The 68,441-nt window shown below is 40.4% G+C and overlaps 4 protein-coding genes across 4 annotated transcripts in view; 1 reads left to right on the forward strand and 3 right to left on the reverse strand.

Annotated features, from left to right (window-relative positions):
* Positions 1 to 16,651, reverse strand: part of magi2b (membrane associated guanylate kinase, WW and PDZ domain containing 2b) — a gene marked incomplete at both ends in the record, with an annotated part of 91,941 nt that extends 75,290 nt beyond the window's left edge. The window contains one exon of the mRNA XM_080842082.1: positions 16,354 to 16,651. Within this exon, the coding sequence (XP_080698208.1) occupies positions 16,354 to 16,651 (298 nt within the window). The remainder of the gene's footprint in view (positions 1 to 16,353) is intronic.
* Positions 16,652 to 36,148: 19,497 nt separating this feature from the next.
* gnaia (guanine nucleotide binding protein (G protein), alpha inhibiting activity polypeptide a) lies at positions 36,149 to 49,390 on the reverse strand (the record flags this gene model as incomplete). The annotated part of the gene is made up of 8 exons (XM_080842036.1): positions 36,149 to 36,339; positions 36,906 to 37,059; positions 37,236 to 37,365; positions 37,909 to 38,037; positions 38,318 to 38,475; positions 41,817 to 41,958; positions 42,150 to 42,192; positions 49,273 to 49,390. 8 exons carry the CDS (start codon positions 49,388 to 49,390, stop codon positions 36,149 to 36,151), a joined length of 1,065 nt encoding a protein of 354 aa, XP_080698162.1.
* A 7,693-nt stretch (positions 49,391 to 57,083) lies between these two features.
* On the forward strand, positions 57,084 to 59,794 carry chrm2b (cholinergic receptor, muscarinic 2b; the record flags this gene model as incomplete). Its single annotated transcript, XM_080842831.1, has 2 exons — positions 57,084 to 57,198; positions 58,345 to 59,794. The coding sequence occupies exon 2, from the start codon at positions 58,379 to 58,381 to the stop codon at positions 59,792 to 59,794; it is 1,416 nt and encodes a 471-aa protein (XP_080698957.1). The 5' UTR covers positions 57,084 to 57,198; positions 58,345 to 58,378.
* Positions 59,795 to 62,892: 3,098 nt separating this feature from the next.
* Positions 62,893 to 68,441, reverse strand: part of prr5a (proline rich 5a (renal)) — a gene marked incomplete at its 5' end in the record, with an annotated part of 8,834 nt that continues 3,285 nt past the window's right edge. Inside the window, 6 exons of the mRNA XM_080841688.1 lie at positions 62,893 to 63,631; positions 64,755 to 64,893; positions 65,492 to 65,632; positions 66,381 to 66,472; positions 67,571 to 67,628; positions 67,891 to 67,939. Of these exons, the coding sequence (XP_080697814.1) occupies positions 63,117 to 63,631; positions 64,755 to 64,893; positions 65,492 to 65,632; positions 66,381 to 66,472; positions 67,571 to 67,628; positions 67,891 to 67,939 (994 nt within the window). The 3' untranslated portion in view covers positions 62,893 to 63,116. The remainder of the gene's footprint in view (positions 63,632 to 64,754; positions 64,894 to 65,491; positions 65,633 to 66,380; positions 66,473 to 67,570; positions 67,629 to 67,890; positions 67,940 to 68,441) is intronic.

Genomic DNA, 68,441 nt, shown 5'->3' on the forward strand with positions numbered 1-68,441 from the left:
GGCCATCAAACTGCGCCGTCATATGGAAACAAGGTAAGGTAAGGTCCTCCTTACCTTTTCCAAGGGGAGGCTCACATTCAATGAAATTGAAAACCCCTGCTCTACAACATTTGTGTTGCACATACACTACTAACCGAGTCAATGTAGACATAAAAAAGTCGGGAAGATAGCTTAATTCACATAAAATATTTCCCACTAACAGGCTCCCGAGATGACGCCATCTTGGTACGATTTCGAATCTACCCTTAATTCAACTCAAGCCATCTGTCCATCATCGTTTAAAGCCCGCCCTGAGAATTTGATTGGCTGTCATGTTTTCGACCGGGAATAATTCCTCCCCAACGGGGCAGTGCCAGACCGAACTTCCAGACCAAAACATTTTGTGGCCGGGGTTCGGTCTGGTATCCAGGCTACCTAAATACCATTACATTAAGGTAAACCTACACGGACAAATTTATATTCTAGATGACCTAGGAATTTGGAAAATATTCATGGATGAATATTCTCCATGGTTCTGATGGTACTGATTTTAGATAAATGACAAGCAGGTAGAAGGAGAGATTTCACTGCCAATGACAGACCTGACAAAGCATAAATGTGCCACAGCCTCCACTTTCCCCAGCACACATATGCTTTTTCAGTCTAAGCCTGAGAAAATGCACTCCAGATCCATGTGACCTCCACAGTGTTGTCCAGGTAACCTCTGACTTGACTCATCACTAAGTCGGTCTGCCAATCTGTCTCTTCTCTCACTGGGATATTCGAGTCGGTTCAGCAATTCATACATTGAGGCTTTACCATAGACAGTAAAAGAAGGGCTTACACAAGCTGTGCCTCACACATGGAATGATAGTCAGCTAATGGTGCAACATCAAAGGGAGGAGTCGAGAAGAATTGTTTGTATTAATGAAATATATTTGCATGCATTGCGTGTATTCAGTCATAGGACGCAAGAGTAGCCAAAGCCTTTGTGGGACAGGTGAAATGGCTTATCAATTTGTGGGAGTGCCGTTGAATTTGTGTCTTTTGAGGCAGTCATATCAAGGAATTCTAACATGCGCTGTCATGACAAGCCACATATCATTTGTTTGGTTCAAGTCCAAAAGACACCAGCGCATCAATAACCAAGCAAAGATTCAACTTATATTAGGACTTTTAGTTATACACAGAAGATTCAACTTACATTAGAACTTTTAGTTAAACACATAAGATGCAACTAATATTAGGACTTTTAGTAAACAGAAGATTCAACTCATATTAGGACTTTTCCTCGTGCTACAGGTTGGGGACTCAACATAGGAGCCACTCCTCTCACGGTCACATGCAAGTCCTCATACCCATCAACCTAACCTAACCAATCTCAAAGCCCAACAATAGATCCAGAGCAGCAGGATACAACAACAACACACAACTGGCTGGTTACGGCTGCAACACACACCATACTTTGTACATTGGGATCTGTAAAGATGAGTTTTTTGGCGTCAACCTTGACTAATTCTCTTTTTCCCCTTCCAAGTTCAGGATCCAGTTGACCAGAACAGAGATAGGAGGTGTGTGACAGTGGAAAGTGAATGTGCGGGAAGGATATTTATCATCTACCTACGCTCATCTCTCTGTAAAAACCGTGCTGCATTCTAAATCTGCAATAATATTGAACACAGAACCTATGCTAGTAGGATTTGATTATGAAATCAAGAGCAGATTCATCATGCCCCCAAAATGGCACTTCTTGCTCTCCCATGTTTAACACCACACTGATTAGCCTTTTCAATACCTCACAGTTTTAAGCTACCTGGCTATAGTGCTTTTGGACACAACTGCTTGATCGGTCAACCCTTACTTTATTGAATAGCTTTAATTTAAGACTAGATATAATTTGGGGTTTTGATTTCTCATGTCTGTCAATTGCTTTAACCAAAGTTTATTCTCATTCGCAGTCCAGTCAGCACAGTAACACTCAATGGTAATTGTCTGGCATCCCTTGGCGGCCTGAAATAGGCTACTGTTAAGCAAGAGACCTACAACGATATGACATTTAAACGTTTCCCTTCACCATAATCACCATCAAATGTAAGGTAAGCCACTTAATTAAAATAGGAATATAATCACGTTTCATTAAAATGTTAAAATTAAAAAGAGATTTTCACGTCTCAAGTCATTTTATTCTGAGGCTGAGCTTCTCCTGGCGTCCTCTACGAGTCGCCTCTGTACAGCTGCTCAGTGTCTTTGCTCAGTTGTTTCATTATTTGAGCTATGCAACAAGTAAACAAATATATATTCTTCCATCCATCCTGTCCAGCAGTTATGCTGTCCAGCAGCTTTCAATGCACTGGAAAACAGGAGGATTTCGGTGGATTTCTTTTTGTATCTACTTTTGACCTTTTTAAATCCAGCCCAGACATGTGCTCCATGAAATGAATGTATTATGATCGATACTGCTGCAGTTTGCGGCATGCTTGTTTGCTAATGTTCCATTATGCTTAGCCGCAAACAGAACTAACATTAAACTTGTTAATGCCATATAAATCTGTTTTCCTGTTGTAAAGCCTATTTTAAAAGTGTCATGTTAGTCCAAATAAAGTAACCGCACCCCTGATTGACCGCACCTGTGTATTAACCTCAGTTTATTCGACGTTACGTCATCTTTTCATGTAAAACTAAATGCCATGTAACCGAGTGCTACTACCCATTTTAATGTTGTATGTAGTTTGTAGTAGAAATGAGCATTTCAAGCAAAAATACTTCACCCCCTCCCTGAACACACACACACACACACCCACACAAGTACCTCACGCTTCACCTGGCAGAGTTACTGTGGGCCTGATTTACTAAGATTGCAACCGCAGCTAAATCTGCGGTCGCACATTAATGCAGAGTGTTTTTGCGCATTTTCCGTGGTATTTATCAAACCAGATCCGCGCTGGGCAATCTGTGTTTACTCCGCCCTATAGGGCCTGATTTACTAAGATTGCGACCGCAGCTAAATCTGCGGTCGCACATTATCACAGTGTTTTTGCGCATTTTCCGTGGTATTTATTTAGGAAGAGAAAATGAAGGTTCAGCTAAGAGGAGGTAAATATATTGGTTCACTTTCGCTCAATCACTGAGCCTGATTCAATGTGTGCGCTGTTATATTTTTGTTCTGCCTGCCATCACCTACAGCGAGATGTTTAAAAGAACACGATTATAAAGAATATGCTATTGGTGGCATTAATAAACTGTCTATTATAACAATATAGATGTGTACATGGCGAGATTAATAATTTCTACAAGGGACATGGGTTCACTACAATATATATGGACGTGGGTGCAATCAATGGTTCCAATTACGTTTCGGAAAGTTTGCGTTCTCAAAAAAAGTCGTGTTTGAATTTCAGCTATGGCAGAGGGGAAATGTATTGACCAGTGCGCCGTAGCAATGCGTCGAGTACCTGGGTGAATATCTGGCTGAGTGAAGGCTGAGATATACCAACTGCTGATGCTATAACTGTTTTAAATGATCCGATGCCAATATTTGCAATGTTGTCCGGAGTTTAACAACTGATGGAATGGAATGTGAACTCTGGTTGGAGGGTTCGATGTCGTCTCTGATCTGGTTCAGTAATTGAAGTATTGTGTGGCTGGTTAACCTGTACCGTCTAATGATTTGTGGTTCGCTTAACTGAAAAATTGTTATACGAGTTGAAAAAAATATTTCTGTGCGCTGTCTCTGTCTATGTCTTCACCTTGCTCTTATAACTGCTGCCATATCAACGTTTTCAGACTCAGTGGAAATGCGCTTCCTGGTTAAGACGTGCTTTTATGAGGCGGAGAATTATCCCACAAATTAGAGACGTGCGCTCGCTAGGCAGTTTTAGTAAATACCACGCAATACATCATTAGGCGCACTTACCTTCTCTCCTCCCATTAAATTGCGCTTTACGCCCACGTTCCACCCACGTTTCCGTGCCCTCCCAAGTTCACACCCCCAAAGCGTTAATATGTGACTCTACTCAAATGCGCCCCCTTAGTTAATACCGTTTTATGTTAACGACCGCTATTTTACGCCAGAAATGGGCGCAATCCTGTTATTAAATAAGGCCCTGTGTGTGTTACTAACTAAAAGGCAAAACCATATATTAACCCGGAGGACTTTTTTCAAAATCAATGTATAAACCACAGTTAATGGGGAAGTTACGAAGAGAATCGTCTGAAATTTATTTGTGAATCACAAAATACATTTTTGAATCGGGTGACATTCATTTGTGAATTTAGAAACTAACTATATAACTGAGTGGTAAATTAAACAATGTCAAAACTGTTTGGAGATTAGATCAGATGCACCTGCCAAACATTCAAAACCAAGATGAAGGTTACATTTCAAGGAAAGTGTCAGAACTTCTTTCTCAAAACGATTTTCATGAAACGCCTACCTATTTGATCAGACACACACAAATTAGGCTTCATCTACCCTTGAAGGTTCTTAGGTCTGTGCACACGTTATGAAATTACCTAATCAATGTCCACTATTAATCAAAACTGCATTAAGCAATGCCCTTTTTGGTTGCGTGTAAGAACCTGCGGTATATTAAGTTAGGGCCCCTTTAGTTTTTTCCACTACCTGGCCCACACCATACAGGACAGTGACAGTTTGGTATTGCAGGAAAGATACATAAAAAGAACCCCAAGCAACTTCTAAACTCGTGCAGTCTTAGACGTTAGGTGGCTGCTAGCATTAACTGGTTCACATATCTCTTATGAAATATGTATTATTTCTCAATCAAAATCACAGTTTTGCTAAAATACTGTCCATAACATTTGATAATTTCATACTACTGGTAACAATTTACTGTACAAATTGGCTATATAACACAGTTTCGTCACCAAAGCCTACAATTTGCATTTCACCTCAACCAACCCATGTGTGCACAAAAATAGCAGTTCTCCTTGACCCGCTCAATGACATAGTGCTGAAGATGACTTGTGCTTGAGCAATACCTTGAGTCATTCCAATAGGGCCCAAAGTGTTGCATGTTAATGTTTATAAAATTACATCTGTTCAAATGTTATAGATAACAGGCTCTCAAACACTGCAAGATATTAATCATGAATTGAATGTGTAAAATGGTCCACATGTAAACAATATGCAAATGTAACATGATGTTTGTCTGCTTCACAGCACCGTAACCATCGGAAACCATTCATTCATTCCTGCACAGGCGTGAGTCACTGTAAAATGAATGGAATGCTTCCTATGAAGCACAGCCTATGGAAACTGAGGAGATTGTTAGAATACAAACTAACTTGGAGGAGAGCTTGCAATGCCCCCTCTCTGTCCTTGACAACTGATTTGAGATCAACTCATGTTATCCTAATTCTTATAGCCTAGCTACTGTCTTTCCAAAGCAGCAAATCCACATCTGGCATCAAATTAAATTAAAACCCTGGCCTGCACTGCAGGGCAGTAACTCATCTTTCACAAACATGCAAAATAGGGGCACCTTGAATAAACCTGACTCGTCTATCAAGGAGAATGGAATTCTGTGAGAGAAAAAACAAGAATTCAGTTCAGACCCTAACAAAAAACCCAACCACAAAAACCTACATTTACATATAAAAGAAGAACTGATTTTGCGGTGTCCATCAAGGCTCACACAGACAATTATGGTATTGCCGGCACCATCTTGTCCTACCAGTGATAGCTTACTGAGACCCACACAAATTGAAACTTGCATAGGGTAAAAGAACAATGGTGATGAATAGAACCCCCTCTTGACCGAGGATTCTTAACACCTTATGCACATCCTATTGCCAAATCTATGCTAGGCGCATGAATCATGTTGAGAAGCAGGCAGTAGGCACGGTAAAGGCAGGCACCTCATTCGCAGATTTCCTCAGTGTGAGATCCAATATCCTTTTATCACAATCCTATCTTCCAAAAGGAGCAGCCTCCTCCAAGCGCTCTGTGCCAATCCTCTGAATCCTTTTTTCCTCTCTCTCTCCCAAGCATGAGCAGGTTCTAGTCCAGCAGTTCAGAGGACTGCACACTTCTCCTGGTATTCCATGGCTCACAATCCTCTGTTTGCCTCGCTCTCTCTGACCAATTACTGATCACATTCAAAGCTGCCAGGTATACACGATTCTTTTTGACTATTTCAATATTTCAAGCAGGATAGATTGTCTTCTTTGCAAAAGAATAAATCCCAATAAGAGGATGGCAAATCATGACGAGAGCCACAGAGGAAACAGGGCAGACAAGAGAGCTGTCGATGGATATGGGCAAGCAGAGCACAGCTCATTCTGCTCGGGGAGAGCCTATCACATCAAAGCCTGCTCTCTCATTGGCTCATCATATCCCAGTGCCCATTATACATCCTATAGCTCCCTCTCTCTGCCAGTCCAGCAACAACCCAGAGCAGCTCTGCCAAACGTGTGTCATGTCTCCTGCTCTCTCTCTCTCTCTCTCTCTCTCTCTCTCTCTCTCTCTCTCTCTCTCTCTCTCTCTCTCTCTCTCTCTCTCTCTCTCTCTCTCTCTCTCTCTCTCTCTCTCTCTCTCTCTCTCTCTCTCTCTCTCTCTCTCTCTCTCTCTCTCTCTCTCTCTCTCTCTCTCTCTCTCTCTCTCTCTGTATGTGTATGCATGATTGTGTGAGAGAGAGAAAGAGAGAAAGCTTTGTCATGTTGAATGTCCTCCGCAGGCAAATGTGATATCACAGAAATTACATAAGATGAAAGCAATCCCAGGGCTATATATTACATATATTACAGGCAAGCAGAGCTCAACCCCCCTTACTCCCTCTACCGAATGCACACACACAAACCAATGCCACTACCATCCCCACAACACATGCACTGGGCATTTGCACTGCTTATATAGAAGAAATACTACTACAGCCAACAACTATTCTTACCTGTGTTTTCCCCATGCATTTCTCCTTTATGCTATACTGTAGCCATCTACATATTTCTCCATTATTTTTGCCTAAGAAATCAAATAAAAAACTCATTAAAACAGTTAAATAATGTATAACTGTGTGTGGCATTTTGTAATCATATGAAAGAGACAGGAGACTGCCAATAGAGAATGACCACTAGGGGGCAGCCCAAATCTAATACACCAGGTGGCTGCAAATAAAGACAAAAGCAGCCTTACTTGTAGAGGAGAAATGTTAGCTGTGTAATTTCAGCCAGAAGCGGGAATCATCTGATTTGATTGATTTGAAAGCCTCAACCGGTGAAAGAGAACCATTTGAATTCTAGAACTGCTACGTAAGGTTTTAAAGGCTAAATTAATTTTGAAGAAAGACCAATGTATGAAATACAGAAAAAGTGTTGTAGCCTACAGTATATTGACTGCTGAAATCTGACTGGCTGTTGGCGGCCATTTTGTTTAGCAAGTCAAGTGGAACTTATCGAGAGATGTGAGCAAATGAAACCAATTATAAGCATACCAAATTTCCCTGAACCACTTTCTATCATGATGGTCTGGAGATGATATACAACAGATTCCATTATGACTGGATGAATGGTCTCATACAAGTTTGTTTTCCTGCTTTTTTGATGAGATTGAAATTTTGGGGTGGAAGTGGCAGCGCCCCTTGAGGCCAATACGTAATATTTTCATACATACAGTATGTGGTACATAGCTTCTTTGCCATTTTGAAAGAGCCTTTGAAGTTTCATGAAGATCATCCATTAGCAAATATTGACTGTTACATTTTGATTGGCAGTTGGCAGCCATTTTGATGAGCAAGCCAATATACCAAATGCCAAGTATACCACTTGCCTTCCATTTTTTGTCTCATTCAGGCAATCAACAAATTTGGGTGATGACATTTTCCAAGTTTTAACGTACAACTGATCTCTCTCGTACAACTACCTCTCTACATACAGTTGCACAAAATTATTCTGAATTATTTGCACATGAGGAATAGGCTTAAATTGTAATAGAACAGTTCTAGACTTTTGGCGATAAAAATAATATTTTTTTATATTTTATTTCATATTTGTGAACCCAACATTATGTTCTCAAAACCCTCCCTGTAAAAAGACAAAAAGTATTTATTAGTTATAAAATTTCACCCAATCCTCCTTGCAGATCACTTCAAAATATTTAATATCTTGTATGCACATGTTTATACTAATACACATATTTTTCACCCATTTACAGCAGGGTTTTTTATTTGTTTAAATATCATGCTTCTATTTAGCCTACATCTATTATGTGTTCAATAAAGAGTCTCTTCAAAGGCGGTATGTCGTTGAGTCTCTGGTATTCCGAACAGATTCATTCTCGCATTGAACATCCCGGCCGACTCCACTGGTTTCTCCGACGTCTCTGTGCAATAACTAGCTGTAACTATAGATGTTCTCACTCACGCAAGTATGCTTAATCATTAGGCTACTTGGAATTCATGCCGCAGTTATTAATCTACTTAAAAATTCCTGTCATGTTTGATCATGACATTCTGAAAGTGCAAATTACATAAACGTGATTGAGGTGGCAGATTCAGAAGGCAGATTAAAGCTGACCGATGGACCGATTTGGGTGGGAAGAGCAGAAATTTGGGAGGGCATGACCCATCCCCGCACACTTCTAGATCCAGCCTTGCATTGAGCTTGACTAATCCGTTAGACCAGGCTTAACCAACTAGCATGCTAAGGCTGATAGACAACAACTGGTGACATGGATAGATTATTCTGACAGTAATTGTTTGGGTCACAGGGAATACAATACCGAGGTCGCATACCAAACCTAACACCTTGTATCAAGTGCAGATCACCTTGTTATTCCAATAATATCAATAGGAGGAAGAGTATTCTGCTATCGAGCCCCCCTCCAGTGGAATAATCTCCCTGCTTCCATCCTAGAAGTGTATAACATTTCCATATGTAAATCTAGTCTCAAGACAGGCCTCTTTAGTGCATCCCATAGTCATGAATAATGCATCAAAAACCTGTCACCTGTCGCAACATTCTTCATACTTCTTGTCAGCCATGTTGTTGTGTTAGGCAGGACTTGGCTACAGACAGCGTATGTTGTAGGAGGGCCTTTACAAATCCAGGGTACAGCATGGCAGCTCATGTTGCGACTGTCGCCAGCCAGTTGTGCACTGTTGTTGAATCCTGCCACCCTTACTATGCTGGTATAATAATAATAAAAAAAAACATATACGAGCATGTCAGCCAACCATAACCAAACATAACTCAACCAAACAAAACATAACCAAAATTCCCATACACCTTGCCGGGCAGCCTCTCCCTCTCTTACTATATTATATTATTCTAATAATTTGGTGGTTTGCTCCATTATTGCTGACTAGATTACTCTTTCTTGATCTAAGGCCATCAAGACAGACCCTTCATTAGACTATTACACGTATATATACTGTGTAATGCTGGCTTCCTCTTTGCCATAGTTTTCGTCCACTTAAGTGATCTCAGCCCTCAGCATCTACGTACTTTGAAGGGACTTCATATTGTGCATGGGCTAAAGAAATTATGCTAACTATGCCATAGATGGCACATCTGTTAATGTGTGTGTGTGTGTGTGTGTGTGCGTGTGTGCGTGTGTGTGTGTGTGTGTGTGTGTGTGTGTGTGTTGTTAATCTGAGCATGTGCAGAAGATGTGTCAATTTAAGTGACTTGAGCTAATTTCCTAGCCCTCTCTGGAAAAGGAAAACACAATACAACTAAACAGGGCCAGGGACAACGCTGATGGAGCTGCTTTGCATTATTTACTGCTCAGCTGTATAACTCATGTGACTATCACACTGAGACTAGGATTTAGTCAGATCTTCCAAAAAGAGCAGTATTTTCCTGACAGATTGCATGCTGTGTTAATGAGCATCTGGCATGTTCACAAAGAGTACACAAGCTCTGCAAATATGATGTTGAAGCCATATGCAAATGAACCTTTTGTGTGTGGTTCTACACATCATGCAAGTCCTGGGTGAGATATGATCTGAAACACTGTCATTTCACAGTCAAAGAATTATTATTCATTTGTGTTCATTGTTGAGCTACAAATAGAATGTAATATTGATGAGGATTGCTGCCGGCTATATGGGAGAGAATATCTGAGGGAGATCTGTCTTTGAGAAGATGGGGATGGTGGAGGGGCATAGGTGAACAGCACATTTACAGTTGTGAGCACCATTCCCAGAACCTCCCTCTGCCTTGCCGCACCAGGCTGTGTGTGTAAGGCTAATATATCTGCACCTACTCCACCTTCTCATCTGGATACAAAGGGGGAAACACCCCTAGTTGCATATTCATTAAGGAAAACCCATAAAAAACATTTAACTCAAAAATGGTATTCTTAGTGCACCCTCTATAATTAGATGGCCTTTCCCATATTTGTGTTTTAACAGACATTTTGATGCCTTCCTAAACCAGGGATCTAAGACTGGTATGGCAAGAATAACATGGGATTAATGGCTAACAAGACATGGGTAAAAAGATTTCAGATAGATTCCTAGCAATTTACTATCAGCAATCGGTTCAGAAATACTTCAATCCCAAACTGCTTCCATTAACTCAAAATATGGCCATCAATTTTTTATATATCCTGATAAGACACGCTTAAAATACACACACTTAGACAAGATCCTTTATACTTTATTATGTCTACAAAAGCAATGTTTCTTAGACACCTTAGTACCCCTCTAAAATCTTATGTGCTAAGAATGTGACAACATACAGTCCCTTCGCTATCCATACTTAATATGAGTGCAAAAGGCTCATGAAAATCACCCTTACTGTTTATCAAATGATGTTTTATCTCAGCAAATCAAGAAAATACATGAATTATATATGAGCTAATCACCACAAGAAAAAAGTCACAGGTGATCACAAAATAGATTCTATTCCAAACATATGTTTAGTATTTTGTGAAACCCCCATTTTGCAAACAGAACCGCAGTGTTGTCTTGTAACATCTTATAAGATAAAGTTTTTCCACTATCCCTTAATGCAGAATCTCTCCAGATCTTGCACAGTCCCCGGTATTCTCTTGTGCACTCTCTTCTTAAGCTTAACCCACCGGTTTTCAATTGGATTTAGGTCAGGGGACTGGGATGGCCATAGCAAAAGCTTGCTTTTGTATTCATTTCACAATATTTTAGTGAATTTTAATGTATTGTTTGGATCTTTGCCCTGCTAGAAGATCCAGCCACCAGTTTTCGCTTCTTGGCAGAGGCATCCAGATTTTGATTCAAATTCATCATGTACTTCCTGGAATCCATATTGCCATGTATACAATACTGCCAGGGCCTATGGAGGAGAAACAGCCCCACAGAATCACAGATCCAATTTAACGCTTTTAGTTTCGTCTGACCATTTAACGCTTTTAGTTTCGTCTGACCACAGCACCCTGTCCCAGTTAAAGTCCCAAGCACTTTTGGCCAGGCTTCTTTCTGGCATACCTTCCAAACACACAGTTGGCATGGAGTTGATGTCTTATGGTGGATTCGGAGACATGGTGACCCCAAGATTTTTTTTTACTTCTCTGACCAGTTCTGTCAAATCTCTTCTAGGCTGGTTCATGATAGTTTTAATATTTTTGAACTTTTTCTTGATTGCCCTAACTGATTTGATCAAGTCAACACACTTTTGCCGTATTGCGATGGAATGTTCTTAAATCTTTTCCATGGTGATAGATTACTAAGGGATTCGGGCCCTGTGTCACCTAATTGTTATACCGTAGTGATGGGGTTTAGTGAAGACTGCTAAGAATGTCCTAAACACACTAAGGCCAATTTAAAAATAGTAACATATATACTTGGGATCATTTGCACTGCCTCAATTCTAATTTCATGGTGTGCCAATAATTGTGTCTTGTGATTTTGTTTAAAAAATATATTTTCCTGTAGCAGTAACAATAAGAGAAAAGGTTCACAGTCTCCTAAGCCTCCATGACCCTATTGCCCTTCCAGGATCCACTATGACTGCCTCTGTAACACCCCCTGGTGCACTCCTAGAATCCTTCACACCCATCGGCTTCCCTGAAATCTATTCCCTGATCTCATCTAAATTATCAATGTGCCTACTACTAGACCTTACCCCTACAAAACTACTTAAACTCGCAATACCATTATTAAATGAAACTCTACTTAAAGTAATGAGAACTCCCTCATTTCAGGATACGTTCCACAATCATTCAAAATAATCCTGATCAGGGGGGCACTGTGGCGCTAGCAGTAGCCCCGACCATGTACGGGCTTGAACACCCACGGGGACACAGGTTCGAACCCTAACCCGCTGTCATTTCGCTATCCCACCCCTACCTCTTCTCTCCATGTCATTTCCTGACCAAACCTTCACTGTCCTATCCGATTAAAGGCAAAAAGCCCAAAAACAACTCTTTAAAAAAAAAAATAGCCCTGATCAAACCCTCTCTCAAAAGACCTATGTGTATGAATTCATTTCTGATTGGCTCCCCTCCCCTTCCTCTCCGTCACCTTCTGCCATACATCCACCTACTCCTGTGATCACATGACACAACCAATCCAAGTTTCTACACCTGAACAATCCTCATCAGACCAAGGCAAGTGATCAACACAAATGTGGCTTGCTGCAGTAGGGCACTGCACATAAACACATAAATCATCCACAGGAAAGGAGGCCACAGGCAACTGTTGTTCTGTCTGAGACAATCTGTTCATTTATGTTACAATATGTCTAGAATATTAGAATGAACACCCGCAAAACATCATTTACCCATACATTAATCATACATGCATAAACCCTCCTAAAATGCCACATGAGCTAGAAAACAAATTGACGAGATATAAAAAAAACATAGACATCAGACAGTTTATCTAGAAGAGTATTTTTGTTTCATCCATACTAGAATGTTATTGAAATTAAGTTGAAATCAAATGTCATGGGTTGAAACTTTGAACCCACAAGTTCTTGTTTATATTCAGAACAGAATTCATGTGTACTGAAATGTACTTAAAAACTACACAAAAACATAATTATTTAAGATGTATTGACCATTCCTGGCCTTACATTGCCGATATTCTTCTCACTTAAATTACCGTAATTTTTCAACTATTAAACGCGGTTTATACTTTGATTTTGTAAAAATGTCTGCAGCCCTGCGGTTTTTCGCCTGGAAGCTAGTAACATGCACAGTAACTCATTAAAAACAACATGGGCCAATTTTCATTCACATTCAGTCTTCCATGACAATAACAAACCTCCCGCAAGAGGTGTGTAAAACATGGAAGATCTCATGTAAGTTAACCTAGCTATGAACTATACTTGCTATCTCTAGCTAGCTGGCATGTGTAATATGAACTAATTTTAATATAACGTGGATATGAACTCATGTTAATATGAAGCTGCACATGCACACAGTGGGTTTCTACCTATTGTAGCTTTTTTAACTATTGTAGCTATTTCAAGCTTAAGGAAACATCTTCACAATTACCAGCTGCTAGCTTGTCTAAATAGGAACTTTTGTTAATATGAACTAAATTTAAAAGCTGCACAGGGTTTGCTGCATAACCAAGCGGTACGGATGCATTCCAGCAACGCGAACACTTGTTTCGCTTTGAGTGGGCGTGGCGTATGCAAATAGCATTACATTACTAGCAAGCTACTTAGCAAGCTAGCCAGCTAGTAGGCTATCTAGTCACTTATCTTTATAACAAAACTGTCATTCTGTCATTCTGCGTCGTTGGCAAATAAAATAAAGTTTAATTTCCCCAGATTAGTGCAAGGAGAGTGTGTAGTATATTTGCTTGAAATACCCATCCCATACAACTTTTAAGTGGCTAGTAGCACTCGCACCACAACTACATGGCATTTAGTTTTACATAAAATACTGTAATGTGGCTGGGATTTATAGTCTGGAAAATACAGTACCCTTCAAAACGCCTATTCATGAATTTAGGAACAAGCTTTTATTTTAAATGTCAACTATGTGCAAGACACAGCAGTTGGATGCATCAATATGTCTTAAGTTTAATATCATGTTCAAAACACTTTACAATATGCCTTAAGTTTAATATCATGTTCAAACACTTACAAGGCAGAATAACTACTCACTCTCTAAAGTCACTAATGGCAAATGTCCACTATAAGGAAAGCTGTGTTTCTGTGTTTCTGTGTGTGTCCAATTCTGAAGCTGAAAGGGGCCTGAAGTAGGGCAAAGCTGAATCAAGGACTTTTATTATAGACAGTACAACGGGAGAAATTGTAAAACCGATATCTTGCAAAGGAAATAACAAAGCTAATAATTGAAAACAGCTCAATTAAAAGTTTGTAAAACAATCAAGGACAGAGTTTCCAACACTTTAAATTACATTTTTAAACATTATTGAATTTTTCTTATGTTGGCAAAGGGCTGTTAACAAGTCACCAAACTACTACCACGACCATGTTCTCGGGTCAAACTACTACCTCGACCATGTTCTCGGGTCAAACTACCACCACGACCATGTCCTCTGGTCAAATTGTGCTAACCTCACATAGCTGGGGTTCACATCAATAGTGTCCAAGAGCTTCCGTAAACTAGGATGATGATATTAGAAGTATTTAAGTAAATAAAAATTGCAAAAGGAGCTCCACAGTGCATCTTCTGCTATTTTCATTTCATTAGCCTCCATTATCCCTAACGCAATGGGGAGAGTACAAAGCAGGAACAACAGAAATAAATGATCAAAATGGTGAGTCAGTGTATCAATTAAAATAAATAACCATTATAAAATAATAGTAGCTATTGTATTTGTTTCTAACTGCTTTTAACACAGTACTGAAGGCCATTAGGGCATGCAAACGGATTGCAAGAAAAGTCTCAATCTCCCTATATACAGTACATGTGGGAAAAGTCTCTCAAACTCCCTAACATATACAGTACATGTGGGAAAAGTCTCTCAAACTCTCTTCCATATAAACAGTACATGTGGGAAAAGTCTCTCAAACTCTCTTCCATATAAACAGTACATGTTGGAAAAGTCTCTCAAACTCCCTAACCTATGCAGTAAATGTGGGTAAAGTGGTTTGTTGACTGATGACTAGTAGCCAACATGCACCCTTTGACTAATATGTGCTACTGCATTAAATCAGAAAGGCTCTTTACATGAAACATGAGTCTTCCTGCAGACACACCATACTCACACAATCTCAAACTGACTTAAAGATAGTGTGTTTAGTCTTTGAGAGGCCCTTAGAGTTCTCCCATACTTGAGCTGTAAAGTTAAGAGCAAGCACTTTCATTGATAATTTAACGATCCAAGTCACTGATGGAAATGGATTTTTAACTTTCACTGAAATTATCATTCTGTTTCAATGTCCCATTCCTATCTGACCCCAAATGTCAACTCCTTCTGGCTGATAGTGCAGGCGTCTTTTACATTTTTGTGACACTGCAAAGACACTTTTGTGACACTGCTTTCTCCATTCTCTTCACACTACACAGGGGGCCCTTGTACCTACCTGAACCATGGACCCCCTTTTACTCCCACTAAGCAATTAAACAACACACACACACACACACACGCACACACACACACACACACACAAACACACACACACACACACACACACACACACACACACACACACACACACACACACACACAGGCAGGCCTTTGGGTAGTTCAGGCACTCTGTGAGTGCTTAAAGCCTATGGCAAAAACATCTCTGTACATGAAACCCATAAATACTGTGATCTTAGGGGACGACTGTGTATTCCAGATGCAATACAGAGTGTATGGTGTCAGGAAGCATGTGTACACCAACCCAGTCTGACTGCTGCACAATCTCTGTTGAGCTATCTCTATTGTTTATAGACCCACATTGTAATTCTGACCGTGTTTGCTGCATATAACTCTATCTATTTTTCTAGTTCACCGACTGAAACTGAATATGGGCAAGCAATGATTCCCTTCTTTGACAGGATCTCTCTTAGGAACGATACGCCAAACGATGTACTGGATCAATGGAAAAAAAGCCTACAAATGTGGATGGCATGCCTCCGGCATCTCCACCAAGCATGTATCTCTTCCAGTTGAACACACCCCCAGTGCGTAATGACATGAGAGCTCTGCAATTCAACAACCAAAAGCTTATTCCAATGGTACTGACTGTCAAAATGGATATGTGATTCAGCAACGACTAATCCCTTATACACGAACTAAAACGACATTCAATAAAATATATTACTGTGCATGTTGCAAATAATTAGTATCAGCTGCCTCACACATCCTCCCCATTTAACATCTCATCAATCGTTATTGCCGTAACGATAGCTAGCTTCTGTGTTCTGTTTTCTAAAACAGCAGAGCAGTGGGCTACACAGCCAGGTCAGATATGCATACCGCCCAGCGGCGGCGCACTGATGTTTACGCTGTTTTGCCATCTCACCTTGCTTTACACACTTCAGCCGTACGGGATCTTTGCAGTGCTTGATTACGGCATATACATCCCTGAGGGTGAGCCCGGACACCGGCGTGTCGTTGACCTCCAGAAGAAGCTCGTCCTGGGACAGTTTACCGCTCTGAATGACCACCTTGCCTTGTTTCACTTCAGCCAAAAATGGAAACTGGCCATTCTCCGCGCCCCCTTTCAAATCAAACCCCAGCTCCCCCTCCTTACTCCTGGAGAGGACCGTCTCGTGGACTTTGTTGGTCCAGTGATTTTTCTTCTTCAGGCTCTTTGACATCGCTAAAAATGACTAGCCTATAAAAATGCGCCCATGGGACTGTCGCTCATGCCCGCCTCAGCGATGCTGGTCTGTCACCAGTCCAGGGCCCTTTAATTCCAGTAGGCTGCCGCTGGACACCAGTGATATTAGGCTGTCCATGAAACATGCAGCCAGCGCAGATGACTCGGGGCTGCAATACGCCACGGTATGGTGGACCAGCCTCACACGCGCAGAAACAAGCCAGTGACCCGGATGTGATGTCTGGAGGAGGGGGAAAGCACCTTAAAGCAAAAATGAAAAGCATAGGATGAAGTGAAATTATGTCCACGTCTCTTCTCTGTAACAAAACCGAATGCAAGAAGGTCTATGTCATATACATACATACATACATATCCAATAATCATCTTGTGCATAAACATTATTTTCACTGACCATGACTCAGATTCCCCTGAAAGAATATCCCCACACACACCTTTCAGAAAATATTTAATTTAATTATTTTCTTCACCAAATAGAATACTGGCTAAGAATGCTGGGGGAAATCCCTCTTCTTCTATTTCATTTTAACTCAAACTCGTCTGTCGTGGCTGTCCTTCCAGCACACTAATGATACCAGTGAAATGATTCCAGATTTCATAAAATGAAATCTTTTCTCGTTTCCATCAACATTAACCACATCAGAAATAATTAGAATGGCCCGTGAAGGTTCTTAAAAAAATCCTACATTAATTTTCTTGTTGACAGCAAATACTGAAAACTCAAAACAGCATGATTGCCTTATCAGTGCCTTATACTGACAGACAGTTTAATATCAAAGGGTTACAATAGCACATGTAAATAGAATACACTGTGCATTGATTGCTTGATATGCAACTTCATGTAGCAAGTGGACACAGAGACTAACAGAACAGAACAGAACATAATAACATTAAAAATGATTTCTAATATGTTTTGTTTAATATTCTAGAACAGTTTAAAAAAAAATGCAGATCATGAAAATCCTTGTTCACATACTGGGACTCACATGGTAACTTTACATTACACAGGGACATTAGCCCCTGCCTCATGAGCTCAATAACTTACTAGTTTCGTTGCTTGTGCTGCCATTGACACCGAATCCATTCAGCAAATCCAGGAAAATAGCTTATGTCTACAATAAGTTTACAGAATATTAGGCGACCAAAAAATAAAATAACTTTGACCTGCACCAACCCTCTTTTGATACACTGACCAACAAAAGAAGGGCTTTTGTGTTCAACAGCGATTGTTAATGCAGTTGTAGTTGTAGGCTACAACAATGAACTAGCTCACTGCACTGAACTGCTGTCTGCTGTCTGCTACAGTGAGTTGCACACTGATGCAGCTCAATGATCTATTATGTCACTCTCATGAACAGCAGCTGTTTCTATCAGTCTCGTGTGTGTTGGCTTGAAGCAGGTGAGAACACAGCAATGAAACTGATGTATGAACCCAAAGAACTGGTCCCAGACGGCGAGGGACATGGCGTTCTGAGTCAACTTCCAAGTGAAGCCAAACGCAGAACAATTGCACAACCCAGTTGGAACTGAATTCAGCAAACTCTGTAGGTCATGGCCAGGTTTTTGACAGATGAGCTTATTTCTGAGAACTGTTCAGTGCTCCACAATGGAGACTGGATGAATATGAGAAGTCCAACTCCATGCTTTGGGCCATCTACTACATGTACATAAATATAAATAACATATATACTGTCAAGCCGGAAAGTCTGCACACCCCTTTCACCTTCTCCACGTTTTATTACGTTACAGACTTATACTACAATAGATTGAGTTCATTTTTTCCCTCAACACGCAATAGACAATATTGACTAAGTGAAAACAGGTTTTTAGAAAATATGCAATTTTATTTTACTGATAAAAAGAGGTTATTTAAGGGTAACATATCTGTACACACCTTTAACCTAATACTTGGTTGCTGCAACTTTGGCAGCGATTACAGCTTCAAGGTGTCTTGGGAAAGAAGCTACGAGCTTGGTACACATGTTTCAGGACATTTTGACCATTCCACTTGGTATATCCTTGAAAGCTCTGTCAGGTTTGGATGAGGAGCGTCGTCGGTACACAGCCATTTTCACCTCTTTCCACAGATGTTCAATTTGATTCAGGTCTGGGCTCTGGCTGGGCCAATCAAGGACATGCACAGACTTTCTCTGAAGCCACTCCTCTGTTCCCCTGGCTGTGTGCTTCAGGTCGTTGTCATGTTGGAAGGTAAGACCATCACCCCAGTCAGATGTCCAGAGCAATCTAGAGCAGGTTTTCTTCAACGGTCTCGGTGTACGTAGCTGCATTCATCTTTCCCTCTATCAGGACTAGTCGCCTCTCTCCTCTTATATCTGGCTTAAATTTTTTGAGGTCACACAAAATCTTCACATCAAACATCAATTACAATAAAATTCACACAAGGAAAACTTCTCCAACACATGTTACTCTGTAACAAATAAAATGAGTCTATTAACCTAGAAATGATTTTAAAAGACCTATCTCAGACCCTTTTGATACACCATTACAATTGACTAGTTTTGAGTGTTAAAGGTGTTTGCAGAAAAAAAAAAAAAAATCATTCCATGGTAATGGGAAGACTTCCAATTTATGATTCTGAACTGACACCTTAAAATGGACATTGTAATATACACTATGTAGTGAAAACATAACAATTAGCTGTATGCTGTAAATTGGATGGCGTATCATTGCAATATGACCACAGTAACACATATGCAATACATATAACACAGTGAAGAGTGTATTTAATGTCTTTCAAGTGCTGCAAATCAAATGCAGTGTAAGTACGTCTATTCCCGTATGGGAGGTTGTCGGTACAGAACAAATGCACTGAATCCAATTCAGTAGAACTCCACCAATCATTTGGATACAGAACCACTAAAGTTTTGCAAGTACAGTAACAGCTGTAGTGAAATGGTTGCAGTTCAGTTTAACTACCAAGCATATTTAAAAAGAACTGCAATCAAATGGACAAAGGAGATATGCAGTACATTGGATGCAGTACAAATGCAGGGTTGCTGCCAATCCTGTGGTTTGTCCCACTGGCCTACTGTAGTCCTGTTCTGTTTATGACATTCTCTCCAGTATGTTGCACTGCATCTATATCCTCCTGAGAACCAACACAAAGACTTGGGTCCTCTGTAGTTGTCATTTGTTTTTAATGCCCATTGCCTACCTTCTTACTCTTTTGAGCTATTCTGTTCATTTGTCTTGGTTCCCAGGAGGATATGGGAACAAATATATTGCTATGCTGTGTTCATTTTACTGCATGTGTACAGTTCAGTTTTGCATAACACAGGTTACACAGTACTACTTGAGTTTGAAGCACAATCACTGACAACATATTCTCAAAACTCAAGACTAAACTGAGACATTTTCTACATTGCACTTGGTTTACAATTTAGTTTGACACTAGTGCAAAACACTACACGTACAATTTTCTGTATATAACAAATATGATTTGATCCATGAGTTTGGGAAAACTAAACAAACATCCTGTTGCTATAGTTGTGCTTCTAGTCTATGGCAACCAATCTTAGTGTGAGTAGATGAGGTGAGCAGGCTGTTTAGGCAACTATTGACAACTACAGGTTATAGTTATCCAATTACAATCTTTTAGATGTGTGATAGGTGTCCTGTGTGTTGCGTTGTGCATCTTAGGGTAGGATAACCGGTTTACTTATCTATGCATTTACGGAGGAATAAGTCACACAGCTCGCCATCGGAATTACTTTACCGGAAAGAGAACAATCATTTAATGTGCACCTGCTTATATACAACACAGCAACGTCATGTATACATTCAACGTCCAATCAGATCACTGTATGAGAGCATAAGACCCCCACTCAATTCAACACCCCCACTTGCTCTCATAATACACAGGAAAGATTAACAATAATAATGATCAAAAATAAAACAATGTCACATTTGACAGCTAAGGCTACATTCCAAAAAGATTTCTAAACTTATCAAGCTTAAACTTTATTGCACATGTACATATTTACACTCACTATCCATTCCAAAGTTGTATAAGGTATAGACATTCTTGAGTAGTCGCAGCCAAAGCCATATATTCAGCTTCACATGTGGATAACTCAACTGTTGGCTGCTTCTTTGATTTCCATGACACAACAGGACCCTTTTCAGTCAGACCTACACAATACCCTGTAGTACTGTGTCTATCCCTCAGGTCTGCTGCCCAATCAGCATCACTATATGCCACAAGTTTAAGTGCCTCTTTACTTTTCTTATAGCATAACTCCTCGTTGATTGTGCATTTCAAGTATCTCATCACTTGTTTGGCCGCCATCATGTGTTGTTGTTTTGGCAGTGATATGTACTGTGAAAGCTTGCTGACTATCCTACTTAGGTCTGGTCTTGAACATGTCATATTCGCAGTTTGAGAACAAGTCTCCTTGTAGCCTTTAGCAATATATTTTGCTTTATATGTCTCAGACTCGTCAGCATTGCTTTTGACTGCAAAGACCCACCTACCCCCCACTGTAGTCTTACCCTTTGGTAGTGTGGTCAATGTGTAGGTGTTATTCTCTTTGAGAGAACTAATCTCTTCCTTCATAGTGTTAACCCAAATCAGTGACTTTGGCGAATCCATGGCTTCACCAAAAGTTTGTGGTACATTACTACACACCATTCTGTAGCAATAGTCAAAATTGGCAAATAACTGATCCTCACGATCAACATCAGACACGTAATCATTCAAATACTTTGGAGGGATCCTATTCCTTCTGGGGTAGTGTGTACGTACTACTATCCTCTGTCAGTATGGCACCTCTGTTGTCTGTCTCTTGTCTGAGAGTCATTTCTGGACCTACCAAGTTAGACTCTTGGTCCTCTCTTTGGGTCTGATCAGCTATCTGATGTCTGGGCATGGGGGATGCAAATCTCTTCCCATAAGTATCATCTGTCAGTTCAAGGTCAGTCTGAGTTCCATGTTCTACTACATTCTTTGTAATGAACTTCACAAGCCTGTGCTTCAGTACTTTCCTTGTGTGTGGGTAGTAGAAGTGTGCTGGGCTATTCTTGTCAACCCCTACAAACACTCCCTTCTCGCATCTGGGAACCAACTCCTGTCCTGTTTGTATGCATAACACACCGTTCCAAACACTCTCATTTTCGAAAGGTCTGGTTTCTTTCCTGTCAGCATGTAGTCGCCTATGGTGTTTGTTTGACCCGACTATTGTAGCACCTGTTGCGTATTACTGCAGCAGTCATCACGGCATAGGTCCACAATTCTTTAGGCAAGTTGCTCTCGATAAGCATACATCTACCCATCTCAAATAGAGTTTCCCAGTTTCTCTCAGCAGTTCCGTTTTGGTGAGGAGAGTAAGGTGCTGAGGTCTCATGTCTTATGCTATTCCAAAAATTGGAATTCTTTCCCTGTGTACTCTGTGCCCTTGTCTGACCTAATACACTTTATCAGGGGTGCAACTGCCCAGTGTCAGGGGGGTATGCAGCAACAATTTTGGCACCCCCACCCCCCTCCTAGTACACACACACGTTTTTTTTCTTTTCTTATACAAATACATAAATAAGTGTGCCAGACATCATCATGTATGGGCTTTAAATAATAAAGGTTTATTTTAAAGTATATCAGTCACTGCATGCCTACCATAATGGTAATGGTACGCTATGGTGCATACAGTACACACACACACACACACACACACACACAAATATATATATTAGTAAATAATAAACAGTTGCAAACATTAACATTATAATGATAACCATTGCAACATAATGCCTTAAAACGCAAGAGTAAGCCTGCAAATAAAGATCTTTAAAGGTCTAAATAATAACACGCCGTAATAACACTAAATAATAACACGCCGTGCCTTTGCACTTGCCCATTCATCTAGTATTGCATCATGCCAACAGATAGCCTGTATGTTTGACAGCACAGCTAAAATGAACCACTGATCTCAAAAAGAAACGAAAATTTTATTTTGAGATCAGTGACATGAACAGCTAATGGTAACCATGGTAACCAAGTTACGTTTCCAGCTTCCTGTTAGTTACTGTGAATGCTACCAGAGCCCTTCTGCCACCTTATATTTACCAGTTGTTATTTTTGCCTTAATAAAATTGAGATGTGTCATACATGGGATTGGTACAGTAGGGGTTTAACCAAAATCTAAATGTAGCTATCATCAGCCTAACTGATGAGGCTTAAGCTAGCCATAAACCCCCATTTGGCTGCTACATTTCTATGTTAGCAAACGCTAGCTAGCCTGCTGTTAACATTAATTGCAAGCCTCCAAGCACAAACGTAAAGTCACCTTAAAACCTACCTGTTGCCTTTCACCATCCACTTATTTAATTGCTGTCGCATCCCCTGACACGTCTTCTCCTTTTCCCTCTTTCTTTTTCTGTTCCCAAAGCTCCCAACAGCTTTTTTGCTTTATCCATCTTCCATCCAACCAACTCACTACTCGTAGCTTAGTTCGAACTGCTTGTGTGTTTAGCGGTCACGGCCTCAAGCGCCCTCTTCTATGTCAAAATTCTATTATGGAATCTTAAGAGATAAGGCGCCTACTCTAGCCTGTTTAGTCCTCTTAAATGTTATAAAATTAAGGAAATGCAGAAATGATTTAGAAACGCACAACAGCAGCTACATATAGAAAATACCCCAAACATGTTTTTTTTTTTTTTTTTACCATCGCTTTGGCGCTCCCATGGTGCGGCGCCTCTATGCGCCGCATACAGCGCATACCCACTTTTTGCGCCACTGCACTTTATCTTCCCATAAGGGGCAGTGTCAGCAATGAATTTCTCTGTTGCTTTGGCAGTATCACTTTTTACCTTCAAGAAATAGACAAACACTACGCTTGTGTAGTCATCAGTAAATGATCAAACATATCGGAAACCATCTTTTAGTTCTGGCTCGATAGGGCCAGCTAAATCAGTGTGCACTAGATCAAGTGCTGCCTTTGCTCTTTCATCTGGTTCTCGATTTCTGCTCTGAGCAAATTTCCCTTGTATGCAGACTTCACAATTTAAGTTAGATCTATCGACTGGCCCCTTGATTTTCATTCCCTCTACAACATTTTGCAGTTTAGAGACATCATCATAGTTACAGTGACCTAGGATCTCGTGCCAGGTTTGGATATCATAACATGCATTACACTCATCATCATTCTCACCACTGTAAGTGTTCAGATAGTACAGTCTGTTGCACTCTTTGATGTCAAACCTGGTCCCGTCTTTGTGGATGAGCTGGTCACGGCCCTGTTTGAAGTTCACTGCAGCTTCGTTGGTCGTCACGGTTTTCACAGAGAAAATGTCCTGTGGATAGGATGGAATATACAACGCTCTTTTTAGCGTCGCCTTCACCCGTTTGCCCTCGCTGGTAATGAGGAAGATCTCTGCATCACCTCTTTTTGACGCGACACCGCACGTCCTCGTCCCATCGGCCAATTCCAAAACGTGCTTCTCCGGCTGGAAAGTGTCGTCAAAGTTCTTGAATTTGTCAATGTCCGTTATATGTGTGATGTAGCGCCCGTATCGACCATCAGGCCTCTCTGTCTTGATCCGTTGAGTTGTCGTTCACTTATCTTGAACGCGTATGCATGTTCTTTTTCCTCTTCGGCATCGAACGCTTGCTTTGCATCATCTCCCATTCTCCTTCTGCACGTGGCATTTCTGTGTGTAGGACTTTTGCAAAAGCTGCACCACTGCTTCAGGCGCTGGTGCTGCTCGTTCGGACATGCTCTGGCCATATGCCCCTTCTGATTGCAGTTGTAGCAAGTAATGCTCTCTCTTCCCCCCGCTCCCGAGGTTGAGGCAATTACCTTCATCACACCGTCATCACTTGAGTGAGCACTTTGCTTCTCAGTGCTTTGAAAACTTCTCAGCTTGGTTTTAAACTCCGTAAACTTTAACTTCTCGTCACTTTGGGTAATGTGGATTGCGAATGGCTTAAATGACTCCGGCAACCCCTTCAGAATCATTGCTATTAGAAGTCCATCACTAAGATTTTCCTCAGCATTTCGAAGTGCTGTAATGGCAGTCTCGGCCCTAATTATATAATCCGTTACGCTCTCATTAGCTGCCTTCTGTAGAGACGTTAGCTCGGTGTATAGACTTTTTACACGTGGCTTGCCTTTACCTGCATAATGATCCCTCAAAATGGTCAGAGCTTTTAGGCCGTTATCCGTCGCTTCTCTCATGACCAGAGAGAGACTTTTATCGTCCAAAAACTGAAGTAACTCGGCATAGACTTCTTCGTTTTTAACTTCGTCATTTTCATCGTCCTCGTCTGGTTCTTGCAGTATGGTCTTCTTCAGTCCTTGAAGACATAGGTAGCCCAAAAACTTTGTTTCCCGTATCTCATAATTCTTTTCATCTCCGTCGAAGCATAACCAGCTCCATCGTTTCCAACGTCCCGCCTGGGCCCATAACCTGTTGCGTTGTGCATCTTAGGGTAGGATAACGGGTTTACTTATCTATGCATTTACGGAGGAATAAGTCACACAGCTCGCCATCGGAATTACTTTACCGGAAAGAGAACCATCATTTAATGTGCACCTGCTTGAGGTATGTTTGTCTCCATTTTCCGGTAGATCGGCCACGCTTAAGGGCCACGCTGCTATTGGTCAATCTGCAATTGTGACTTCCGGGATAAAAAAAATAGCCGCATTTTCAGCACTTGCATGTCAAGAAACACAATAAGTAGGTTTCACTCGATAAAATGGTACACAGTTAACAGGTAGGTTTCAGTCGATAAAATAATAAGTAAGTTCCAGTCGTTCACATTTATATTTATTCATTTAGGAGAGGCATCAGCAGGGAGACGAACTGACACACAACTAGTAGGGAAGTTTCAGTCGTTTTAGCAGACGCTTCAGCAGGGAGACGAACCTACAATCTTCTCATAACTAAACTGCTTCTCTACCTCCTGCACCACTGTCGGTTGTTATTTGTGCGATTACTTATTAGGTCATATTTGTGCGGCCCATAAAATTAATTATTATTTATTATTATTAGTTAAGGCACCGTACAGTTGATATTGGCATGGCCCTTACATCTACCGACCAGTTTAGGCACTGTACAATTAATATTGGCATGGCCCTTACATCTACCGACCATTTTAGGCACTGTACAGGTAATATTGGCATGGCCCTTACATCTACGGAGCAGTTAAAGCACCGTACAGGTAATATTGGCATGGCCCTTACATGTACGGACCAGTTTAGGCACTGTAGAGGTAATATTGGCATGGCCCTTACATCTACGGACCAGTTAAGGCACTGTACAGGTAATATTGGCATGGCCCTTACATCTATGGAGCAGTTAAAGCACCGTACAGGTAATATTGGCATGGCCCTTACATGTACGGACCAGTTTAGGCACTGTAGAGGTAATATTGGCATGGCCCTTACATCTACGGACCAGTTAAGGCACTGTACAGGTAATATTGGCATGGCCCTTACATCTATGGAGCAGTTAAAGCACCGTACAGGTAATATTGGCATGGCCCTTACATCTACCGACCAGTTTAGGCACTGTACAGGTAATATTGGCATGGCTCTTACATGTACGGACCAGTTAAGGCACTGTACAGGTAATATTGGCATGGTCCTTACATCTGCGGACCAGTTAAGGCACTGTACAGGTTATATTGGCATGGCCCTTACATCTACGGAGCCGTTAAGGCACTGTACAGGTAATATTGGCATGGTCCTTACATCTGCGGACCAGTTAAGGCACTGTACAGGTTATATTGGCATGGCCCTTACATCTACGGAGCCGTTAAGGCACTGTACACGTAATATTGGCATGGCCCTTACCAGGCACGGCGCCAGAAATTCAGCTTCGGGTGGGCCATAACATTTTTGGGTGGCACTTCATAAACATAACGTCGTCAAAAACATGTTGACCCAATAACGTGTCTGATTGTCACTGCAAGTCTAGGTGGCACTGCGGCCCGAATCTATTTTCAAGCATCACGCGACTCTTCCATCACTTTGAAGACTTCTACAATGTTTCAAAACAAAACCAAATGTGCCACAGCAGTGGGCAAAATGAATAACCAAACGTCCTACCTTAAAACGTTGTCTTGATAGCAGTACTTCTTGCGATTATTTCATTTTAATCCAGACACGGTTTAACACAACCAGCACTGCTAGCGAGCCATTTTGATGATGTGCTCACATTTCACTGCTACTTCACATCTGTTTTCTTCCGTTTCTTCAGACATTAGCCTACCCACATCCAAAATGTGTCACATATAACATGTATGTATATGCTAATTATATTATTTAAACTATAAGGAGGTGTGACAAATCAATACCATCATATCAAATCCCACTACTACACACGTACTGAAAACACAACTGTTTGTTTACAGTACAGATCTCAAGGGAGTAAACTGGAACTTGGTAACGTACCCTAGGCTAATTCTACGGGGTGCCTTACGAGACAAAAAGGTTGCAGCTTCTCACAATAAGCAATAAGAGCAAGTTGATAATTATTGATAATTATTATCCAGAAAATCAAAGACGACACAGATACAGTTTGTTGAAATGAATTAGTTTTCTTTTTCATTCAGAATATTCCAAATACAATAAAAATTTAGACAAGAAGGCTAAAAGACTTATTCACATTTTATCATTGCTAGCAGCAGCTGGTCCTGAAGATCTGGATGGACCCTGGGTTGTGACAGTGACTTCACTGACTTTTGGCTCATTTTGTGGTTTGAGCGTTTGAAAGTATCGCAATAAAGTAGCCATAGGGCCTACTTGTTTGGCACTGAAATCAAAATACACCGAACCGAACTAAATCTGCACACAGGAGAAATACCAACTACCGAAAACTCGACTGCTGCTCTGAGGTAGAATGCGGCAGCACATTCAACTGACGCTAATGACAAGACTTGGTCCACGTCGCAACCGTCATAAGCATCACTTTTTTTAATACAAATTATATCCACACAATTCGTACACGCTAACAATTTCTTTGATCGTAGACTTGGAAAATATTATACATTGTATAATCTTGTATATATATATTTTCCTTCTTTGAAAGATTCGGGTGGGCCTGGCCAGAAATGGGCGGGCCCAGGCCCACCCAGGCCCACCCATGGCGCCGTGCCTGGCCCTTACATCTACCGACCAGTTTAGGCACTGTACAGGCAGTGGCGTAGCGGTGGTTTTGGCCGTCCTGTGCGGTAGCCAAATTAGCACTTTTGGCTATTCATATGTTATATGCATGGTAAAGGTGGTGAGGACAAACGTATCCACTTTGAGCTAGTTGCTATGGTCACTTAGTTATGCTAGCTAACTAGTTAAGTTATTAAGGATAACTAAGGATCTAACATTAAACGATTTAAATGGAAGAGTTCCATTTACATAAAAATATAGCTAGTTTAGCTGATGTTAAAGTCTCCTCGATTTAACTGATCAAATTATAAAGGGAAAAGGTAGAAACCCTCAGGGTGCCTGTGCCACTTTGTATGAACGAGTTCATATTCATGTGTTCATATTGACACATATTTACACAAAGAGTTCAGTGCATGTATAACCTTACCTATTTGTGCGTAAAGAATGCTGATATGAAATATGAAAACAACCAGAAGAAACATCTATGTACGTATATAATGTTCTTCATAAATGTAAGATACCCTGCTTGACAATGTTGCAGAATGCAGTCCTGGAGTAAATTAAAAACACAAAGACGTTCCACCACACGCGCAGGTCGCGGGAGATTTTTTTTTTCAACAAAGTCGAACTAATACATTGCAAAGTGGACGCTAGGGAGACCGCGCCACTTCAAAACAACACTATATTCTAAATTCGGCCATTTGGGAAAACAACAATTATTAAAAAATGACAAACTAAAAAATCTAAAGAAAGTAATCAAATTATAGTATTGGCCGCCCCCATTCAATTGGCCGCCCTGTGCGGTCCGCACACCCCGCACACCCCACGCTACGTCACTGTGTACAGGTAATATTGGCATGGCCCTTACATCTACCGACCAGTTTAGGCACTGTACAGGTAATATTGGCATGGCCCTTACATCTACGGAGCAGTTAAGGCACTGTACAGGTAATATTGGCCGTAGATGTAAGGGCCATGCCAATATTACTTGTACAGTGCCTAAACTAGGGCTGCCGCCATTAGTCGATGTGGTCGAAGAAGTCGACTGTAAAAATGCGCCGGCATCAATAATTTAAGTCGATGCATCTTTTTTTTATTTTATGAATTTACCTTTTCAATTTCTAAAACGCTTCAGTTCAGTATAACGAATGTGCGTCTTCCGTATCACTACGTAATTGCTGCGTGCCTGACGTCAGTCTCTTTTGGCACCAGTCATTGGTCGCCTTCAGTCAACGCTTCAGTTTTTGAGGAATCATGGCGGCAGAGTCCGACTTGGTGGGGAAAGAGACGGAATCTACACGTTTCCAGTGCCTAAACTGGTCCGTACATGTAAGGGCCATGCCAATATTACCTGTACGGTGCTTTAACTGCTCTGTAGATGTAAGGGCCATGCCAATATTACCTGTACAGTGCCTAAACTGGTCGGTAGATGTAAGGGCCATGCCAATATTACCTGTACAGTGCCTAAACTGGTCGGTAGATGTAAGGGCCTTGCCAATATCAACTGTACGGTGCCTTAACTAATAATAATAAATAATAAATAATTTTATGGGCCTCACAAATATTACCTAATAAATAATCACACAAATATCAACTGTACGGTGCTTTAACTAAAAATAATAAATAATAATTAATTTTATGGGCCGCACAAATATGACCTAATAAATAATCACACAAATATCAACCGACAGTGGTGCAGGAGGTAGAGAAGCAGTTTAGTAATGAGAAGATTGTACGTTCGTCTCCCTGCCCAAGCGTCTGCTAAAATGACTGAAACTTCCCTATAGTTGTGTGTCAGTTTGTCTCTCTGCTGATGCGTCTCCTAAAATGAATACATATAAATGTGAACGACTGAAACTTACTCATTATTTTATCGACTGAAACCTACCTGCTAACTGTGTACCATTTTATCGAGTGAAACCTACTAATTGTGTTTCTTGACTTGCATGTGCTGATGTGCTGATGCTGAAGTGCTATTTTTTTATCCTGGAAGTCGCAATTGCAGATTGACCAATAGCAGCGTGGCTCTTAAGCGTGGTTGATCTACCGGAAAATGGAGACAAACATACCCCTGCTTATATACAACACAGCAACGTCATGTATACATTCAACGTCCAATCAGACGTTTCAAGTTTCATTGAAATATGGCAAATAGCTTTATGAAGCAGAGTTGACCCTCTGTTGACCAAATGCCCATGTCCATACATTTCTTTAAAGCCTGACCTAGCCCAGTGAAATCAACATGCAATAGAAGTATTTAGACCCTTTGCGTATTTCTGCGTAAACCTCAAATCTCGTGTTTGTAGGCTGCAACCTAATTGTTTTCCCTCAGAGTAGGCGAAACCACTTTGGTAAAAACACCAGAAAATAGACCCTTTGCAAGGACTGGGTTACATGATCATATATAAAGGTACAGGTATTGATGAATAATTTCAATGCTAAAAAGCTAGAGTCTAGAATATGAGTCTCATATTTGTCATGAAAGAGGGAGGAGCTCGGCATTGTCCATGCCCATATGCATACACTGCAGACAATAAATTCTGCCCTTGCCATGCATATCATTTGTTAATGAAATAATTAGGTTAGTGAATGAAAGACTTATTTCATAATTAACACTTCCCCATGATTCATGAATCATGAGCCTACCATGATCTTTTAGCAAACTAAATCTCAGAAATGACTATGTGCAACATACCACTAGAGGGCAGTGGCTATGGTGGCATCCTGTAGATTTGACTGTCATAATGGGGACTGTACCATGGAAGCATCCAGACGCACACATTTCAATTTCAAATAAACGCATACAAAATAAATAAAATAAAGCTCAGTTAAATTCTGTGATGGTTTAAAACAGATCATTGTAAAGTTGCACAATAGTCAGCTTGTATGTCAGTTTATCAGTTTATATGTATTCATCAGTGTACAAAGATAAACAACTAGTAAACAAATACAGAAGAAACATGGTAATTGTCTATTTGCTAATTGGCTAATGTATTATTAAACTCCACCTATCAAACTTATAACTTTTATTTATCTTGTAAAAATAATCAAACTAATACAATTCCACAGATACTGCTGGTCTGTCATTATACATCACTCAATTTCATTATACACCACTTGGAGTCTATAGGGTAATTGATAAGCAAATCTGAATACATTGACCATTCTTGCAAGACGATGTGCTTTCATCCTTAATAATGCTCTGTTGTCTTATCTATGAGTTTGGGCTTCATCTCCTGGCTACTTGCTTGAAAATTATCAATTTTAGATAAATCTGTGAGGCAAGAAGCTCATCAAAAGTCTAGGGAAAGGAATTGCAGAAGTCTTCTCTCCACTGGCACTGTTGTAGCTAGCTAGGTATAAGTCATGTAACACTGGACTGGTGTGTAGATTCCCTCTGCCTCAGTAAAGAGTCTGGTTTGACAGCACCCCCATGTGGCCCTCTGTTGGACTGCAGCCGGTCTGTGCTGTGCAGCCTTCCCACAGCCAGTGCTACACATCTAGGGAAGACCAGCATACAGTGGGCATGGTGACCTCATGAGTTTTATATTTTAAGTCTTTGATATAATAAAATAATAAAATGATACACCTATAGCTAACACACAGGCTTTGGCATGTTGCGCAGTTAACAGTGACAACTAATTGCGTGTTTGGGAGCTCCTGAATTGATTCTTATTTTAATGCTGTTTAATGCCTACATGTGAAAACATTGTGGCTCTCAGTGCATAGCAAACAAATTATATTATATCAGCTAAAGAATGTCCATTTTTGTATCACAGGGCAGTTAGTTTGTCAATATAGATATACAGTATGCATGCTACATGGCCATGTGAGCATTTTATATATTGTGCTAATACTTTGTCCTTCATTTGTATTTCAAAAGTAGCCCTCAAAACGACCATGTTAAGTCAAAACATGTTAATGTCAAGAAAGCTTTATTTACATTCAAGTAACTTGATATATAACTTCAAAAACATCTAATATCTGGAGTCCCCTCGGCTAGACATTCTAGTCCAGCTATTGAAGGTAAGGTTAGATTATGAGACTCCCACAATGCACAGCACTACCCTGCATCCCCCCACCACCTACACTTCCACACAGAGGTATATGACATAAACAGAGTCAATAACAGTGAAATGTGTGCCAGTCTGTGATGGGGAAACACATTTAACTGTCAAAATGTATTGGGTTCTTGCTGCAAAATTATTTGACGAATTTGACAAATCAGCATTTTGAGAGAACCTTTTCATACCTTTCCTAAATTAATGTTAAAAATATACAGGAAACCACAGTTGATGAACTGTTGCAGGCAAATAGTAATTTAGTTTCTTCAGTGAAGTTCCTGAGCTATAAGGCAAAACGTGAAATATGAAAGTGTGTTTGGACTCCAATAAAGTTGAACTCTTTGGGCCAATGGAGACAATGTAATGAACAGTCTGATCTATCTGTCTGTTAAACATTGAGAAATTCAGAACATGAAAGGCAAGACTTAGGCAAAAGAACACTGCTATACACAATAAAAAAGGCATACATTAAAGATTTTTAAAGCATTTTAAAGAGAAACTGTAAAAATAGTTATTTCCTCAGAAATATACACTGGGTAAAAATGGTGCTCAGCAAAAGTTACAATTAGGCAACATAAATGTCTTCTTAACTTTGTATATTATTATTACTAGTGCAGTGCCCGTAGGAATTATGCATTCTGTAGTGTTAGCAGACATAGGTGAAGCTGTTGGGTAGTGTAATAGCAAGACATATTTGCACTCCACATAGGTACAGGTTACACTGAAGTATTATTGTGATGCATGTTTCCTTTTCATTTAGAAATGTTTTAATGTTGTATAGCCTTTTTGGAGATACACCAACAAATAAAGTTTGAGATTATGTAATGGGTGCAGCTGAATATAGATGTCAAAGTTGCCGTCTAAACTATAAACTAAATGTCATAAAGAAAGAAATAATTTAAAATGAAATTATGGTTGAAATAGGATCACTTCTTTATTGTAAGGGTAAGTTTACGGTAAGAATGGTCATGCAGTTGGACTCAGATGTAGGTTAATTTTAATGAATGTATGTACTGTACTGTATGTATGATGAACTTTTCAACAGTGGAAAATACATAGCTGCAAGCTAATGTAGCTAAATGATGAGTTAGTTTAGCCTGGTGGTCAACCTGTTGACATCGTATCTTGGTCACATTGGGTTTAATACAGTTTGACACGTCTCTTCTTGAACGTCTACTCCTCATGTCACGAAGTTGCTACACTAACTGTCCGTAACACTATGCACAATTTCAAAATATACACAAAACAATAAAGCACATCGATATACAACCTAGAAATGCTAAGCCCCCTGAACTCCTATGCTTTGTTATGTTATTGTAATCAGTTTGCGTGGAAAAATATGTCTTATTTAAAATGAAATTATGGTTGAAATAGGATCACTTCTTTATTGTAAGGGTAAGTTTACGGTAAGAATGGTCATGCAGTTGGACTCAGATGTAGGTTAATTTTAATGAATGTATGTACTGTACTGTATGTATGATGAACTTTTCAACAGTGGAAAATACATAGCTGCAAGCTAATGTAGCTAAATGATGAGTTAGTTTAGCCTGGTGGTCAACCTGTTGACATCGTATCTTGGTCGCATCGGGTTTAATACAGTTTGACACGTCTCTTACCTTGAACGTCTACTCCTCATGTCACAAAGTTGCTACACTAACTATCTAGCCTGGATACCAGCCTGAACTCCGCCCACAAAATTTTTGGTCTGGGAGATTCAGTCTGGAATCGAGCTAGTTGGGAGGGTTTAAACGTTTCAAAAATGTTGAGAAAGCAATCTAAACCAATCAAATTGTAAGGGCGGGCTTTATACGTTGATGGACAGATGACCTGATGATAGATAGAATACCGGTATACATCGAACAAAGATGGCGCCGTCTCGGGAGCTTAGTGGGACATATTTGATATGATTTAAGCTATCTACACGACTTTTTTTATGTCTACATTGACTCGGTTAGTTGTGTATACGCAACACCAATGTTGCCTAGGATTGTAGGTTTTAACTTAAGCACTCTAGACCATTATTGAAAGGTTATGCTAACAGCGTAGACAAAAAAAACATTGAAACCAATGGTAGCTTCTAGCCTTGAGTGCTAATTAAGTAACGTGAGCAGGCATAGCTCAACAGATATTGACAGCGCATTCATTTTGAAAGAGGAACAGAGAAACGCGATCAAGGCATTTGTCGATTGAAAAGATGTTTTTGCCGTCCTTCCTACGGGATCAGGTAAAAGTTTAATCTATCGTAATAATAGCCTACTACGTTGCTCTGATTGGTTCTAGGTATCCAATTCAGCGAAGAGGAATTTTCTTTCCTGGTTCGTTGAAACACGCCCCATAATCACAGCCCAGTGGTCCGGTCTCAGACTCATATTCTGACTAGAATTATGAGTATGACATCGTCAGGCTACTAACTATCCGTAACACTATGCACAATTTCAAAATATACACAAAACAATAAAGCACATCGATATACAACCTAGAAATGCTAAGCCCCCTGAACTATATGCTTTGTTATGTTATTGTAATCAGTTTGCGTGGGAAAATATGTCTGCAAAGAAAAGAGCAACCTTAAAGAAGCTTAAAAATAAACGAATAGATAAAATCAATCACTGTCTTAAGATTATCTGAGCAAAAGTCTGTATCTGTTCACCAAGAAGAATTTGAATGTGGACCTCCTTATCGTATCCAACGCTATTCTGAATTTTGAGTGAAGGCAGGATAGTTTTAATACCACTAATATTGTTTGTGACGTAATCTGTGACGTCATTTCGGTGCTACGAGAAACGATAACCCATTAGTGCCTACGGGAAACGGTAAAATACAAATATCTCGCAAACTATAATTTCAAAAATCTTCAAAATCAAGGATGCACAGGTTCATGACATGCGTAAGCTACATGCGAAATCTCATAACTAACGTAACTACCGTCAGTGAGATACGCCCTAAACTGACAGACTGACACACAGAGATTCCTGGATTTATAGATAGACTAGTGCAGTGCCCGTAGGAATTATGCATTCTATAGTGTTAGCAGACGTAGGTGTAGCTGTTGGGTAGTGTAATAGCAAGACATATTTGCACTCCACATAGGTAGGCTACAGGTTACACTGAAGTGTTATTGTGATGCATGTTTCCTTTTCATTAAGAAATGTTTTAATGTTAGCCTTTTTGGAGATATACCAACAAATAAAGTTTGGGATTATGTAGTGGATGCAGTTGAATATACAGCCGCGGAAAAAATTAAGAGACCACTTCAAAATTATCAGTTTCTCTGGTTTTACTATTTATTGGTATGTTCCTAAGTGTAAGCATTAGTATTGTGTAGTTTAAAAATTAATATGAGCTTGTTTTCTTTGCATTATTCGAGATCTGAAGACACTGCATCATTTTTGCTATTTTGACCAATTGTCATTTTTCTGCAAATAAATTATCTAAATGACAATATTTTTATTTGAAATTTGGTAGGAATGTTGCCAGTAGGTTATAGAATAAAACAAAAATGTACATTTTACTTTAACACATACCAATAAATAGTAAAACCAGAGAAACTGATAATTTTGAAGTGGTCTCTTAATTTTTCCGCGGCTGTAGATGTCAACGTTGCTGTCTAAACTATAAACTAAATGTCATAAAGTGTCATGAAATAGGATCACTTCTTTATTGTAAGGGTAAGTGTAGGGTAAGAATGGTCATGCAGTTGGACTCATGGTAAATGGTAAAATACAAATATCTCGAAAACTATAAATTCAAAAATCTTCAAAATCAAGGATGCACAGGTTCATGACATGCGTAAGCTACATGCGAAATCTCATAACTAACGTAACTACCGTCAGTGAGATACGCCCTAGACTGACAGACTGACAGACACACAGAGATTCCTGGATTTATAGATAGATTATTAGAAGTAGTAGTAGTAGTGGTAGTAGTAGTAGCAGTAGTAGTAGTAGCAGTAGTAGTAGTAGCAGTAGTAGTAGTATAAATCCATGGATATCAACAACATATAAGTGATGTTCTTTCTCTGCCCTCCTGGTGTAAAATAAACAGCATAATGGTCTGTTATGTTTAAAAAAAGGTTTCATCTTTATCAAAAGTATTTGGTCACCCTTTTTATTACAATAATTGTTAACTGGTAATACCATAAGATACCATATCAATTATCTGTGTAATAAGACTTTGATGTTCTGTACTTAGATAAACGTCAAATCTAAATCTAACCTTAATCCTTAATTTTATGAAAGCATGACCAATTTTCCGTTGTCTTGTTAAAGAACACTCCCCAGGAGATGTCTAAATCTAGAAGAGTCCACAATCTTTCAAGTTGTTCTTGATGATAACATCAGTGACCGCATCAAAGACAAACTGCACATTTTTGGTATCCGTAGCACAAGTGAAGTGGGTGTAAACCTCCTTAGTGTCCTTCCTCTTGTTGAGGTCCTCAAACTGACACTGGATAAAGGCGGCGGCGTCCTCAAACGTGTTCCCACCTGAAAACGCCATAAGGTGGCATTTGTAAATACAGCACAGATTATTCTTTCATTGACTTGTCTTTTCCAAGATTTCAGAGACTTTACAATTCTGAAAAAAAGCAGCTTGGATTGGCATCCCAATCAATAATTGTGCTGACAAGTCGATGTTAAAATGTGTAAATTGTTAATGTCTGACCTAAACCTGTCCCGGCCTTGACCTGATATGATCATATTTGTATTCCCAGAAACTACCTTTTCTGGCTAGGCCCAGGATTTGGTGAAGCTGAGTATACTTCTTTTGATATGTGGTGTAGGATCAGTATTATAAGCAAGATTGGCTTATTATTAAAACCGGTCAGCCATGGGGTTAAAGAACCGACATGCTTTTTTTGCCTTTTCCTGTACTGTAATTGCATATTTCACATAAAAACACAATGAGAAAGCATGTTATTTATATCTCTTGAATATATTTAAGGTATTTACAAAGTTAAACTTTAAATCACTGCTCACTCGATCACTCCAAACCTCTACATCTACACTTGACTAGTAGTAACACTGGAGTTGGATATGATAAGCACACCTACCTGTATAGTCTGGGTAACAGATAGTGAGAGGACTGGTTCTGATCTTTCCTTCAAACAGGTCCTTCTTATTAAGGAACATGATTATGGAGGTCTCAGTGAACCACTTGTTGTTGCAGATGCTGTCGAACAGCTTCATGCTTTCATGCATCCGGTTCTGAAGGGTCAAAATGACAAAGGTCAAAAGTCACCATGGTCATAAACTGGTGCTGCATTACATCAGCAATTTTATAAATGTTTCTTTTTAAGACACACAATGCACTGTCCTAATGTATTAAACATACAAACATCTCCATTCCAAATGAACATAAGATTTGCTCTAGTAGTGCTTACCATTTCCTCATCTTCAGCCAACACCAGGTCATAATCACTCAGGGACACACAGAAGATGATGGCTGTCACACCCTCAAAACAGTGAATCCACTTCTTCCGCTCGGATCGCTGGCCTCCCACATCAAACATTCTAAGAGTGTGGACAAGGGAGGCATTATACTACAGACACATGTTCCGACACTGGACATTCATACATAATACAAGCAGTAAACTGGAATTCTCATTTTTTTGGCAAAGTACTCTGATTGGCAGAATTAACAGCCCCAGAAACTACCTGACTGCCAAATCACGAAAACTAATGGGCATTCAATTTCAAGGCAACAGAAATACCATTTTAATGGCCAGTTCAAATTATAATTACATATTTAATACTTTATAATAATTTATAGTCCCAGATGTTTTCTGATAGGACGCAATTACTAGTCAATGCAGAGAGCTATCCTTGAAAACACATTGGTAACTAATAGGGTTATCAATCCAGTGGTCTGGGATCAATACCCGATTCCAGACTGAGAGTAATTATGACTGTGTCAACTTTTCCTTTGCAATGAAAAGGCATTTTAAATGATGAGGAGAGAACAATATGATACTTTGTCCAGACCGAATACATACAATGGCACCAGGTCCCTGCTGGACAGGAAACATATATAAGGTGTTGTGCTCATGAGCTCACTTGAAGTGCAGATCCTTGAAACTAAAGTGAGTCTCCACAATGCCAGTAGTCTTCACCCTGCTCCGCAGAACATCCTGCTGTGTGGGAATGTAGCTGCCACTGGCTATCCTGTTCAAGTCATTCAGGTAGCTGGACAAAGGGTGAACAGAGATGGATAGAAGGAAACCAGAGACATCATGGTTAAATGGGAGATTAAAAACATTGTAGAAAGTAAACACTGTTCTGCTCTATTCAGATTTACATTTTTTGAATGTTATTTGATAACGTTTGTTCGTAATAACAAATGTTATTTCATACCAGTATAGCTCACTGAATTGAGAGAGAGAGAGAAGAGGAGAGATCATATGTGGAGCGCTAGTGACGAGGTGAGCCTGACACCATTAACACTGCATTAGGAACTCAAACTCACTAGGCAGCCGAGTCATTGAGCTGGTACTCCCTTGAGCGGCTGAAGCAGGACTGCACCCCCCCATCCATCCACAGGCGACAGATGATCCCAGACAACTCTCCAGTCATGTAGCCTTCATCCGCAGAGCCAGAGAGGACAACCAGCTGCCGGGCCTCCTCCTAGGGGCCACAATCAACTTTCTTTAGGAAGACCAGATGGATAAATAACATATTTATTAGCTAGCCCAATGGATGAATATCCCCATGAACCATGTGTTTTCATAGCAAAGTATTTAAGTATCATAAAAGGGAAGTAAAAATGATCAGAGCATTGTTTTCACGTGGAAGGCCAAAAGAGTCATCTTATTGGGTGGTTTATCAACAAACCTCATTCAGATGACCTCAATTGAAATTTCATTCATTTGATTCAGGCCAATGCTGTTTATAGCAATATTTCTTGGAAAAGTTCTTTCTTTTTGAAAACGCAATGGTCCAAAATTGATTTAAAAACTATAGATGTGTAGCAGAGAACGACAGAGAAGTGTAATTTCATGATGCCACTGTGCACTGGAAAAAGGTGTAGAGTGACGTGCCTGGCTGTTTTATTGTATAACGTGCATTTCAATTTACCTAGTTTGCTAAACCAACAGAGCTCAACAACTTCAGGCCAGTGGCCCTCACTTCAGTGGCCATGAAGGTGTTTGAACGCTTGGTACTCTCCCACCTACAATCCAGTGTGTCACCGCTGATGGATCCCCATCAGTTTGCTTACCAGGCTAACAGATCTGTAGAAGATGCCATCAACCTAGCTTTTCACTCTACTCTGCAACATCTGGAGTCAAGTAACACCTATGCACGCATGCTGTTTATTGACTTTAGCTCAGCCTTCAACACAATAGAGCCACTCATTCTCTTCTCCAGGCTGCAAGCCATGAACATCGACATAGCTCTGTGTCACTGGATACTGGACTTCCTGAGGAATAGAACTCAAACAGTCAAAGTCAATAACGCAACATCATGCCCTCTGACCCTCAACACTGGTGCGCCGCAAGGCTGTGTGCTATCTCCTCTTCTGTTCTCCATCTACACAAATGACCTGAGCTCTCACCACCATTCCGTCAAGATGCTCAAATATGCAGATGACACCACCCTCATCGGCCTAATCAAAGATGAGGATGAGTCTCAGTACTTCAAGGAGGTGAATTGGGCCGTAGACTGGTGCAGGAAGAACAAGCTTCATCTTAACGCCTCAAAAACTAAAGAAATAGTTGTGGACTTGAGAAGGAGGCCTAACACCAAAGCCTTAGTTAATGTATTTGACCAGCCCATAACCCTTACTGAGTCCTTTAAATTTCTGGGCTCCTACATCAGCCAAAATTTGAAATGGGATATCAACACCACCCACCTTATCAAAAAAGCCCAACAGAAACTGTATTTCCTCAGGCAACTGAAAAAGTTCAATGTCAACAAACACCTTTTGGTGCTCTTCTATAAAGCCATCATAGAAAGTGTCATCACCGCATCAATAACTGTCTGGTATGGAAATTCTGACAGTCGCACAAAAATGAAACTGGAGAGAGTGGTGAACAAAGCCTCCAACATTATTGGTTGTGACCTTCCATCAGTCCTCTCATTGTATGCTGAGCGTAGCTTAAATCACGCAAAGAACATTATCAGAGACTCCTCCCATCCAAGCCATGACTTTTTTGAACTTCTACCTTCTGGAAGACACTACAGATCCATTCGAGCTGGAACGACACGCTTCAACAACAGCTTCTTCCCCTCTGCTGTCAGACTCCTGGGGCCGTATTCACAAAGAATCTTAGGGCTCAAAGTAGCTCATAAGTGGCGAATTTAGGAGAAACTCCTAAAAATAATGGGCGTGTCAGTCTTAAATTTAGGACTCCTATTTTTTTTTACTAAGAGCAATTCACAAAGTATTTTATCCCTAAAAGTAGCACCTAAGTCTAAGACAGCTTAAAACTCCTCATGAGGACTCCTAAGTCACTAAGACTTATTCACAAAAAATCGTAAGATGGCTGCAGCCGACTTGGAATTGATAAAAGACATTGCTTAAACCGTGAAGGTATTAATATTGTCTTAGAATTAGCGCGGGATGCAATGACGCCTTTAAACAACGATGTGTCCCGAAGTGAAATGTTTGGAAACATAAAGATAGCCTATTTGGCTTCGCGGAAAACGCAAATGACGACACTGGGATATCATCAGTCAGCCGTTTAATTCATCAAACTATCAACGCACTGTAGACCCCACATCATCCAACAGTTTATCCAGTTGCCTTTGGACAATCTATTACACAAGATCAAAGTAAATTCCATGGCGATCGCAGGAATGTCCAGTGACGGGACACACATTACAATAATTGCCCCATCAAAAGATGAGGACGTTGTACCGATGACTTGTGCATTTCAACGGAGAGCAGTCTGCAGCAGGTTTTTGAGAACTTACCAGCTGGATGCCGCTGGGGTGACAGTGGCTATGGTCCTGGGACCAGTAGGCTTTCGCTTAGGCTACGTTTCACGTTCGTTTCGCTTTGATCAATTAAGATTGGAGGGCTTGAAGGGCCGTATGTGCTGATATTTGAAGTGGTCAAGGGCTGGAAATATAATAGCCTAACAGTTTGCTGGGTGCTTTAATTATTACTGCCTTGATTATTACATGCAATTGCCATATTTGATATTGATCGCTTTCTATTTCTCTTAACGTGCAAAGTGTCATTCCCGTTGGATGCACAAACTTGTCATCATGCGTGTGCATTCTGCTAACTGCACTGTCCATAACTATTTAATATGACTTAATTTGAAGCCTAGGTTATTCTCTTATTTTCAGTTGAGATATAGTGGGATTGTTAGAGGGACGTCACGAATGAGTTTTTAATGAGAGAGCCTGTCAACAACCAATCACCGTCCTCACCCCTTCTAAACTCGTGCATGAGAATCGACGTCATCCATAGCAACGGTGCTTTTATCTTAAGCTTAGGAGTTTGTATTATCCTAAGTATGAGTAGGTCTCAGAGGCGTTGTGAATCACTTTTAAGAAATTACTCCTACGTAAAATGTTTTAGCGCGAGTTAGGAGCACTCTTAGTGGTAAGATAAAAAGCTTTGTGAATACGGCCCCTGAACTCTCAATGCTGACCTGGAGTATTTTTTTTATTTTTATGTTTGTTTTCCCTACCCCCTTCTCTCCCCTCCTACTGGCCTGAGCTACCTATGACAAAGAATACCACCAACATTGTTGTGTGGCAATAAAGTTTTATCTTATCTTATCTTATCTTGACATGCAATATGTTCTCCAAACATTTTAAAAATATATTTTTCTCCTTAAGAAGCTGCTAATACACAGAACCACATGAAGCTGGCTAATCTCACCACAGTAACACTGCTTATACACAGAACCATTTACAGCTAACCTTGTGTCATATCTGATTAATGATTAGAATGCAATGTAAGTGTTCCTAACCTGCACCACCTTATTTTGCAGTGCAGAGGGGCCACTCACCTCTCGGTCCGGGTCAGTAAAGTCAATCTTCAGACGTTCCATGGCTCTGATGATGGCGATGATGGACTGGATGGTGTTGCTGTACACCACTGCTTTGTACTGTTTGCACTCCTCCTCTGAGTAGCCCGCCTCATGAATGATCCTGTCCCAAATACAGGCACATTCTTTAGACAAATACAGTAAAATAAGAGAAACACCTAAAAATGTATCTATATTATATAATAATATACAACTATAACTGGAGGTGTTTATGAATATGAAACATTAGTTTCTGCAAGTATTCCCAGGTATGTCAGCTTTGAATCATCAAGTTGATAGGTGTCAAGTACTTACTTCATCTGTTTTACAATGGTACTCTTCCCTGACTCACCCGCACCTGAGAAACAAACAAAAAGACCAACAAGGATGTTATAATAATGAGTTTGAAAGAAATTCAAGACATTGACAAAGTAAGTAATGGCTAACAGCTATGTCTGGGGAGTACAAAACGCAAGGCACTGTGGCACAAAACTCGGGATCTTAGGTTCCTAGTATGTGCCTGGTCTCAGGCAAGAGCAATTACTTCTGCATGCCACAAGTGAGGACTATAATAAGTCATTGCAGATTTTCGGTTACATCAGGGTTATTTGTCTAAAAATGTATGCTTTAGAATCAACATTCTTGCTTCCCACACATTCGGCCATTGGCCAATTTCCTCCAACATTTTTCCACTTTAATTTTCATTATATTTCAGTGGGTAGCATCTCCAGAGTCTGCTGATAAAAATATCCAAAGAGTTTTGATCTCCCCCTTTATGAGCTCAATGTCTCTTCCCATTAAAAGGTTTTTTTTTCCTTCCACTGCCTCTGGACCAACTCTCATCACTGTGACACTGAGCCTTAGAAGGGGGGTATGTGGGGTCCCAACCAGCCACAGCCACAGTTCCTCGTAGAGCAGAGCGTGCACCTTCAGCACCACAGAGAGAGCACCACAGAGAGAGCTCCACTCGCTAATCCCAGTGCCCCTTACCCTTGGACGTGGCCCTGGAAGGATAGTTCTACCCCCAAGAGATGGTTGATACCACGGAGAGCCCCGCTGGCACACAAGCTTCCAGTGTGGGGGTGTGTGTGTGTGGTTGTTTTGTGTATTTGACTATTTTCTCTCTTTTTTGCAGCCCTGTTTGATTTGTGTTAATAAAGGTGTGAAATTCAGGTGTTCTGTTTTGCATTTGTATATAAAGAGCCTGGCCCTTGCATCTTCCAGCCTACAAACAAAAGGCAAATAGAGTATTTACTCCATTTAGTACACAATACAACTTTTCTAATGTCTTTATACTAGAGCCGGGACTTTAACGCGTTAATTAAGATTAATTAATTACACAAAAATTAACGCGTTAAAAAAAATGACGCATTTTAATCGTATCTTTTTTGCACCGCGGAAAGTTTCTCACTGGAGGAGTTTCAGACGTTGAACAACAAACCACAGTGGCACAGTGAACGTGAACAAAGAAGCTGATGAGACCGCGTTGTTTGGCCCAGTTGATGGGACATTTTGTTACAAAAACCGAACGGATGGAAGCGTTGATAAGAACATGGTTCAGTGCAAGCTATGCAACAAGGAATTCGCATATCACCGCAGCACATCGAGTATCACCTCAATGCAAAACATATAGCAGCTATCGTGGACGTTAAGCCTGACTCCGGGTACAACCCACACACAACCCACACTCCACGAGAGATGTTTTCTAACAGTCAGGGTTTCCAATGTTCTGAATGTACTTGAAAGTATTGTGTTTTACTTAAAAAACCCAAAGTATTATAGTTTACAGAAGGTCTACCAATCTATAGGCTACCTGAATTTCTGAAATGTACTACATTTCTAAATATGGTATTGCTACACTTAATGGCAAAAATTGCACTGGTCTGTTGGACTTGAACAAAAATAAACAATATTTTTGTTGCTTAAGCTTATGTATTCAGTCATTATTCAATGGTATACTAATCCATGTGAAAAAAATTACTTCTCACTGTTTTCAGGTCAAATATTTATATGCGATTAAAATGCGATTCATTTCAATTAATTAATTACAAAGCCTCTAATTAATTAGATAATTTTTTTTAATCGAGTCCCGGCCCTACTTTATACACAACTAGGCCTCGTTTCCCGATAACGACGTATCTTAACGGCCTACGTGGATTTTGGCGACATAGTAGACTCAGTAACACTTTCTATTTACGAGCGTTTCCCGAACATCATCTTAAAGTCAGGTGCACGAGCGCCACGTGCACGAGTTCTTAAGTATCTCTTAGGGTGGAGGTCGCCTGTTCATCGATGTCAGACGAGTCGATTTTCTCACTTGTGTATACATGGGTTTCTCGGCTACGTCATCACTGGTTGCGTGCGCAATTTCGCGGCAGGAAGAAGCAAGATAACGTTGAAGTGAATGAGAAAGCTGTGGAGGAAGGCAACATGACAGGGAGTTGTTGTGTGGTGAACTGCTCTAACAGAGTTGGTAAGATGTTCAGTATACCTAGGAGGAAGCATCCGTTTGCCAGGAAAAATAAAATATCAAATCAAATCAAATATAGAAAAAGGCTCAACAATGTACAAGGTTACGTTTGGGAATATGTTGAGGGTGTGTGCAAGCATTCATGGCAACAGAATAGGGAACGGTAAGCTAAGTAAGTAATAAACAATACATTTAAACTGGGCTTTCTGTATTCATTTGTATTAGGGTAGATGGCTTTCTGCCGCGGATTTGCGCGCGCAGCCTTCAATGTTTGTATACAAGAAACCCATGTATAGGCTCATGAATGAAGTTCCAATATACCATAAGAACATAAGAAGTGTCGACATAAGAACAATACCTCAATAAATATACAGTCATGGACGAAAATGATGGCACCCCTGCACTTCTGTCAGATAATGCACCACTACTCCCAGAATTACAAATGTTTTTGTATTCACATGTTTATTTACTTAGTTTGCATTGGAAAAACACAAAAAATCTGACAAATAATGCCAAATCTGACTTTATTCCACCTAAAACTCAAAAAAGGGCCGGACAAATATATTGGCACCCTCAACTTTATAATAAGCAGAACACCCTTAAAAATAAAGAAATACAAATATCTGAAATCAATTGCTTCCTGTAACCATTAATGAGGTGTCTTACACCTCTCTACTGGAATTTCGGACCACTCTTCTTTTGCCAACTGCTCCAGGTCTCTCACATTTGAAGGGTGCCCTCTCCCAACTACTGATTTGAGATCATGCCCCAGTTGTGCTATGGGATTAAGATCTGGACTCATCTCGGACACTTCAGAACTCTCCAGTGTTTTGTCTTAACCATTTCTGGGTACTTTTTGAAGTGTGCTAAGGGTCATTGTCCTGCTGGAAGACCCATGTCCTCTGACGGAGACCCAGCTTTCTGACACTGGGCCCTACATTGTGCCCAAAAATGATTTGGTAGTCCTCAGATTTCCTGATGCTATGCACACAGTCAAGGCATCAGGTTCCAGAAGCAGCCAAGCAACCCCAAAATATCGGTCCAGCTCCACCATATTAGCCTGTAGGGACCGTGTTCTTTTCTTTGAAGGCCTCATCTGTTGTCTGTAAACTGCTTTACCAAAAAGCTCTACTTTGGTCTCATCTATCTACAGGACGTTCTCCCAGAATGATTTTGGCTTTTTTACGTCTCTGTGTCAGCAGTGGGGACCTCTGGGTCTCCTACCATAGCATCCCATTTCATTCAAATGGCGACGGATAGTGCAAGCTGACACCGTTGTACCCTTTGTCTGCAGGGTAGCTTGAATTTATTTGGAAGTTGTTCTAGGTTATTTATCCACCATTCAAACAATCTTTTGTTGCATTCTGTCATCAATTTTTCTCTTCCTTCCACATCCAGGGAGGTTATCGACAATGCCATGGGCTGTAAACTTGTTGATGACACTGCGCACAGTGGACACAGGAACATTAAGATCTCTGGAGATGGACTTGTAGCCTTGAGATTGTCCATGCTTTTCTACAATTTTGGTTCTCAAGTCCTCAGACAATTCTTTGCTCTTCTTTCTTTTCCCCATGCTCAGCGCGGTATACACAGACACACAACACAAAGGTTGAGTCAACTTTGCTCCATTTTAACTGGTTGCAAATGTGATTTCTATATTACCAGCATCTGTGGCTCGCCACAGGTGAGTTTAAATAAAGATTAAAGGAGCATTACATGCTTCAAATACAATTATTTCTTAAGGGTGCCAATAATTTTGTCCGGCCCATTTTTGAGTTTTATGTGTAATAAAGTCAGATTTGGCATTATTTGTCAGATTTTTTGTGTTATTCCGATGCAAACTAAGTAAATAAACATGTGAATACAAAAACATTTGTAATTGCAACACTTTTCTGGGAGTAGTGGTGCATTATCTGACAGAAGTGCAGGGGTGCCAACATTTTCGTCCATGACTGTATATAGGCTAGCGTGTGCCACCCTCTTGAATGATTTCCAGCCCGGCTCAATGACATGTCAATTTCCTATTGCAGCCTAAATACACAGTCAGAAAAGCCATCTCCTTAGTTCAATAACATATTATTTTGTATAATCTTTATTTTCAAATACTCAATACAGGTGAAACAATGACATTCTCATGATGTGCTATACACAGAAACATCCTTTGGATTTCTTCTATAATAGGTCGAACGACGCCCCTGGTGGATTGCATCGCTAAGTGTGAAGTTACTACTGGATTGCATTGCTAAGTGTGAAGTTACTACTGGTCCTGACCACACGTAGAATTCTTCTCAACGAAAGATAAACTTAAGCTAAGTGCCGCGTCGGGAAACCGCTCAGCAACGTAGGATCCCTCTTACGACCGATTTCAAGTCCTTTTTAGGCTAAGTGCGCGTTCGGGAAACGAGGCCCTAAACAATAGTCCTGACTTTTTCTATGTTTTCAAAGCCAGTCTCCAAGACACCAGCGTGTTAAATTTCATCTGAGCATGCACAATTTCAATTATACATCTCCACTGAGGCATCTCATTCCTTAGAGAAATAGATGAGGCTGCAATCAAGAATCTCACAGGACAACCCCATTTGCATGCACTCCATGTCAGCCTTGCCTAAGCACTTCTGCCTAGTAACACACATTATACAAAACAGAACTTGCATACAACTGAGGTCAAACATGGCGCTAAATGGGCCTGAGGGAGAAGCGGTTTCTGCTGAGGTAAGAGCAGGGTGCGATTTGCCGGGGGGGGTGGGGGGGATTTACCCCCCCTCTGGTTTTTACATCCCCACCTCAGCTGGATGAATTTCAAACATGGGGGGGGATAACCCTCAATTATTAAAAAAACAATGAAAAAACAGACAGGTTGTGACAGCGTTTTCTTACACTTGCTTACATCGCTGGCACTAACGTTCACCTTACCCGAACTGTCGGCATTCTCAGAATTCGCTGGCTTTGCTAATTTCCGTGTACAATGAATATGAAAATATTTGTTCACTGAATTAGCAAGTTCTGTCCAAAACAGTTGCGTTTCAGTTTCAAAGTTTCAGTTTCGGTTTCAGTATTTCAACGTGAATGAGAGGGAGCACAATAACTGAGCGTCAGCGATTATCATATCATAGACATATATGATGCATGTATATGAAGAGAATTAGGCCTATGTATTGCTTGGTTTTTTTTCATGATAGAAAAAAAAAAAAAAAAACATCCCCCCCTCTGGTTTTTGGACAAATCGCACCCTGGGTAAGAGCTCCATCTTCACTTGGGCTGCTGTTACAACAATACAGACAACATCTCTGGGCCCAAACCAGTGACAGATATATACAGCATAAGACGACCCTAGCTAAAAACAAACCAAAAGAACATTGAAATACCTCTAGCTATTTTACTGAATATACACAGGTTATGACAGTGTGCATTTGCACTGATCAATTGCAATGTCAGCATTAAACAACTGCAATGACTGGGAGTGACTGCTGCTAAATGGATAAAATTATCAATGAAATGTACTGCTTAACAGTGGTACTTTTTGAACACTGGAGATAGACTTCCCGATCACTTAAAGCAAAGAAGTCATACTGACTCTGTGTCTTTGGTGGAGTTCTGAGTTATTTTGTATCATAGTATATCATATCAAGTATATTCTCATCCTCATCATGGAAGTCAAATTGTATGTGTACACACAGAAATGTTGCAAAAACATGCACCTAGTCCTCCCGGAGGTCTGCTCTGTGTATCATTTTCATACCCGGAACATGATAGGCACTGATCATTTGTAGGTAGCAATAGCTAACATTAGTTGTTACACGAATAACAAAACATTTATATAACTGTCAATCCATGTTAAGTATTATGAAAATATCATATAGTTTCATTAAACTTGTGTCAGATCACTTACACATTTTCCTTAAAACATTTCCCTAATCCTATTGCATAAGTATCCTATTCCCATTCCATTCCATTTCCATCCATTCCATTCCAAGTGGTAAACAAACATTGTTTTTGAAAATTGCTTAAACGTGAACACAAATTAAAATAATGAATAAAACACATCAAACATAATCATTAAAATGGGCAGATTTTTCATCAACCAAGCACACACTGTTGTACTAAATAAAAAAAGTGTATGCATTTTGCCTTTTCAGTGTTACATTGCACTACATTGACCAAATGAATGTTCTAGTAGATAACATATAAATATATAAATGCATTACTTCAGTAATTTACCAAATATATTTGGGTTAGGTATCCAAAAAACTGGGCCCAAGTCTTTTTGCCCTTTTCTGTGCTACAATGTAATGTTTAGAGAATAGATCATAGCCTTTAAACACAACCCAACAACATTATAACACATAGTCATGCTGGGGCTTAGTGTAATAACAATTATTTTACAGTCCTTCTCCAACACAGTATTAAGGTGTACATGGAAAACACAGATTGCACTGCAGTATGGAAGATAGCAACTCATCAAACCCAAGACCTGTTTACTCCCTTGCAAATGTTACATCCACACAAGTGTTAAATATTTGGTTTACTGTACATATAGCCTAAGTGAAAGCTAGTGTAAACCAGAGAATGTAACTGAAAACTGAGTGTAAATCAAAGGAATATGCTTCTAGTTTTGCAAATATGAGAACATTTTTGTAGTGTCATGTTTCGGAAATTGTGCCTCAAGGTCAAATTCTAGTGTGTAAACAATTATTAAAAACCTATAAAATCTCTTCTTTCTTTGCCTTTAGCAGTTTCAGTCTAACACTACAATTGCCGTAGCCCTGCCATAACAAAAGAGATTTTGAGCTTGGTTTCACCAAAACATTGTGGGGCACTAGGCTACATTTGGCACTACAGTAGGCCTACAGAACATGCCAATTTTACTCTCCGGGTGTGGTTATGTGGGCTATCTTTTTGGTCCATGTAGGTAACATTAAAGTATTGAAGTAAAATATCTCTTCCCCAAGCAAGGAACTCGATTCTTACCAAGGAGCAGCAACTTAACCTCTCTCGATGACTTATCTCCGTCGTCCCGTAAATTCCTGTCAATCGTTTTACTCCTATCCTGTGCTACCTTATCCTGCGCGGTAAAGGTACACCCCATCCTTAATCGTGTTCCGGAGGATTATGCGAGTAAGCAAATTTGAGAGTAACTTTAACAATCAAGCTTGCACGGTAAAGAAGCCACCCTTTAACGTTACAGACAGATTACTAAATAGTGTAATTTCATGTGTCTTTGATGTAAGAAATACATAAAATACTAGCGCTACTTTCAGTCATTATTTCAGAAAGTGAGAAAATCCCTCTGAGTAAAATCACCCTATGTAGGCTACTCTCAACGCAGCACGCACCTTCCTCCCCCTGCTACTGCTGATTGCAACGTTTCATATCCAGGATACGACGATGTCAACCAACCAGCAATTACTCCTCTACCCCAGGGACATAGTGCATTGGGAATGATCCCGTAAATCCGAACGTTGGTCGTACCTGGATTGCATTCACCTGTCTGTGTACACGTGCGCACTCATAACTAAAATCTCTGTTTCATGTGTGCAAAACTGCAAGCACAATCTCTGCTTTACTCTCAATTTTCAGTGTCTAAAACACAGTGTTTGTTCAGTGTTTAAAACACAACTACGGGATATTTAAAACGTGTGTGCTTTTAAAGGTACCCGGCCTCGTTTCCCGAACGCGAAAAAGCACTTGCAATCGGTCGTAAGAGGGATCCTACGTTGCAGAGCAGTTTCCCGACGCCGCACTAAAGGCCAATTTTGGGTCGTTTTAGACGCAGAGCCGTAAGCACGTAATTTTGATTTAAGGTTCGTTTTAGACGCAGAGCCGTGTTGCGTGTTGCAAAGCAAATTGACGCCAAAACTGTAGATTTATTTTGAGTTAAGTAAGCGTATTTAGTGCAGCAGGACAAAGGAAAAAAACTTACCAGGACGTGAAATTGTAGTGGGCGAAAGGCTTGATGTTATGAATACATGTGTTACACAAAATACAAATGTTGGCAATTCAGTAGCCTACCAGTGGCGAAAAAGACAGATTACATGACGCAAAAGTTTGCAAACGCAAAAACGTTTATTGACACATCTTTTAATGACTGCGACAGGCTTTAAAACGATGTGTTTATGAGTTACATTATTCAAAGATGAGGTGGTAAACGGCGAGAGAATCTCATCATGTTGTCAATGCTTGTAACTACAATGGTGCTGGTCACAAGGTAACAGCAGGTTAATGTTAACTTTTGTATATGAGCAGACCGGGCTCATTCTATAAAAGTCGCGGGTGCAATTGATTGATTCATGAACTCAATGAAAGATATCACCATGACTCACAAGTGGCGGAAAATGAATATGAAAGTACCTATTTGTTCGTGAATTACCACATTCTCTCCAAACAATCGCGGGTGAGAATGGAATATTCTCTCCATAAATTTGCTGTAATTTGAGCGTCCTTATAAGTGTTTAAAGAGTATTTGTAAAGGAGTTCATGTCTTCGGACCTCTTCTGTTATGTTTGTTCCTAATCCATAAGAAAAGGCTTGTGAGACGGTCTGCAGGGTATTCATGATTTAAAAAAATGTCTGGGTCTAAAAAAGACTGTAGTATGCTATTAACCCGGAAACGTGAGACTCTGTGAAAGGCTGTGGTAGCTGGCCAATCAAAGTCTTTGCGAGCTGCGTAGGGCCGTAGTGTTTTAGTCGCATAGTCAGGAATTTTGAGCGACGCACTTAAGCACGTAAGGGGGGGGGGTATTTTACCGCGCAAGGGGGGGTTGTGCATCTTACGTGCTTACGGCTCTGCGTCTAAAACGACCCTAAATTGGCCTTTAGCTTAAATTGTTCTTTCGCTGAGAAGAATTCTACGTGTGGTCAGGACCAGTAGTAACTTCACACTTAGCGAACTTCACACTTAACTTCACACTTAGCGATGCAATCCACCAGGGGCGTCGTTCGCCCGTCATTCGGAAGAAAGGGGAATTTAAAAAAAAAACATGGCTCCTTGAAGTGAGGAATATTTTACATTAATAAAGCTATCTACACAACTTTTTATATGTTTATAATGACTCGGTTTTATCTGAAATGTGCTACGCGACCGATGTAGAGTATGTACGATTAAAAAAATTAATCTAATTAATTAGAGGCTTTGTAATTAATGAATCGAAATTAATCGCATTTTAATCGCATATAAATATTTGACCTGAGAACAGTGAGAAGTATTTTTTTTCACATGGATTTTTAGTATACCACTGAATAATGAATGAATACATAAGCTTAAGCAACAAAAATATTTTTTATTTTTGTTCAAGTCCAACAGACCAGTGCAATTTTTGCCATTAAGTGTAGCAATACCATATTTAGAAATGTAGTACATTTCAGAAATTCAGGTAGCCTATAGATAGGTAGACCTTCTGTAAACTATAATACTAATACAGTTTTTTAAGCAAAACACAATACTTTCAAGTACATTCAGAACATTGGAAACCCTGACTGTTAGAAAACATCTCTGGTGGAGTGTGGGTTGTACCCGGAGTAACTAACCAGGAGTCAGGCTTAACGTCCATGCTAGCTGCTTTGCATTGAGGTGATACTCGATGTGCGGCGGTGATATGCGAATTCCTTGTTGCATAGCTTGCACTGAACCATGTTCTTATCGACGCCTCCATCCGTTCGTTTTTTGTAACAAAATGTCCCATCAACTGGGCCAACCAACGCGGTCTCATCAGCTTCATGTTCATGTTCACTGTACCACTGTGGTTTGTTCAACTTGTTTGAACCACTGATCTCAACTTGTTTGAACCGAATTTCTGCCACTGATCTCAAAAAGAAACTGGGCCAACCAACGCGGTCTCATCAGCTTCTTTGTTCATGTTCACTGTACCACTGTGGTTTGTTCAACTTGTTTGAACCACTGATCTCAACTTGTTTGAACCGAACTTTCTTTTTGAGATCAGTGATTTCTGCGCCTTAGTTGGTGCGCCAGTATAATCGGTCCGTCTGGAACTCCTCCAGTGAGAAAGGTTCCGCGGTGCAAAAATAGATACGATTAAAATGCATCAATTTTTTTAACGCGTTAATTTTTGTGTAATTAATTAATCTTAATTAACGCGTTAAAGTCCCGGTCCTAATACATATATATTTGCAACCATGTTCTTCATTGAAACTTTTTTTAAATCGCTAGTTTCATAGCTCATACAGTCACGCATGACATACGCTTCAACCCCCTCGACACTTTATCCAGGGGCGTCGTTCGGCTTTACTATCCCCGCCCCGAATTCAGTGCACAGTGCATGTTCGATGCACGCATAGGCTAGCTAATTTCACAGCAATTAACGTAAACAGGTTAACCTGACGTAAACAGCTCTTAAGATATACTTAAGAACTTGTGCACGTTGCGCTCGTGCACCTGACTTTAAGATGATGTTCGGGAAACGCTCGTAAATAGAAAGTGTTACTGAGTCTACTACGTCTTAAAAATCCACGTAGGCCGTTAAAATACGTCGTTATCGGGAAACGAGGCCCCCTTCATTTCAAGGGATGGCAAAGGTTGATATGTTGATGGCTTACTCAGTTTCCGTGTTCAAATTAGACTTTGAAAAGTGACATAGGGCTAAGTTTTTGAATTCAGTGTAGCATGATATATGATGTGTTTTGTGTGTGGAATTTAGAAGAGTGTTTTGTAAACAACTGTAAAACTAATTATGAAAAAAGCTAACTATATAAGTAATGTGTTTGTTGGTGTGAAATGTTGTGATTCAATTTGCAATAGATATGAAGGATATTTTTGTACTGAACTCAGAGAAAATGTGAGCCGTTTTCTACCAAGGAACCAACAGACCTGGTAGCCCGGGCTCGGGGCACTACCAATTTTTGAACATCAAATATTATAATTTTTTGAAACAATTGGAAAAGCATTCAATAGTCCATATGAGCCATGATAGCCTACAAACATTCTAAGCATCTTCTCCAGTTACCATTCATCCCATTTTGCCATGTGCTTGGACTATGTGTTTTAACCATCATACCTGAACCCTAGAGAGTGGCAACGGAAAATAAAAGAAAGCAAGCAGAAAAAATCAGAAGCAAGCCCATATTTTCATAGGCTACATCAATCAGGAGAGAAAACATATTAGCATACATGGGGCATATATACATTCAAAGATACATACAAGACTGTCAGTGGGTACAAATCCCAACAGTGGGAACACAGTGCGCTCATAAGGTCAGTGTGGCGCTAATTATTTATTTTTAAACAAACAAAGTGGCTGGGACTGAGCCATACACTATTCCAGCCAATCAACACATTGCTTTAGGACCATGGAAGGGTGGAATTAGATTTGCTGTTGAGCTCAAATATCTGCAACCTTTCACCAGAACCAAGGACTGTATCTTCAATTCTTCTTTTTGTGAGTATAGCATATGGAAGCAGCAATTCTGAGACAATAAAATGTTTTTGATTATAAGATATATGTTTTTATGTAAAATACTAGTTTCTGTACACTATGTCATTGGGTAGAATTTAATTTACATACTCATGATGGCACATGATGCAAACAGTGGCGCAAAAAGTGGGTATGCGCTGTTGGGAGCGCCAAAGCGATGTTTGGGGTATTTTCTATATGTAGCTGCTGTTGTGCGTTTCTAAATAATTTCTGCATTTCCTTAATTTTATAACATTTTAGAGGACTAAACAGGCTAGAGTAGGCGCCTTATCTCTTAAGATTCCATAATAGAATTTTGACATAGAAGAGGGAGCGTGAGGCGTGACCGCTAAACACACAAGCAGTTCGAACTAAGCTACGAGTAGTGAGTTGGTTGGGTGGAAGATGGATTAAGCAAAAAAGCTGTTGGGAGCTTTGGGAACAGAAAAAGAAAGAGGGAAAAGGAGTTGACATGTCAGGGGATGTGACAGCAATTAAATAAGTGGATGGTGAAAGGCAACAGGTAGGTTTTAAGGTGACTTTACGTTTGTGCTTGGAGGCTTGCAAATAATGTTAACAGACTAGCTAGCAGGCTAGCTAGCGTTTGCTAACATAGAAATGTAGCAGCCAAATGGGGGTTTATGGCTAGCTTAAGCCTCATCAGTTAGGCTGATGATAGCTACATTTAGATTTTGGTTAAACCCCTACTGTACCAATCCCATGTATGACACATCTCAATTTTATTAAGGCAAAAATAACAACTGGTAAATATAAGGTGGCAGACGGGCTCTGGTAGCATTCACAGTAACTAACAAGAAGCTGGAAACGTAACTCTGGTTACCATGGTTACCATTAGCTGTTCATGTTAGCTGTGCTGTCAAACATACAGGCTATCTGTTGGCATGATGCAATACTAGATGAATGGGCAAGTGCAAAGGCACAGCGTGTTATTATTTAGTAGCAACTAAAGAGCACTCTAGAATATTTTGGTAGCAGCATTGTTACACATCATCACCTTTAAAGATCTTTATTTGCAGGCTTACTCTTGCGTTTTAAGGCATTATGTTGCAATGGTTATCATTATAATGTTAATGTTTGCAACTGTTTATTATTTACTAATATATATATATTTGTGTGTGTGTGTGTGTACAGTATACTGTATGCACCATAGCGTACCATTACCATTATGGTAGGCATGCAAAAAATTGGTAGGCGCCAAAATTGTTGCTGCATACCCCCCTGACACTGGGCAGTTGCACCCCTGGATGCAAATGTTTGGTATCGGTGATGAGTGATTATTGTACTTCCTGTGCCAGAGGTCATATATTCGTCTCAAGTGATGAGTGATTATTGTACTTCCTGTTCCTGAGGTCACATATTAGTCTCAAGTGATGAGTGATTATTGTATTTCCTGTGCCTGAGGTCACAAATCACTCTCAAGTGATGAGTGATTATTGTATTTCCTGTGCATGAGGTCACAAATTAGTCTCAAGTGTTGTGCTTAGATAAATACATTGGAACTCTACCTCCACTGAAAGAAAGTACTTGAGTTTGGGGCCACTGGGAGGCTATTACAAACATTATGTTTACTGTGTGGTATCGCCCGACCACCACCACCACGTAAAGTATTCAAAACAAAGAGACATTGTTATTACATTGTTAATACAAAAACAATGAGAAAAAAACAATGCTGCCAAAAGCTTTTTTGTTTGTTTTCCAAAGAAAGCAATTGTCAACAAAATAAATATGCAATCAGAGATAGACAGGAAGTGGAGCTGTCGTGTGGAAGCATAGCCGCCTGTGTCCACTCAGATGGGGGCATGAAGAAGAACTCTCCCTTTGATTTTGTGATCCATCCCACCTGGCACCCTGTCTGCATGCCTCACATCCTTGTGTCTGTTCACTTCTCAGAAACAGACTGTCCATGCTCAGCCCTGTAAACAAACCAGCAGGGACAGTTTAAAACAAGAAGATGTCCAAAGACTTGTGAAGGCTGCAATTCTTAACCACCTCAAGAAGCGTCATAAACCTTTCTGGAAACATTTTGGCAATGGCCTCTTGACTTACTGTGCCTTAAACACTAAGAAGAGGTTTGAACAAGTAGATAAGTAAGATGAATGGGAGACATCTATGAAGATCTGCAGTTGTGCTGTTTAAATAGGTACCGACCATAAGCACCAGATAGAGAGGAGCAGACCTCTGCTTTCTGTCATGCAGGCCTGACTTCCAGGGAACTATCAACAAGTACCTCGCTGAAGTGTGCTACACTTTCTCTGTTTGAATCCAGTGCCAAAGCCTTATTTGGATCCAGAGGCAATCGAGGCTTGGATCCATGCTTGAGGCTTGCTTTAACTGGTTCTATGCTCTGGGAAGCCACGGTCACTATATGTATCTTTACGACTGTAAAGAAGATATCACTATTTTGCGTAAGTGAGGGTTCAAATAAAACTATTCCCATTTTTCTAAATGTTTCTTCAGGCTGACAAACACAATGGAAATCCACATTGATGAAAACATTACTGTACACTCTAGCTTTGCATGTTTTACCCACATACTCATATATTATTTCTTATATACTTCTTATTATATTTCGTATAAGGCTCATATAAGTCTTAAAGCTCCCTTTTCTTTTCATTTATTATCTAAATGATCGAATATACAGTATGGTATTGCCAAATACACAGGAATACATTTTGGGAAACATTTGTGAGGATATCCCTTTAAAAAAAATAATAATTTGCTACTTCTGCTAGATTAACCCATGAGCACACAACAAGTCACTGTTGCCTTCCAACAGAGCTATGCCTTCCCTCGCCAGACAGACATGAGTGGTGCGATAGCTGCAAGGTTGTCTACTTAGGTGTCAGGAGAGTACAAGGACACAATAGAACTCAATGTTTAAACTCTGTTCTGGGTTATCAGAATAAACACACGTGTTTGGATTCCTAAGCAACATTTACAGCTGGTAATTAGGAGAAGGATAGGCCCACTGTAGTTCAATGGACACCTGGAACCTCTTGATTAATTCAAATGTATAATTCAATTACTTATGGTTCATACAGGGGCACATTTGTCGTGCTCTCCGAGGTCCTATGACTTAAAAGAGAAACATTCAGGCACTCATCTAATACGCGGTAGGGTCTTCCCTAGCAGAAAGGAAATATGAAGGACATAATAAGGACAGACTTCAGCATAATTCAGCAGAAGTGAACTAACTTATCCTAATGCCCCAGATTTTGAAAAAAAAGTTGAACGAATCACATTGTAAAGAGAGAAAAAAACATGAATTGGTCGTGGGAGGGACTGCATGCTCCACCCCTTTTCACTCCTACATCAGTTAAACAGGCAGTCACAGACTCTCTGCCAGACATTCACTTCTTGGAGTCCTGGAAAGTTCTTCATGTGGATTACCGTTTATGAAATGACTGGACAGTTGAAGATCAATCTGAGTGAGCTAACGTGAAAAATTGGCAAACAACAATTAGAAAAGGTATTTCAACAGATGTATTCCTGTATTTGGGGATTACTTATCTAAGTCTTGTTTTTTGCAGCTGTTTGGCACCTTTACGACAGAAGGAACATATTGAAGAATAATTACTGACACATCTTTTTTAGTTTGTTTTATTAGTAAACCTAGGCTGGGCACACAACTTTGTATAGAAATAGGTCGGAAGTCGGGCTTTTAAAGAATGATCTTTAATTAAATCCATGGTCATGAGGGTAAAGTGTTTTTGAGAAGAAACTGTAGTAAAGTCTCACTTCTATTGAGCATTTCTGAGTAAATGTTAAAATCCTGGTCCAAAAACTGAAGTTTGTTAACACATAATGTCCAAATAGCACTCCACTATGGTTGCCATATTACACATCCGTGCAACAGCCTGGCATGGTGCGGTATTTCCCACATTAGTAGCACCATTCGTTTCTCAGTGAGCACTTTGAATTTTCTACTGTCCAGTAACCAGTGTTTAGAAATCAACATACACCACATTTAAATGACAGGGCATAAACAAATTCACAAAGTCTGTACTCATAACTGAATCTGCATAGACTGCACAGACCACACATTTCATTGTGATCTCACAGATGTTCATTTGTCAGTAACCTTATATGGCTCCCCAGTCTGCTGTGTGCTTTTGCTAAGCACTGGATGGAAAACAAATATGCTCGTCTATTTGCAACTCCTTATTTAAATCCATCGTGTGAATGGGTAGATTACACAGAATGGTTAGTGGATAAAGTTGTGTGATATAAAAGTACTTCTGCCTGCAATTCAAAATCTCTCTCTCACTCTCTTCCTCTCTCTCTATCTCTTTCTCTCTATATCTGTCTGTCTGTCTGTCTCTCTTTCTCTCTCTCTCTGAGATACACACACACACACACACACACACACACACACACACACACACACACACACACACACACACACAATGATGTAATAATTACAGGAAATAATTACATCTAATACTCTAATTACAGTTATGGATCATGTGACATAATGTTGAGTAAACCTTGGTTGCCAAGACCAGTAAAGAAGGTCATGGAACTGTTTTGTTAGATATATAAGGGGAATATAAGATTTAATGAAAAATGTTCAAGCAAACCCAATCACATTGCATTATCCTCTTTGTTCTCAAAGGTCCAAAGATCCAACCTCAGCCCCGGCTGATGAAATGGAGGCCTTCAACTTCACTCCTACTGAACCTCTCTACTCAAATGGAACATATCTGTCTTTAGAGAGCCTGGACAAGGTTGTGGAGATGGTCTTCATGATTTTAGGACTTGGTTCTCTGAGCTTGGTCACAATAATCGGTAATATCTTGGTCATCGTCTCGATAAAAGTCAACAGGAATCTCCAAACAGTCAACAATTATTTCCTGTTTAGCCTGGCCTGTGCTGATTTAATCATCGGCCTCTTCTCCATGAACCTCTACACGGTCTACATAGTGTTTGGCTATTGGCCACTTGGCCCAGTTTTATGTGACCTGTGGTTGGCCCTTGACTATGTTATGAGCAATGCATCAGTAATGAACCTGCTAATAATAAGCTTTGATCGTTATTTCTGTGTAACCAAACCACTCAGTTACCCAGTCAACAGAACCACAAAAATGGCAGGCATGATGATAGCAGCAGCATGGATTCTCTCGTTCATATTGTGGGCTCCAGCCATACTTTTTTGGCAGTTCGTTGTAGGTGAGCGGACAGTTCCAGAAGGGGAGTGCTACATTCAGTTCTTCTCCAACGCAGTTGTGACCTTTGGAACAGCCATTGCTGCCTTCTATGTGCCTGTGATCACCATGATAGTGCTGTACTGGCAGATCTCCAAGGCCAGCCGGAGTCGTGTGAGGAGGCAGAGCAGGAGGGTATCCAGTGACAGTCAGGACACTTATCAGGGTGGCTGCAACCCAGGAGCCAATCAGGGAAGAAGAAAAGGAAGCAAGGCTGGGAGCAAGGCTGGCGAAGTGACACAGACGTTAGATGCTGGTGCTGAGGAGGCCACCACTGGAGAGGACCAGGAGACAGAGAACGACTCCACATCAGGCAGCGTCCTTGCTTCATCCAATCACAAAGAGGAGGAGGTTGATCCTCTGGGGAGCAATGGAGATGCCCAAACCCAACAGTCACATCAGAACCAGAACAAAACCAGAGGCAGCTGGTCCAAACTCACGTGTATCAGATCACCATCCCAACCACCATTAGGAAACATCTATACACCTCCTGACAGGAAGACGGAGGCATTCCCTGAAGGACCAAGTTCAGTTTCACAGAGGATCCTTAAATCGACTCTCCAATCACCCAAAAAGAGAAAGCGGAGAAGTACACCGTCCCGCGAGCAGAAAGTCACACGGACCATCATGGCTATTCTGGTGGCGTTTGTGGCTACTTGGACTCCCTACAATGTGATGGTGCTCATTAACACGTTCTGCTCCAGCTGCATTCCAAACTCCATGTGGACCTTCGGCTACTGGCTGTGCTACATCAACAGCACAGCCAACCCAGCCTGCTACGCCCTCTGCAACATCACCTTCAAAAACACCTTCAAACACCTCTTGCTGTGCCGATACAAAAATAACCGCTCATTTAAATAAAGGAAGGTGCTAAAATTAAGGAATGTTAATATGTAGATATTTAGAGGATTCAAAAGAAGGAAGCATTGTCATTAACACCGTTGAGCCAGTTTTAATCAGTCATCAGATCCTGGATCAGATTGCATTGGGCCATCCAATAGGGCCCAGTCTAAAATATCCGGAAGTTTCCCTTTAAGGGGTAACGTTCACACACAGCAGAGAGGCCATGCAGAGCAAAATCTCTTCTGTAATGCCCTCTGGCATTTTGTGCCCTAGGCAACCATCTATGACAAAGACTCTATGTGGCCTATGCACCTGTGTTGTGTGTAAATGTACACATTACTCTTAAAGGCATTTACGTTTGTCATTTTATAATTTCAATCCAGCTTGGAATGAGATAATCACCACTGGCTTAACTGCAGTATCTTGAATGGTTGCCCCACAATAGGCAAGGCAAGGCAAGGCAAGGCAAATTTATTTATATAGCACATTTCTTACATTATGCAATTCAATGTGCTTTACAGAAACAAACAGTAATAGAATTTAAATTAAAACACAAAAAATTACGGAAAAACAAACAAACACAGTTACTAACAATAAATCAAAATAAACCGAGTTGATTCGTAATTAACTGAATTAATGACTGATTAAGAATAAAAACATTCACAGAAGTGCGGGCCATCACACCGAGGCATCCATACCAGGCGCCATCACCATGACAACCTTTACAGAAACAAACAGTAATATAATTTAAATTGAAACACAGTCAATGAAACTTAAATAAAAAAAAAACAATAATTATGACCTAAAAAGTAAAAATAATTCACGTAGGCCCATGGTGATGATGTGGCCTTCTCCGCTGCTCCATCGAAGTCTTCCAATGTCTTATGGCTTAGAGACCAGGGCAGACTCCCGCTGTGTTGCTGGCAGTTACTGTTGATGTGTAGCATGCACAACGGGCCGGGTGGAGGTGATCTCCAGCTCGAAGGCGGGCAGAGGCCAGCAATGTGCGGTGGAGGGCACATGACTGCACTCCTCTCCCCGATGTTGAGAGCGATGTTGAGAGCGATGAGGCAGCAGCTGCTGGGAGGTGATCTGTTGAGTGGAGGGTGCACTGCAGGCACTGCAGGAAGGGTCGCTCTCTGTGGCGCACCGGGAGACGCGACAAGGAGGCGGCTGTACCCCTCTCTTCCGAAAGCGCACCAGGGCTCCAGCTCTTTTACCTCTACGTCTCCGTCTCGTTGCGTGGCCAGGGCCTTTGATATGTAAGTCCAGCAAATCCATAGAAGAGGCTACAAAGTTGGGACATAAGTCCGATGGTGTTGAGTCCTTGATGTCACAATAGGCCCTTGTAGTAATAATTGAGAATATTTGGTGTGGAAACATGGGTGAAAACATTACAGACTTACATGTAATGTACACTTCTATTGAATTCTACTCTTTTCAATCAAGGACTGTCACTGAAGGCTTATTTTATCATATCTTCTCCATCAGGATGCAAGTGCACTGAGTGCTATGATTTACTATGACATTACTATGAAATTTGACTTGTATTTGAGGTGTATTGACTATTTCCATGTTTGACAAGCAATTGTATTACCATGTTGATATATTATGTATATTGATATACGTACATATTACTTACACCATACATCTTGCCTTAGCAAGCCTGAGCATCCTGCTTTTGAATAAAGTATAAACGTGTTACTCCTTATAACTATGGTTATTGTTCACATAGTTTCAGATCAGATGAATCAGTTTATATGATACCATTGAACTGTTACTTTAGTTAAATTATTCCCAAAAATAAATGGTGCACTTGAACAGATATACATAGTTTGACAATCACATATTCCAGACGTTATAGGGTCACGGTTTAGGGGCTTAACCTCAGACAGCATTGGCTTCAGTCATTCCTCTATGTTGCCATCAGCATCAGCATCCACATCAGAATCCGCATCAGCATCCACATCAGCATCCGCTTGCGCTTCCGCATCAGCATCAGCATCAGATTCAGCATCAGCATCCGCTTCCGCATCAGCATCAGATTCAGCATCAGCATCCGCTTCCGCATCAGCATCAGCATCAGCATCAGCATCAGCATCAGCATCAGCATCAGCATGCAGGTCAGGAGCATCTTATTGTGCCAAAACTGGATTTTCATACCTCATAATTTTCATACTTCCTGGTATATGGACTGACGTAGCTAGCATAGCATCAAACTGAACGGAAGTGGTAATCTGTCACGTGCGCTACGTCTAAATAATACCTCCATGGCCCCATTATACTTTCATCCTCAACTCCAGAAGATAAACCCATCCACTGCCACCTCAAATGTTGTACAATCACAGCAGTAGGGGATCGCTAGTCCACATAATTTACCACTCAATAAATCACAATACAATTGCATTCACATATTTACACTTAGATCCTCCTCCTAAGGTGGGGTTAATATGATTTTGGGACATGCAATAAAACATTTGCAGACCATCAATATCAGTACAGATGATTTAAATCATGTTGTGTTTAAGTTGCGTGCATGCTTAATAGAGTGGAAATTAGTATTAATCTATCCAAACTCATACGTTCTATCAAATGCAATTCATTTCAACAGATGTGTTGAAACCAGGTTTCATAGATTTTTCACCTAACAACTCAGCAAAAATGAATGGATTTGGAATTTGTACTTATTATGGCATCTGCAATATATTAAGAGAAAAATAATTTCACAATGAAGAATTCATTTATTTAATTTTATTTCTTATGTTTGGTTCGTTACTTGAAGCAAAACTTGAAGCAAAGTTAACACCCAAAATGAATTTCTACCCTTAAAGTCACTATCAAAACCTATCAAACTGACTAACTTAATTGAAATTATCACATTTCAACTTCAAATATTCAAAGGTCAATATTTAAAATGTTTTGATTGTGTAAAATTCATGTCAGTTTCAAACTGCATTAATAAAAAAGCAAAGGCCAAAATATTTTACATGATTTTAACTTCATGGAAATATGAACAAAGCATCATTTACATTCATTCATCAATTAATATCATCAAAATAAAAAACTACAAAGCATGAAAAGTCATAAGATCAGAAGCTCTATCTGGATTTCTGAGGAAAAATAATTAATTTTGGGAAATTCTATAAAAAAGCTTAGCACCCTGCTCTTAACCTCAAGGTGGCATGACAAACTAAAATGAACAAGAAGGATTGCGTCATGATCTTGGTCCTCATGAAAGAGAACTGAGGTTGAGAACAAACATCTAAAATATTAACATCTTTTCTGGTGGGTGTAGGTGAAATGTATGAGGAGAACATTGAGATCAGCCGTCATCCGTGGGTCAGCTGGTCTGATGAGTAGCCCCATATGAATCTGAGCGGCAGTGAGAGAAGTCAATGAAGATCCCATCCTGATCCGAATCCAGGGAATCTAGACCTTCAACAGTGATGGTCTCAGGACTTGAGGAGCAGCTGGCTGGTGAGGAGAGGCCCTTGGCCAGGTCGGGGTGACAGGGTGGGCTGCTGATCGTGTGGAGGGCCCCTGCACAATGTGGAGGGAAGATGGCTGACGAGAGAAGACCTGGCTGGACTGAAGGCCCTCGCAAAGGGAGGTCATGGTCAAGGGATAGTCTGGGCGTAGAACCAGCGTCGCCGTTCGGGTAGTCCGGATGCTCCAAGCAGGAAGTGACCTCACAGGCGGAGTGGCGGCGAAGGCCCACGCTGGTCAGAGAGCCCACCTCTGAGTCATACTCAACTACTGGCGTCAGCATTGGGATGTTGTAGCTCTTAGAGCGCACAACAGGGTTGCTGGCGTGTGCGTCACCTGCCTTTGACCAAGACCAGTGCAAATGCTTCTCTGTTAAGGAAAAGATAAAAGAATTGAGAGGGACTTAAAATGGATAACATATCTGGAATATGATTCTCACAGTCGCATAGCTGAGATATTACTACATGTATTATATGCCATATGCAAGTTCAATTTAAAGGATTATGAGAGACCAGGAATTTCCCATTTGCATGAATTTTTTTTAATTAAAATGGGTGTCTCAAAACAATCTTCTCTCAAATGGTCAACATGTTTGTGTGTCAATCTTAGAAATGGGTCCTTCCCAGTCTAGAAATCCTACTTGACCAGAGAATAGATCAGTTCTAGAAAGTTCTTGTTTAAGTAGTATCTTCATCACCAAGAGCAAATCTTGAAAAGCTACTATTTCAGAGTTGCAGCTTCTTTTCCAACAAATTGCCTTTAGAAAGGTAGCCAAATCCCTGGTCAGAAGTATACGATAGGTTCAGAAGTGGTGGCAGAGACACAAATACAGGGATTTCCAGTAACGAGCCTCTCTAAAGCAATGGATGTCCATCTGGCCTTAGTGTTAACCTGATCTGCACCTTTTCTTTAATGAATATCCTCTCTACCTGTTTTCAACTGCTAATAGTCAAATAATCGAAAATACATGGATAGCCATCTGAACAAGTGGCGTGAGGGCCATGTTAGTGTCTGGCCTTTCAGAACTACACATAATACCCCAGGGCACCATGATTTCTGTTTGATACTATGTGAACAACATTTTGGTAAGAGAGTAATAAGTCAGGGCCATCAACCACTAGGAAAATGTTCAGCAGATGTTCAGAATTGATGTTTGTGCAAGATGGCATCCCTGTTCCTCCTGCTTGGGTGACTCAGCTGTGGCATGCTGAGCACCTTCCTGGCTGTCTACAGGAGGAATGGCCTCCAACTCCCTGGCTGTCATCTACCACAGGGTCTTGAAAAGTCCATGAAGCTGCTTCTCTTAAGGGCCACACTAGGACGGGTCAAAACTGTGGCCTTCTTTGTCATGAACTTGTTACATATGAACTACTTCTGGCTGTGTAATCAGGATCTTTAAAGGGACAGATTCCACTGGGGACAGGTGAATAATTATAGGGAGAACATATCTTTGAGACACCCTGCATGTTTACAAAAAGCAAGCAGGTTTTACCTAAAGCGTAAGAACATTCTGAGAGTGCATTTTCACGAGAGCGCAGTCCCTGAGTTCCCAGGTAAGGAGACACCACCCTCTGGATCAGCGCCTCCAGGCGGACGTACTCCTCACTCACTCCTCGAGACTCGTGAACGCCCTGCAAGGTGTGGAGGACGGAAGGGAAGTCAAGCTAACACATAGGGCCTTATTTTAGGGGCGCAAGGTGCTGTGCGTTCAACTTAAACTGACTGCCTTTCTAGCCAATAATAACCAAGCAAATTCTGATATGCAATGATCAGGGTGCAACAATCAGTGTTGCAGAGGACACTAATGTGTTTGTTCAGTAGAAGCAATACAAATAGTACTAGCAATACAAGAATGGAACAGTTCTCAAGTAGAGAAATGAGAACAGCCAAATCACTATGTTCTTAGGAAAAGGATGATGTTATATTTGCCCATCACATCTTAATGTGCTCTTTTTTCAAATTAAGTTAAATACCATGCAATCCTATTGCCTACTGATTGTCTTTTCCACCCCACAAGAATTGGCCCCATCATTTTAACATTATCCTACACAATTTGTTAAGACATCCTGTGGTCTTCATCATGAATGAGATCATTTTGTAAAAGCAATATTTTCACATGGACATCTTGCTTCTGAAACCTTTGGCAGTTTCTAAATACACATATGAGAAATGCGCTCTGAGAAATGACTAATGAGCTCTAATCTTGCTCCACATCTCAACCCCATGTACCTGCAGTAGCAGGAGCATCTGGACTATGGAGGGGGGGACACGTGCACGGGGGCGAGACATGGCCTCGTCCAGCTTCATGTTGAGGGTGATGGTGTTCCGAAAGTGCAGTAGTGCCAGCTGTCTCACAGAGGGCTCCTTCCCCTGATGAAAGTAAAATACAGTTGAGCTTACGAAGGCATAGAACATTTATTGTCATACTCCAAATCCCGGAACATAAAATATCCCTTGATACTAATATGCAAAACGGATAATAAACCCAATAGCAGTATTTCCCCCACTACAGAAATGAAAGAATGAGCTATTCAGTAATCTCAATCACCTGCTCACTAATTTCAGTCTTTTCCCCCATAAACGGGTAGACATGGTGTGTATCTGTTGACTTCTGTATGGTGCTTGTTGACCCCTATTCATCCCAATTCATACCACACTAGAGTTCCATATCAATGTCCCATGAACATTGTAATGTTTAAATTTAACATCACTTATGATACTTAGGTTATATCCTGCAGTGATGTATGCAGCCACTGCTCATCGAAAGGCTAATGATAGTTTAGCTTGAAAACAAGAAGAATTCAATTTATGACAGGAGTTTGGCCATGGCAACTTAATTTCACGACTGTATGACCAGCTCACTGTGCATTCGTTTCTGCTGCCCATATACACATATATGCACATGTGTAATCAAATCAGCTACAGTTAGATATAGTTTAGTAACTGAACTTCTAGATAATTTCTAGATTTTCTACTCTTTCCCTTTTAAATTCATTCTTCCTATTTGTGATAATTGTTTTGTGCAGAGAAATAAAACCCACACTTATTTAAATTCATGTATACCATTACATATCTACACAACCTTCACAGCGTCTAGGGGGAGAAGATGCTTTCTCACCTGAACTGGATGGAATATGGCTTGAAGCATGGAGAGGACATCCCCAAAGAAGAAGTCCCATGTCTCTGCTAACGAGTCCAGTAATTTCTGACCTATGATTAAGAAAGATGAGGTGTTCAGAAAATGACTCACAGTGTGAGACCTGTAAACATTGTAAGCAAGTCCTGGAGAAATGACATGTTAGGTTGGATGGGGAAAAATGCTTTCAGGTGAGCTAAGCTCCGGGACGCGATCTGGCACTCCACGCCTGGGCGAGACTCTCCACTTTGTGAATGAGGCGCGCCTCACCTAGGACGCGATCAGGCACTCCGTGCCGCATTGCATAGAGGCAGGGGCGCGGGCGCGCATGAGACTCTTATTAAAGATCTTAGCCTACTATATACGTTGTTGAGACTCTTTTTAAAGATCTTGCTCATTCTCACAAAGACAAAACAAATAGCTACACGTAGCCTACTATAAACGTTGTTTTGGTCAATTTCATGCAATTTCCATGCTGACCACAACCCCCTGTGTGATGTCACATGTGTGTGCCAGTGTTGTCAATCACATGTGGGCGCCAATGTTGTCAAAGATAATCTGTAACTTGTGGAAGTTGGATTGTTAAACGGTGAGTTCTTTGGTAGATTAAAGTGTAAACTTTGAATACAAATGCTAGTACAACTTCTATACATTATCTGTAAGGTTGTGAGTGTGCAGTGGTAATCTGAGTTGGATTCGTAAAACGTATTTTAGGAAATAAATGACATTGCTTCACCGTGTAGCTATTTGTCTCTGTTTTGTTACCGACTTTCAACCTCGAGAATGAGTAAGATCTTTAATAAGAGCCTCAAAAACGTCATTCACAAAAACGCCTCATTCACAAAGTGGAGCGTCTCGCCCAGGAGCGGAGTGCCAGACCCCTGTCCTAGGTGAGCCGCGCCTCATTCACAAAGTGGAGAGTCTCGCCCAGGCGCGGAGTGCCAGATCGCGTCCTAGTGCTTACCTGTTCAGGTAAGGCCAACCACCAATGGTTATGATTTGCAAAACACGATGCAAAACGAGACTTTGTGAATTACATTGATTGAAACGAATGAGGTAAGAAACGTGTTTGAGAGGTTGAGAGAGCTAGAGTGGACTGTGGAGTAGAGCAGACACTCTAGAGGATGCATTATATATCAATGAACTAAAATGGACAGTGGGAAGAAACATACCTTCATAGAAACGGATTTTGTCACGTAAAATGACCATTCCTTTTGTCAGTAACTGCTTCTGAGAAAAAGACAAGGGCGGATTTTTAACATTTCAAATAACCTTTGTTCATTCCTCTTCTTTATGGAGGTCATACTCCATACATACTTTATGGAAGTCCCCAAGATGTCACCCCTCATAAAGACAATCACAAGATGACACCCCTCATGAAGACAAGATGACACCCCTCATGAAGACAAGATGGAACCCCTCATGAAGACAAGATGACACCCCTCACTAACACAATCACAAGATGGCACCCCTCATGAAGACAATCACTTACCTGAAGGTACTCGGTAAAAAAGGAGCCCAACTCTGTTTTCAACAGCTGTCTGAATAACAAGAAAAAATAAGAAGTCGTCAATATTAGTGCATCTATCTATAAATCCAGAAATCTCTGTGTGTCTGTCTGTCTGTCAGTCTAGGGCGTATCTCCCTGACGGTAGTTACGTTAGTTATGAGATTTTGCATGTAGCTTACGCATGTCATGAACCTGTGCATCTTTGATTTTGAAGATTTTTGAATTCATAGTTCGCGAGATATTTGTATTTTATCGTTTGCCGTAGGCACTATGGGTTATCGTTTGCCGTAGGCACTATGGGTAGTGTAGCAATTCAGAGAAAGAGGAGCGGACCCGCGCGACGTGAATGATGTCATAGTCATAGAACAGTCGTGTGGTTAGCCTAGACCACTATGGAGTCCACGAAAAACGCACAAATCTCGCAACTTTGACATCTATATTCAACTGCATCCACTACATAATCTCAAACTTTATTTGTTGGTATATCTCCAAAAAGGCTATACAACATTAAAACATTTCTTAATGAAAAGGAA

This window comes from Sprattus sprattus (assembly GCF_963457725.1).
Source record: "Sprattus sprattus genome assembly, chromosome: 7".
NCBI classification, from domain to species: domain Eukaryota; kingdom Metazoa; phylum Chordata; class Actinopteri; order Clupeiformes; family Clupeidae; genus Sprattus; species Sprattus sprattus.